Source organism: Notolabrus celidotus, chromosome 10 (genome assembly GCF_009762535.1).
Source record: "Notolabrus celidotus isolate fNotCel1 chromosome 10, fNotCel1.pri, whole genome shotgun sequence".
Classification (NCBI taxonomy): Eukaryota; Metazoa; Chordata; class Actinopteri; order Labriformes; family Labridae; genus Notolabrus; species Notolabrus celidotus.
In genome coordinates, this window is record NC_048281.1 from 33,664,311 (window position 1) to 33,727,626 (window position 63,316).

At 42.5% G+C, this 63,316-nt stretch overlaps 1 protein-coding gene across 1 annotated transcript; it reads left to right on the top strand.

Moving 5' to 3' along the window:
* Positions 1–28,223: 28,223 nt before the first annotated feature.
* LOC117819860 (histone-lysine N-methyltransferase, H3 lysine-79 specific-like) lies at positions 28,224–43,448 on the top strand (the record flags this gene model as incomplete). Its single annotated transcript, XM_034693351.1, is given in 4 exon segments — positions 28,224–28,271; positions 42,501–42,664; positions 42,901–43,186; positions 43,260–43,448. Coding segments are annotated over 4 exon segments (687 nt in total), but the record flags the coding sequence as incomplete, so codon positions are not given.
* Between the last annotated feature and the right edge of the window lie 19,868 nt (positions 43,449–63,316).

Here is a 63,316-nt window from a genome sequence, read left to right on the forward strand (position 1 = left end):
TGAAAAAAAAAAAAAGTTTTTCTCTTATTATTAATGTTCTCTGAAAAATGGCCAAAAAATCACAAATTCTGCCAGGGTGTAAACTTATGAGCACAAGTGTACATTGGAAGGCTCTAAATATAAATACAATAGTTTTACATGACATTGATTTTTGTTTTTTTCTTTATGAAGTGATGTTGATAAATGAACATGACAGCTCTTCAGTCACATGCTGCCCAGATTTTGATACTGCATTAATATATTAATCTGGTTTGGAAGGCATATACTGCCTAAAATAGACTTTAAAAAGAGTCAATTTGACCCGCAGCATAACAGGAGGGTTAATTGAGCGTGATCTACTCAGCCTCTCCTCGCATATCGACTGCTGTAAATCTGTCTTTACCTCACTCAGCATGTCCAGTATCACATCACTGTGTACCGAAGATCCCTCCAATGCCTCCCCGAAGCTTTTAGAATCCAGTTTAAAATTCACCTTGGATCCCCGTACGGTCAGGCCCTGGATTACTAAGTCTATCTAATTCAGCACTATCATCCAGCCGGTTCCCTCAGGTCTGAAACGTTATGTTTACCATCAATCCAAAGCACTCACTTTAAAATCCTGTGGTGACAGAGCCTGCAGGCTGTAGCTCCAAAACTGTGGGATGATCACATCTCTGTGTGCTCTGCAGAATCTGTGATGTTTCAAAAGGCTGCTGAAAAAACACAGACAGGCATGTGGGTGATTATCCGAACAACGCTTAATGCACTGTGTTTATCATTCATCGCTCCTGGGAATCTGAGTTTAGATCATTGTTTATACCTATGTCTGAACCGTCTGCATGTCCACTCATCATGAAGTCCTTTGCGGCCTCTTTGTCTGTAAAAAGCTCTTTATAAATAAACTTCTCGTGCATGCTGTGTTCTGCTTTATTCACTGTTTTTAAAGCATCTGCAGGACTCCAACAGAAAAACACACAGTGCAGAATATCTGATTCAATATTCTTTACACAGAAGCTGTGGGCTGCGGGCTACAGGAGGTGATAATTTTAGACCTGGTGTGAGTATTTCTGAGGACAGATGAACAGATCTATTTCCTGTGATGTCACCTCTGATCTGTCCCGGGATGCTCACAGCGCCGGTGGGCAGAGAGGTGTTCAGAAACACGTTCGGAAACACATTCGGAAACGCGATAAAAACAGTCCACAGTGACTCAGACATAATGAGGTGAGAGAGCAGATCTGATGTTGTTAATGTGTTTAATATCCAGAGTCAGCCTGCTGTGAAATGAGCCTCAGATCACAGAGCGGCTTTGAAATACTCCGACAGAGCGAGCGAGGAAAGAACTTACAAAAACCAGGGCTGATATTTTTGGACGCTGTGTTTCCTACTCTGTGGAGGTTTGTGAATCCTGTCCCATTCATCCACAGTCCTCCTCATGATAAAACTCCTTGGTCACCGTGTTTATCTGGGGCCTTTCTTAGCAGGGCCTCTCCTCCACTTAAAGCTAATAGATCCCTGAGAGACGAGCGAGCGCCGAGCTAAATGACTTCCTTTGATGGTTAGCGGAGCGGTGTGTTCGCAGCTTTCTTTGCTGAACTGAGCGCGCTCAGAGGAAACACGAGGGCCTCTGGGAACATTAGTGTCACTGCTGGGTTTTTAATAAGCTTCATATAGAAGAGCATGATCATTATTTCATCACCAAATCTGCAGCACACCGTTTATAACACTTGTGCTGCGAGAGGGAGGAAGTGCAGAGAGTAATGTTAGGTACAGGACTGCAGTGTGAAGATAAATGTGTTAGATACCAGGTACCTGCTTTCTTTGACCAATCAGGGGGGAGCTCTGTAGTCAGTGTACCATCAACTGGAGTTAAAGGTGTTTGCCATCATCCCTCTTCTGTGCAACGATTTCCAGCTCCTCTTCTGGGATTGGGAAGCGTTTCCAGACAAGACTGGAAGCTGCACAATCTGGGTCTCCTCCTGCTTGTGTAGCGGGTGTGTACTCTCTCTTGCGTTGTGTATAATGGACCAGGCGAAACATTAAACTTTGGCATCAACAAGCCGTTTATTTCTGTTAGCACAGGAGCTAAAACAGGTTTCTCCAGAACACAAGGACAGGTTACCGCAGACTCCACAGACTGACTGACTGATGTACAGGTGTTACCACTCAAGTCTGCCCCAGCAGAGGGCGCTCAAGTTACTTATTGTACATCTGTCTCAGTAGAGAGGTAACATTGATTAAAAGATAAGAGATGGCAAGTGGAATCATCACACCGTTACACTTGGACGAACCTTTAAAGGGAAAACCTCCAAAGAGAAGAGTCCAGGAGGATCCTAACCAGATACCTGATCCACCTCAGCTGGCTCCTTTCAAAGTGAAGAAGTAACGGCTCTCCTGTCCGAGCTCCTCAACTCGTCTCTAACATCTGACTTCCACCAGATCCGCTGCGATCCGGCTCTCTCATCCGTCAACACCTCCGGACAGCTGGAGTCATGTGACCGAGGTTTTCCCCACGGTGATCCCTGAATCAAGGATTCTCCTCCTCCTCCTCTCCTCATCCATGTTGTCTTTCTGGTCCTCTGAAAACCTCTGACCTGTTGACTCCAGGCCTGGCTCCGCTCATCATGACTTTGGTTTGTTGTTGTAGTTAAGTGAAATACGATGTGGTGATAACACAGAGTGTTTTATTCTGAAAATTAACCGGATGTTTTCATTTTGTTTTGGTGAAACCTGACTTCCTGTCCCGCTCCATCTGCTCTGTTGAGATTGATGCGTCGTGCTCCGGCATCCGGCAGAAATAGAAGTCTTGTGTATCAGATCCGAAGGCAACGGAGCAGATCCAGTGGAAGTTAACATGTTGACTAGAATAGAAACCTATCAGATCCTGTGCTGTGACGGATCAGAGACGGACACGGATCTGGTGGAATGCTGAGCATACACTGTACGACAGCTCTGCTACCTTCACTTTGACTTAGGCAGACTTTCTCCACATCCAAAGGGAACTATCTTCTGTTTTCCAGCAGAGAACCATGGCCTCATACGTAGAGGTGCTGAGCCTCATCCCAGCTGCCCCAGTGCCTTCTGGAGCTCCCAGCCAGAAGAAGCAAACACAACCACATCGTCTGCATAAAGCCGGAGCCTGTTGACATCCTCTTGGTTCTCTTCATCTCTGCCAAGTTTCTGCCTTGAATATAAGAGCCAAAACTGGTGACAGGAGATGTTTGCCGTCGTGATTATCTGCATTAAGACACTTCCACACATCAGTGGAGCAGCTTTCAGGATGCAGAGTGGAGAAACAAGAAGCTCACCGTGCCTTCATAATGACTCTTCAGCTCTTCTTCTAAGTTAAATAGTTTAATCATGTTGCTTTAAAGGAAGCTAAAGAGGATTTGAGCTTCATCAAACACAGCAAAACTTGTGTTAGCTGTGAATTCTTCTTTGAAATGCTAATGCTGTTTGTGATGAGCGTACCTGAGCCGCTGCTCCGTGTTCAACAAATGAGGCTGATTCTCCCTCAGAGCTTCGTTAATGAGGAGACGGGTTCTCCTCTCATGATCACTGAGAAATAATGATCATAGAATAAAACAGAACAGATTTAAAGAGAAGAGAAATATTCTGTTTCAGCTCCTCCCAGCTGAAACGGCGCGAGGAAGTAATGATGAGTCAGCGCAGAGCTATCGGATCCTCTTCATCCTTAGAGTGAGAAATCTTCATCAGCTGGTTCATCCATTTATTCAGTTCTCTTCTTGTACTAGATGGATTACTTCCTCGCCTGTTTCCAGTGGATTAAATCTACTTAAGTCCATTTCTTAAATATCCATTCTTCACTTGAGTATTATAACTTTGGGGGGAACTTCTGACTTTGACTCAGCAGATTAATTTTCTTTTCTAAAAGAGAATAAATTGTGCTTGTGTAGATCTGTGTGAGGTTCATGTAAGAGGTGTATGTCATGTGACTCCAGGGTTGAACTCAAAGCCGACCTCCCTCAGATCCGGCGGTTCATTTAGGGATAAAATAGGAAGAGTTTTCTTTCCATGAATCTGAATCCTCCTGAGACTCACGTCCGTCTGTAAACTCTGACAGCGCTCACCCTTTGCTTTCTGGCGTCGTTAGTTTCACTCCTCGGTGCAGAAACAGAACCAGTCCTCCTCAGTCGGAGACGACGTGTGAGCTCATGAACTTTAAGAATTCCATTTATTTTCTGTTGAAAGGGACAATGTGCATAAATCAACATCAAACAGATGTAAATGCAGCGAGTGAGCTGAAGGGCGAGTTTTCATCTGCAACACTTTGCCTGATGTTAATGAGCTCGCTGGAATAAAAATACAGCAGGACAATTTCCCTCTTTCATTCAAACTTTCTAGAAATTCTTGGGACGTGACATCGAAATCAGTCTGAGGAGCCACGGAGTGACGCTGACAGACACAGTGATGACACTTTCATTTAAATCAATACTACCTGGAAACACATGGATGTTCTGTCATGGCTTGCTCTTGTTTTGTGTTTTCTTTGTGGCGTCCTGGCTTTGATTTCTGGTTTCACTTCGAGTGTTTCATTGATTCATGTTCTGAGCTTTATCTGTTGCCTTTTCGGTGTTGTGTGTTTAGTGTTGTCTTGTTACTCCCTGTGTGTTTTCATGTGGTCTTTAGTTTGTTTTCAGTGTTTTATTTTGTGGAATAGTCTTGTGTTAAGTAGGGGTGAGCCCGACTAAGGATTTGCTTAGTCGAATCTGATTCATCAGATTTTGCCCGTAGTGGATGAATAGTGGAATGTTTGTTGTTTTTCCTTATTGACCCAAAGTCTGCATGATGGTGACCGCATGACAATATTACACATCTCGTCGCTTAAAGTAAAAGGGACAACAGAATATTATAAGTATAAAACTTAGATTTTTTAAATCTATATTGCAAAAACAACGAGGTGATGAAGGAGAGAAAACTCAAATAAGGCCACCATCAGTTAAACATGGAACAACGCTCCACTATAGAATAAGGAATCAGGAGATATTTAAACAGTGTTCACACTAGTGATGTGTCGGTCGCGAACAATCCGGCTCTAAGAGCCGGCTTTTTGAAGTGAACAACGGGAGCCGGCTCCCTTCCTGTCAGGAGCCGGCTCCTGACAGGGAGGGAGCCGTGGTGGCGTCTTGACCAATCACGTGTCTACATTGAGCAGAATGGGGAGGGGAGGGGTTCCAGACACACACAGCACAGTGAGCACACCAACAGGAGGGAGACGAGAGGAAGAACATGCGCGACACAGAGAAAGCGCTGGAAAGGTGAGAAAACGAGTGACTGCAGGAAACGCAGTAAACTGTGGACGCATTTCAATGGCAGAGATAGTTCAAAGGCAGAGTGTAGACTGTGTGAGACTAAAATGTCATCAATTAGGTTCTACAAAAAACCTCTATTTTTAGAAGTTTGTGCATGATTGCGCAATACACAAAGGGCCCAATCTACTAAAGGTTTGCGTGTATAAAAACACGTGCAAACTTGATAGCGCGCGCAAAGCTGACGTACTAACTGGGAGCACCGAGGATTGCGTCTTTCAAATGAGCAAAATAGCACTCGCAAATCATTTAGCGTGTTTGCCTTCATGAATATGCAGAATACATGTAGATCATCAGAACGCGCAAAATACTGGGAGGAGATGATGCAAATGTAATCATTTAGCACACGCAATGTGATCTATCAAAACTGAAGCAGATAGCGCGCGCTGTATTTGCGTCTATATTTAGCACGTTTGAAAGGCAGGTGCAAACTGGCACAGCGTTACGCACACATGGCTGCGGTCACTGTAACGCTCATCATAACATCGCTTTACAACATGCCCACAAAAGCTGGGCTTACAAGCATTACTAAATGTTTTAGTCAATCAAACCAAGAGAACAAAATAATAATAATAAAACAACACAAATTCAAAGCCGTTCAGCACCACGGATAGCGACCGCATCATTCTGACACCCACTTTAACTTTTTTAACTAATGAGAGCACAGTAGGTCACTGTATCAACAGATATACAGTTTAGTAAAATTGGCACAGCGGCCAACATCTTCACATACAAACACAAAATCAATATGAAGTACTCGGCCTACTCACCACTGTTTGGACGAGCCTTAAAGGTGACATATCATGCAAAATGGACTTTTTAATGGTTCTTTACCTGAAATATGTGTCCCTGTCTACAAACCCCCCGAGAATTAAAAAAAATCCATTCTGCCCCTGTTCTGATTTCTCCACCTTTCTGTAAATGTGTGTGAAACGAGCCGTTTCAGACTTCCGTGTTTTTGTTACGTAACAACAATATCCGGTCTGTAACAGGAAGTCAGAGCTCGGAGCTTATTCAGTCCATAGACTGTATAAAATACAACTCAACCCCTCCTCTGTTTTTCATTCCCTGCACACATGTGTGCTAACAAGGAGCTTAGGAGGGAGGCATGCTAGTTGTAGGCTGTATTTATAAATACAAAGGTTGGTTTGACTCCCCACGTCTGCAGATTTGAAGATCTAGTGGATGATTTTTATTTTTCATAGCCACATAGCTACATGTTTGTAGCTATATGTTTGTAGCTATCTAGCTGTAGCTCTAGCTGTAGCTCTAGCTGTAGCTCTAGCTGTAGCTCTAGCTGTAGCTCTAGCTGTAGCTCTAGCTGTAGCTCTAGCTGTAGCTCTAGCTGTAGCTCTAGCTGTAGCTCTAGCTGTAGCTCTAGCTGTAGCTCTAGCTGTGTACCAAGACACACGTCGACACACTGACAAGTAAAACAACAAGAAACACTAAATCTGTGACCAATCCTTCATAAAAGGTCCCGCTGCCTTTCTGGCAGAGGTCGGTTTTACTCCCCACGTCTGCAGATTTGAAGATCTAGTGGATGATTTTTATTTATCATGGATAAGTGCTAGCGCTAGTTAGCATAGCCACATAGCTACATGTTGGTAGCTGTGTACCAAGACACACGTCTACATACTGATAAATGAAACAACAAGAAACACTAAATCTGTGACCAATCGTTCAGAAAGGTCCTGCTGCAGGCACGTGATCTCTGAGCAGCCGTGTATATTCAGCCAACATGTAAACATTAGATCAACGTGCTGGAGAGCCGAGGCACACCCACTTCCTGAGGGGGCGTGGTCAGAGAGAAAACAGAGTGTTCTGAAGAGGACTGAAGAAGAGGACTTTTCAGGCAGACCAAAATCTGATTTCAAAGTGTTTTTTTGAGCATAAACTTTAAAGACATGTTTTGGGGACCTCTTAGACCAATATATATTGATGAAAAAAGCGTGATATGTCACCTTTAAGCTCCGCGGACTTGTCCACGATGCACTGTATGTCCATTTTCTTTGATCTGTCATTCTCAATAGATAACATGACATGTCCACTCAGTCTCTCCTGTCCCATCGTGCTCATCAAGGGGTTTTTAGTTAGTTTTAACTTGGAGAATGAGCGCTCACTGAGCTGCGCCAGGCAGCTCTGCGTAACTCCTCATCTCGTGCTTGCAGCAGTGTGTTGGGGCGAATTGACTCAAACATGTTCCCAGTTCCATTTAAGCTGGTGAATCTTTGGGACTGTTGCTGGATGATGATATCAGGCATTAAAAACGTTCACCCGAAAGTTGCTCTCTGCGTCAATGAGGCGACTGTCTTCATCCAAGTGACGCCTAACTTTTCTAGAGCAAGAGTGGCAGACTAAGCCTCATCAAATCGCTCTCTAAACTCCATCAAAACACTGATTGCGTTTTGGAGAAGAGTAGATGCGTTTATTTCATCGGCAGATCTTCTGGTTTTTCTCACATCATTCACCTTTTCACAGATGGCCTCCCAAATCGCGTTTCTAACGCTGAGATGTCTCTGCTGGAGTTCACCAATGTGTTTATTTCCCTCCTCCACTAAAACCTCCAACTCCATGTCTTCAAACTTCATTTATCGCTTAAGACCACTCTGCTCTCTCAAACTCTCCATGGTTACAGCCGATAGCACACGCAAAATCCTCATTAAAGGTGACATATCATGCAAAATTGACTTTTTAATGGTTCTTTACCTGAAATATGTGTCCCTGTCTACAAACCCCCCGAGAATGAAATAAATCCATTCTGCCCCTGTTTTGATTTCTACACCTTTCTGTAAATGTGTGCTGAAACCAGCCGTTTCAGACTTCCGTGTTTTTGTTAAATAACAACAATATCCGGTCTGTAACAGGAAGTCAGAGCTCGGAGCTTGTTCAGCCCATAGACTGTATAAAATACAACTCAACCCCTCCTCCGTTTTTCATTACCTGCACACATGTGTGCTAACAAGGAGCTTAGGAGGGAGGCATGCTAGTTGTAGGCTGTCTTAATAAACACAAAGGTCGGTTTTACTCCCCACGTCTGCAGATTTGAAGATCTAGTGGATGATTTTTATTTATCATGGATAAGTGCTAGCGCTAGTTAGCATAGCCACATAGCTACATGTTCGTAGCTGTGTACCAAGACACACGTCGACATACTGACAAATAAAACAACAAGAAACACTAAATCTGTGACCAATGGTTCAGAAAGGTCCTGCTGCAGGCGCCTCTCCGTCAGGATCAGATTCTGGATCAGATTCAGAGGGTTGAAGTAACGTGATCTCTGAGCAGCCGTGTATATTCAGCCAACATGTAAACATTAGATCAACGTGCTGGAGAGCCGAGGCACATCCACTTCCGGAGGGGGCGTGGTCAGAGGGAAAACAGAGTGTTCTGATGAGGAATGAAGAAGAGGACTTTTAAGGCATGCCAAAATCTGATTTCAAAGTGTTTTTTTTAGCATAAACTTTAAAGACATTTTTTGGGGACCTCTTAGACCAATATATATTGATGAAAAAAGCGTGATATGTCCCCTTTAAAATAGGGCGGTCCGCACCACTTTTGCACTCGTTATCATTTGCGCACGCAGTCTTAGTAGATCACCCGCAACATGCCCAGAAATAACACGTGCAAAATTATTATTTGCACACGCAAATTAGCGCTCGTTATTTGGGATCTTAGTAGATCAGGCCCAAAATGTTAAACTACACCAGATTACAGTAAAAAATCCTCAAACAGCAGCAGAACTCCACCTGACCCTGAGATCTCTCACTGTATCAGCTCTCTGAAGGTGTCAGTGCAATAACTGATGATTGTTTTCTTTCCATCAGATGTTTCCAAGCTGCAGAGAAAAATCCTGATCCCAGCAGATCAGCAAACATGACCTGTGACCCGCCTGGAGGTCTGCGGTCAGATTCTCGTCTGCAGCCAACACTCTGTATTATTGATGATTTAATAAACCTCCATCTGACCGCAGACGTGACACGTAACATCACGCTGCATCAACTCATCCTGTGAGTCAATATGCTGAAGATGTTTGCTCCTCTGTGACACTGATAAATAAGAAATCAGCCACTCTCAGATCATGAAGTTCCCTGATGTTGAAGGAAGAACAAACCAAAGTAAGGGAACATCTGTTAATAAGGAAACTTATTGAGCTTAGAGCCCGGTGCATGATGAAATAATAATAATCCAAACAGGTGCTAATGATGAACAACGTAACATGAAGGTTGAACTGATACAGAAACAGCTGTGAGAGAGGGAGAGACAGCTGCTGGAGACGCTTCATTCTTTAAAAACATCTGCACGGTGTCTCAGAGGCTCAGAGTTTAACACAGACAGATGTGAGAGAAGAGGCACAAAGAAACGACTGATGGTTGAGGGAAAGGAGAGCAGCTGAGGAGACACACAATCAGAAGATGTCCCTCAGCATCATCGGATCAGAAATCAAACCAGAAGCACCCTGGAGCACAATCCCAGAGAGGTCCCGACATCTGTGTTAAAGTCATGAAGCTTTAAATCCATTCTAACGACAGTGAAATGAAGCCAGGAGACTCCTGAAGAAGGATTGTAATGCAGTGAAAGTGTCGCTCTGGATGCAAAAGTGGAAGTGCTTGCCAGAAACTCAGCAGCTATTTTTTTTGTAAACACAAAAAATAATTAAGAACGTGTGTCCACTAACAGGGCCCGCAACCTCAATTTCAGAGTGCTCCTCACTGATGATTACTTTTACTCCTGCTTCCCTTGGCAGAGTCTGTTTGGAATATGGAAATTTTACAAGGTAAGCAAAACAAACAGACAGGATTTATGTCTGAGCGTGAGAAGCTCTACACCAGGAAATTACACCTGCAAGAAACGGAGTCTGAGTGTGTGTGAGATAAACTGTGTGAGGAAGAGGATTCAGACTCAACATGGTCCACTCTGAGAGCATGTGGGACAAGTTTGGCCTTTCCATCGAGCATAACTGTCTGGGTTCTTAGTGACCACAAGGAGTAGTTTTTGAATCAGTTATTGCTGGTGATTTCATAAGCCCCGCCCCTGATTTTGATTGGTCGCTGAGGAAGAGAAGCAGTATTAATGAGCATGGCTGTTTTCAAACTGTTTTATTCTGTTTTTACGACGGGGTATTAGAGCAATCGTTTCTAAAAAAAGGGGAGCCGGAAGGGAAAGAGATATGACAAGATTCAAATACCAAATTTGTGCACAAAAAATTGCACATTTATAAGCGGCGCTGGTGGCCTAGCGGTCTAAGCTCCCCACGTACAGATGCTACAGTCCTCGTCGCAGGGGTCGCTAGATCGATTCCCGGCCGGTCGACCATTTCCTGCATGTCTACTCCAAGGGAGAGGTTCCGGTGGCTGGTGGTGAGGCTTTCAGCAGTGTGACTGACCCCTGGTGGCTGGCTGCAGTATAGGTCAAAAAATCCGTCTCCCCCATTCATTTGAATGGGGAAGCAGTCAAACTTTAAAAAATAAATACACGTGGTATGAATGTTTTTCTCATCCGTATGCTGTGGTGATATGTAGTTAGTATTTGACTGTTTTGTGTCCAAGGCCTCTTTTTCCTGAACAGTTTCTTCTTCGTTAGTTATTAGAGTTTAAAAAACTGAGTTTTACTTCCTGTTTCCTTTGATTCACAGCCGCCATAGAGGGAAACTTCAAAGGACACACAGCGTCTTGTGACGTCACGCTGTAGGGCGGAGCTTATTACAGTGGCTTCACAGGCTCTGGCTGCACAATGGCGGCGCCCAGGAGAGGGATTTTTTGGCTTCAGAACCGTACAACATGAAGAGGCGGAGCAACGCTGGCCATTTTTATTTACAGTCTATGGTCTACTCCCCACATGTCCCGTCTCTCTTCAGCTGTCCCATAAAATAAAGGCAAAAAAAAAAAGACCAAAAAATATGACTTAAAAAAAAAAAATTGCACATTTATGAGATTATAACGTCACAAATGTAATAGAAAAAATGAACCCAGAAGACTGATTGTTTTGAACATCCAGGTAATGCCCCAGATGCAGCCAGTCACACAAGAGAGGAGTTATAATAGTTATACACATGGATTCATCAGTTTATTTAAGACAGAGGATCCTAATCATCTCTCTCTCTCTCTTCATCTCCCTCTATCCCTCTCTCCAACACGGTCTCAGCAGATGTGTGTCTAACATGAGTCTGGTCCTGCTGGAGGTTTCTGCCTGTTAAAGGAAGTTTGTCCTTGCCACTGTAACTTGCTAAATGCTGCAAAGTGCTCTGCTCATGGTGGATTAAGATGAGATCAGACTGAGTCCTGTCTGTAAGATGGGACTGGATCTGATCTGGTCTTGATGTTGGGTCTTTGTTAATAATAGAACATAGAGTACGGTCTAGACCTGCTCTGTTTGGAAAGAGTCTGAGGAGAACATTTGTTGGGATTTGGCGCTTTATAAATAAAGATTGATTGATTGATTAATCAAATACTGAAACTGCACAGCAGGCATGATACAGGGCAGCAACTTCCTTCTTGCAAACTTGCAACTTCTTTGGAGGGTAATTGCGACTTTATTCTCATAAATTTGTGACATATTTGTCAGACACTTGGGACAGTTTTTTCTCACAAGTTTTGTGACTTTAATCTTGAAATATTACTCTCCTCCTCCTCCTTCTCTTCCACCTTTTTCTGTTTTGATACCCCGTCCTACTTTCCAGCTGAGAGTGCAGCGAGAGAGAAGCAGCTCACACTGAGCGCTGAAAAATCCCAAATCCCCAAACTGCATTAATTTGATCAGAACTTGATAACATATCACAAAACTTAGGGATGTTTTACTTTCTTCATTTTTCTTCCTATAAGCTATAAAGTGTTTCCTGAGTGGGCGGAGCTTCATGTCCTGCATCACAGGGTTTGTGTGTCTGTTGTGCATCCTCATCGGCTGAGTTATCCTCTTTCTTTTAGAATAAACTATCAAACCTCTGCTCTGTGAAGTATCCAGTGAGTCTAATGACACTCTGAGACTTTCAAATTAAACGCACCACTGTCACTTAAAGGACAGTGTGGAAAGTCCTCATCTTCACATTACAGAGTCGGTCTGTTGGTCCAGCTGAAGTCAAACCACCAGTCGTGTGTTTTCTCCCCCTCAGTGTGGTCTGGCAGGCTCTGTGTCTCACAGGATCATGTGTTAGTTGCTTTCTTGTGATGACTCCACTCTTCATCAGGCCTCGGGCTGCACAGGAAGCTCTCCGTCAGCTGTGGTTAGCTCCTCTGATGTCAAAATAAAGTTAAAGCAGCGTCTCACTGCGAGGTCCACGGGGAGAACAGTGTCAACATTTATCAGCTGCAAGAGCTCGGCTGTCCAAACACAGTAAAGTTTATCAGCTTTAAGAGGACCAGAGGTCACAGAGGATCTCATTTACATAATGAAGACAGTCCTGATTTCATTAAAGCAAACGCAGCTGCAGCTGAACACTGAGAGGTGATTTTAAAGGGACTGATAGAAGACTTTATTATAAAGCAAACAACAAACTGGTTTACCATCAGAGTGTTTGTTTCCTCAGTGTGAGAGCTTTTCAGCCTGGAGGGAGAAACACAGACAGAAAACACAAACACAGAGATTTTATTATCCAGCATTGTGTAAATCATACAAGTAGAGTTAGATATATAAATCACACACAGCACTAGCTTATAATAAATCTCAAGAGCCATCCAGAACTTCACAGAATTCAAAACTCAAAGCCTCATAACAATCAGTCACTACCTGGAGAGTTTGGAAAGTTTCAGCTCTGATGCGCCCCATGTATCGATGTGTATGACCATCTCTCTGCAGGCGGGTAATAGCCTGGATCAGGTCCATGTTTGCAGAACCCTCCCTGCAGAAACACCCTCCCCCCCCTCCTGCAGACCTGTTTAGCTGGCTGCTTCATTTCAGTGTTTCTGAGTTTAATGAAAGTCTGTCTCCTCTCTGTGATCACACACAGCTCACTTCACCTTCATGTTCCTGCAGAAACATCAAAGACCCTGAGCACAGGGAGGGTTATTATCCCAGACTTTTATTTCTGTCACACAGGTGAGATGAGGCTCGTTCATTCAGGTGGCGTTCACTCGCTTTCAGCAGCAGATACGTACAAGATCAAAGAGGATCAGAACAAAGCTCAAAATAAAATACAAGATGGAAATAAAATAGCTGTGGGTGAGGACGTGTGCGTGCATCACATTCCTTTAAAAAAGTTACCAGATTCTTCGTTGTGACAGCAAACTTTAAACTGGATCACAAACACTGCAGATATTTCATCTAAGCCTTGGTTTGGTCTTATCTATCTAAATCTAGTCCCAAGTTATTTAGTCATATCTTAGACCAGACATCCACCAGATACGTGTCTGGTCCGTCAACACCCACTGACCGCCGTCAATCTTTATTTATAAAGCGCCAAATCCCAACAAACGTTCTCCTCAGACTCTTCCCAAACAGAGCAGGTCTAGACCGTACTCTATGTTCTATCATTAACAAAGACCCAACATCAAGACCGGATAAGATCCAATCCCATCTTACAGACAGGACTCAGTCTGATCTCATCTTAATCCACCATGAGCAGAGCACTTTGCAGCATTTAGCAAGTTATAGTGGCAAGGACAAACTTCCTTTAACAGGCAGAAACCTCCAGCAGGACCAGACTCATGTTAGACACACATCTGCTGAGACCTACCGTGTTGGAGAGAGGGATAGAGGGAGATGAAGAGAGAGAGAGAGATGATAGTGGGGAGACGGATAGTAGTAGTTGCAGCTGGAGTCTGGCACGTCCACAGCAGCAGAGATCCAGAGGAACCTACGAGACAAGGGAGCTCAGGGACTCCAGAAAGGTCTATGGTTAGGAACTTTAATGGGACAGGAAGAGTTGAAGTAAGAGACAGGCAGAGAGAGGGGATCCCAGAAATAAAGCCAAGTCCTACCCTAAATGAGTTTTAACGAGTCTCCAAGTCAACTGAGTTCAATCAATCTTTATTTGTATAGCGCCAAATCACAACAAACGTTATCTCAAGACACTTTTACAAACCTAGGAGGTCTAGACCACTCTATGTCAAATTATGAACAGAGACCCAACTTCAAGACAGGGTAAGACTCAGTCTGACCCCACCTTAATCCATCATGAGCATTGCACCTCGCAGTATTTAGCTAGTTACAGTGGTGAGGAAAAACTTCCTTTTAACAGGCAGAAACCTCCAGCAGGACCAGACTCATGTTAGACACACATCTGCTGAGACCGAGTTGGGTCTGGAAAGACAGATAGAGGGGAGTAAGAGAGAGAGATGATAGTGATGAGACGAGTAGTAGAAGCTGTTGCCGCTGGAGTCCAGCACGTCCATATCAGCTGGAGTCCAGATCGTCCGCAGCAGGAGGACGTCTACGGCAGCTCAGAGGAATCTACGAGACAAGGGAGCTCAGGGACTCCAGAAAGGTCTATGGTTAGTAACTTTAATGGGACAGGCAGAGTTAAAGTAAGTGATGAGGGGGTTGGGGGGAAGGGGGTGAGCTAGGATCCCAGTGTGTCAGTGCGCCAGTTCCCCCGGCAGTCTAGGCCTATAGCAGCATGACAAAAGCTGGTCCAAGCCTGATCCAGCTCTAACTATAAGCTTCGTCAAAAAGGAAAGTTTGAAGCCTACTCTTAAAAGTAGAGAGGGTGTCTGCCTCCTGGACCCTGACTGGTAGATGATTCCAGAGGAGAGGGGCCTGATAACTGAAGGTTCTACCTCCCATACTACTTTTAGAGATTTTAGGTACAACTAGCAAGCCTGCATGTTGGGAGCGTAGAGTTCTAGAGGGGTAATAGGGCGCTATGAGCTCTTTAAGATACGAGGGTGCCTGATTTTTAAGGGCTTTGTAGGTTGAAAGAAGGATTTTAAATTCTGTTCTACATGAGGTGAGTCCAAGTCAAGTTTTATGTGAGTTCAATTATGTCAAAGCCAGCATTGGCGAAAGACTAAAACTGGACCCAAGTCATGTCTCAAGTCAGCAAATGTAAGTCTTTGTCTAGTCCCATTTTAAGAGACAAATGTAAGGCAGGTCTCAAGTCAACAAAGGTAAGTCTGTTATTTGAAGAAAGTCCCAGAGAGACAAGTCTAAGTCAAGTCTCAGGTCAGTCGAGGCAACGAGTCAATGTTCAGGTCAGCTCAAGTTTAAGACAAGTCTTAACTTCAGGCTTCAAGTCATTCAAGACGAGTTCTTTATCACGGTCACACTCCATGCCAGGTTTCAGGTCCTCATTATTGTGACACGAGTCCAAGTCCCACAGCTTGGGGATCATGTGACCTCTCCTCCTAAGTATAAGACTCTGAGAGCTTCTTCTTTATAAAAGAAGCAAACACAAGTAGAGATATTCTGCAGCCTTAAAGAGAGGAGAGGAACAAACAGTATTACATCAGGAGCATTATCATCATTATGGAGTTTGTTCTGATGAAGAATAATCAGATAAGAGTGCACTTTATGTGCTGAGGCTTTCAGATAATGTTAGCTTTGAGTTCAGGGACTCAGAGACTCAAGAAAATCTACTCTCATATCTCTGACTGAAATATGAAATAATAAACCAGATCAGAAAACACTCCTGCAGAAATCTGAGGAAAATCCTTTATCAAAGGATGATAAACGCTCAGATATCGAACAGAGTCTGATCCCTGCAGCCTCTGATTCATCCCAAATCTCCCCTCTTCATCTCTGAGCTCATAAAACATTCAGCAGGCTAATATATTCATTATCTGCAGACTACATCATGTCAGTCCATTACTGCAGTTTAACATTACATCGCTGAACAACAAACAAGAGTGTTTTTAATCTGCTGTGGCTGCTGTAAAATCAGAAACACGAGTTTGGAGTTCTCTTACTTTGGAGAATGAGTCTGATTCTTCATTTGCATTCTTTAAATTCTCTGTGCACGGCGGAGAGAGATCTCAGGAGCATGTTGCCTCCTCATGGCCGGTCAGGAAAAGGCGAAACATGTCAGTGTGAGCGCCTCTTGTTGGACATCATTGAAGAGATTTCCTCAAATGTGTTTTTTCTTTGATCCATTTTAAATCTTTTAGAACCTCCAGAGCCCGATGGAGAGCTCTGAGGGTTGGTGCAAAAGAGAAAATAACAAGGACTCCTTGGGTTCCTGCTAAGTGCAGCTCGTTCCTGGTAGAAGTAAAGACACGGACGAAGAAGGCAGAGAGAGTGCTTCACATTTTCCAAAATCCATTTACTCCCATTTGAGCTCATTGAAAACACGGACCTGAGAGTACTGGGCACTACTTTCAATTTATCATGTACTCACAATCTTCTCTGATACACAACATCAGATGACTTTTAAATCCTGACAACAACTCCTGCAGGTTGTGGAGGGTTTCTTAGCAGAAGCATTGCAGAATAAATGAAGCTCATAGAAGAAAATTGACTGTAGGTTAAACCCGGCAAGCTGTTTTTTTATGCAAGGAATGATTTAAAAAGATTTAAATTTACTCAAAGCTAATGCACATATACAGCTCACTCTCTATAAAGGGTTGAAGTAAAAAACATAAAATATGGAAATAAGGAGAAAGTACAAAATAATGTTGGGATGGGATCTTTATCCTCACATGTTTACATTTCAATCTTAGAAGAAATATAATTGAGCCACAAACATGGCCGCCACACACAGTGTGTCATAACACAAGGATGAGTGACATTATCTGTTGATGTGTTAAAACTGTATCTGTCCACAGATTTAACTCGTTGATGGTGAAAACCTTTTAATGAAATTAACTTTGTTTTAAGATGTTGGCTACGACAGCAATCATTGTTATTGTCATCGTTATCATCATTGCCATTATCTTCAATGTCATTATCATCATTACCATTGTCAGCATTGACATTATCATAATTGGCAATTTCATCAGTCATTGTCATCATTATCATCATCATCATTATCATTGTCATCATTTCATTACCATGATTGTGATTATCATCCTTGACATTATCATCGTTGGCAATTTCATCGGTCATTATCATCATTACCATTGTCATCATTATCATTGTCATCATTATCATTGTCATCATTGACATTGTCATCATTATCACTCTCATCATTGACATTGTCATCATTATCATTGTCATCATTACCATTGTAAGCCTTGACATTAACATGATTGTCATAATCATCCTTGACATTATCATCGTTGGCAATTTCATCAGTCATTATCATCATTACCATTGTCATCATTATCATTGTCATCATTATCATTGTCATCGTTTTCATTATCATGATTGTCATCATCATCTTTATCATTATAATCAGACATTGTCATCATCATTGTTATTGTCATCAATATCATTATCATCAATGTCGTTATCGTCATTGTCATTATCATCATCATCATCATTACCATTGTCATCATTGACATTGTCATCATTATCATTGTCATCATTGACATTGTAAGCATTGACATTAACATGATTGTCATAATCATCCTTGACATTATCATCGTTGGCAATTTCATCAGTCATTATCATCAATGTTGTTATCGTCATTGTCATTATCATCATCATCATTAGCATTGTCATCATTGACATTGTCATCATTATCATTGTCATCATTACCATTGTAAGCATTGACATTAACATGATTGTCATAATCATCCTTGACATTATCATCGTTGGCAGTTTCATCAGTCATTATCATGACTACCATTGTCATCATTATCATTGTCATTATTTTCATTATCATGATTGTCATCATCATCTTTATCATTGTAATCAGACATTGTCATCGTCATTGTTATTGTCATCAATATCATTATCATCAAAGTCATTATCATCAATGTTGTTATCGTCATTGTCATTATCATCATCGTCATTGACATTGTCATCATTATCATTGTCATCATTTCATTACCATGATTGTCATCATCATTGCTATCATTATCATCATCATCATCCTTGTCATCTTTATTATTGTCACCATCATTGTCATCATTATCATTGTCTTCATCATCATTGTCATCATTATCATTGTCTCCATCATCATTGTCATCATTATCATTGTCTTCATCATCATTGTCATCATTATCATTGTCTTCATCATCATTGTCATCATTATCATTGTCTTCATCATCATTGTCAACCTTATCATTATCATTATCATGGTTGTCATCATCATCTTTATCATTATAATCAGTCATTGTCATCAATATAATTATCATTTAAGTCATTATCATCAAAGTCATTATCATCAATGTTAATGTCGCCATTATTGTTATCATTATCATAGTTTTCAAAGTGATGTTTTCATTCTTGTTTACCACATTTAAGTTGTTGTTATTATCATCATCTTATTCCTTGTTGTCGTCAAAGTTATGATTCTATCATTATCCTCACTGTTCCTTCTTCATGGTCATTACCTTTTTTCATAATGTCATTGTAAGTGTTGTTATTGCATTGTCATCATTATTGTTGTCATCATCATTGTGGTCACCAACAACATTGTCATCCTTATTGTTGTCATCATCATTATCGTTGTCATTGTTGTCTTAATCATTGTTATCGTCATCATCACATTACTGTAGTTGTTACTGAACGGTCGTCAGATTGTCTTATCATTGTCTTGGTTTTTTGTGGTCATTCTTGTCATTACTGTTGATGTTCATGCATCGCGTGTGGACCTAAATGTTGTTAGTGTTATCAATGTTGTTGTCATTGCGTTGTGGTTGTCTTCACTGTTCTTATCTCTGTTGTTGTTTTCCATTTCTGAATCTGCAGGCTGCTCAGGTTTGGTTGTTTTTCCCTCCAGCAGCAGTTACATTATCTTCTTTAGCTCCAGAGAGAGCTCAGAGTGAAGAGGCTAAAGGGTCAAAGGTCAGGTCAGATCAGATTGATAAGATGTGGTAGTAGATCCAAACTGGATGCATTCTGCATGCAGAGTGTATACTGAGTGTACAGCAGCAGTTCGTACTGTACTGTAACCGAAGAAGGATGTGATTTCTAAAGCAGAGATCCTCTCCAGCTGTTCCCCCACACCTGTCCAGGTGTTCAGTGTCTGAAGTGATGAAGGCCGGAGGAGAGTGAGGGGGACAGGTGGGACAGCAGCTGTTCCCTGCAGGTACACAGACATTACCAAACGATCCAGATGGAGGTCTCAACTCTGAAAAACAACTCGAGCTCCAGAGTGAAGAGGATGGAGGTGATGGATGATCAGATTAATACGAGAGTGTGGAGGAGAAAATGAAACCTCATTCTGTCCTTCTGCTGGTTTACAGTTTAAACTTTCTATTCTGTGACAGAGAGTTTAAACACATCGTGAAGAATACGCTGCTGTTTCTGCCAGACTCTGGATTTATCACATTTTGTCTCCTCAGCAGGAGGATCCCAGAGCTTCACAGACTTTGAATTGTGGGTTTTTTGTCCGACCGTAATACATTCTGTATTCTCTTTAAATAATAAATCTGCCAGACCTCAGAGATGAGAGGAGTTTTACATTTTTAACGCAGAGTTTCTGAGGTGAGAACCGAGCAGCAGTCTGAGAGGTGTTCACAGCCTCAGACTCTGCAGGTGTGGAGTTTGGATTCTGGTTGTATTCTGGTCTCTGTTTGTAGTCTGAGGTATTTCATCCAGTCAAATATCAGCAGGCTTTGGTGTCAGCATGAAAAACAGTCTGTATGGAGAGCAACAGCAGGTGTTCTAGAACACTGAGATCAAAGAGAGAATTCCAGAATACTGAGAAAAAATGGAACATTCTACAAATATTCTAAAAGAAACATCAGTGTCTCTAATCCTCTTTCATAGACTTCAGTCTTGAGGACAGACCTGACTAAGCTTTTTACTTTCAGCTACAACTAACCTGTAATTACAGATTCTGATTCAGAGACATGTTGAATCTGGATCTCAGGGTCTGGGTTTTAGTCTGAGAAGGGTTCTGGTCTCTGTCTGTAGTCTGAGTAGTATCCACCAATCAGGTTTTAGCAGGCTTTGGTGTCTGCAGGGGAATAAAACAGTCTGTATGGAGGAAAAACAGCAGGTGTGTTATGGTCCTGATTTGTTGTGTGATTTGCCCCTCTCTCTCTCTGCCTGCAGGTTGCATGGGTAGGGGCGGGGCCGGTCTCCTCAGCAGTGAGGCTCATCAGGCACACCTGTCCCTGATCTGCTCATCAGCACTGGCTTCTTAAGCCACCACCAAACACTCCTCCAGTGCCAGATTATTCCTCTAGCCGCATGCTCCATGTCCCGTTGTAGCCTTGCTCCTGAGGAGATTCAAGCCACGCTTTTCTGTTTACTTATCTCGAGTTGTTTCCAGAGGATTGATTCCTAGTTTTTGTTTGTGAGTTTTTGATAGAATCTTTTCCCCCTTTTGGGTGATTTTGTGTTACTCCTAGTTTTGTACTTTTTCTCAGTTGTTTTTACCCGCAAGGCGCTTTTTGTTGAACCTTGGTTTTTGCTTAATAAATACTTTTTCCCTGTACTCTGCATTTGGGTCCTAGTCCTTTGCTCAAGCCGTAACAAGGTGTTTCAGAATTCTGACAATAAAGACAGAATTCCAGAATTCTGAGATCAAATGGAACATTCCTTGAAGAATGTCAGATCTAAAAAACATCATTGTCTCTAATCCTCTTTCATAGACCTCTATTCAACCAACAAACATTGTAGATGTAGTTTTCTTCTCCTCTTGAGGACAGACCTGACAAAGCTTTTTACTGTCAGCTACAACTAACCTGTAATTACAGATTCTGATTCAGAGACCTGTTGAATCTGGATCTCAAGGGTCTGGATTTTAGTCTGAGAAGGGTTCTGGTCTCTGTCTGTAGTCTGAGTAGTATCCACCAATCAGGTTTTAGCAGGCTTTGGTGTCTGCAGGGGAATAAAACAGTCTGTATGGAGAAAAACAGCAGGTGTTCCAGAATTCTGACATCAAAGACAGAATTCCAGAATTCTGAGATCAAATGGAACATTCCCTGAAGAATGTCAGATCTAAAAAACATCAGTGTCTCTAATCCTCTTTCATAGACCTCCATTCAACAAACAAACATTGTAGACGTAGTTTTCTTCTCCTCTTGAGGACAGACCTGACAAAGCGTTGCGGTGGAATTCATCAATAAACTGGACACTGGGCACACAAGACTCAGGAGACTCTCATGGCTTATGTTTAAATAGTTTATGTAGAACTCGATCGAGGAGAAATAACATAACAGTACACAGGCAGCGGAGTGCAGTGCAATGCCAAGTCAGTTCTGCCAGACAATCCCTCAGGTGTGGTACTTTATCCCCAAAGACAACACTAAAGCTAGATACCCATATTAGGACAATAAGAAACAAAACGATTGCTCTAGTCTGGAGACACTAAGTTGGTCACAACATACAGATAAAGACAGGAACAGGGAGAAAGAACTTGATTACTACACTGACCCTGTCTCGCCTATCACCCAGCAGCCTCGGATGACATTAGAACGAAGTTACTCTGCTCCTGACACATAGACTGGAAAGACAAGAGTTAAACATTCTTACACACATATAAGACTATGAAAATTCCATGACAAGCTTGACTTTGGATTTTGGACTAATCTGCATCATGATGTTGTTATTTCAGCAAACTGAAGACCCGTTAATTACAAGAACATCACAAGAACATCAGTTCCTGTTTCAGGTTCATACCGCTGAAGGAAGCCAGAGTGAAGCCTCAGTGTGACTCACTGTTTACAGTGAAACTGAGACTCAGCAGAAACAGGTGGATGGGTTATCATCTGGGGCAGGGGTTCCCAAAGTGCGGTTCGGAACCCCCTGGGGGGGTCACGAGACACAAATGGGGGGTCGTAAGATGTCTTCCAGAATGTTTTTTTTTTTAAGTTATCTTAAAGCTGGGGTTGGTAGTCTTGGAAAACTAGCATGAATTTGAATGTAGCTTTTCCTCATGACTCCGTCTAACCCCTCCCCTCCTCCCTCAGAGCTCCTCCAAAACGACGCCCCCACGCTCACATGCACGAGCGCCGCTGATTCTCGACCATATGATCGTGACTGATTCAAAACCGGTCCTCACCAAAACATTCTCATAGTGAAAGTTAAAAACAAAAACAAACATGGCTGCTGTTAGCACTCACAACTGTCATGCTAGCATTATCCAGTTGTACTGGTGACACGATATCAGGAGAAAAGTTATAACACATATATAATACTGTAACAGCTCTACTGTTTGTTAAACCTGTTCAGTGTAGATGTTCTTAATTCCTACAGTGTTGACGGTCAGTGAAGGCATCAGGAGAGGTGTAGAGTGTGTGAGCGGGAGAGAGGAGAGACAAGAGGAGAAGTTCTTCATTCATTCAAACATTGATTGTTGTTTTGTTGGTTGGCGTGATCACGGGCCGACAGTGACCGGTTATTAAAGATCAACGTGTTCACGAATCGGCTCGTCATCCCTACAGCGTCCAGACGGACGCTACAATAAATATATATTTTCTGTAGGACTTACTGAACGTCATTAATTATTCTGCTTGTTGGTGAGAGCTTTTTAGACTCTGATCCGGACTACAGTCCTGAGCAAAGCACCTCATCAGGTCAGAGGGGACAGGCCCGAGGACGAGCGAGAGGGACAGTAAATAGAGTCAGGGGAAGCAGAGGCAGGAGACGGGGACTCAGAGGAGTGCACGCCGGGGAAATGTACGCGCAGGAGGAGGGCAGAACGGCTGGACGGGATTTGATTGGTTTAAAATTTGGGGAGCCAAAAAACGGTGATTGGTTGGTGTTTTCCCAGGTTTACTCCGGCTGTAGATAGCAGCTTTTTTTCACTCTTTTTTAGGAACACATTATGTATTGATTGCCATCAGGACATAAAGATCATTTTAACCAGTATAACAAAAAGTGTGTCTAAATCTGATTACCAACCCCAGCTTTAAAAAAATGCATTTTACCCATTATGGTAAAAAAACATCAATAAAATTAGTCGCTAAACTTGAAATAAAACCTTGAAAATAGAAAATGTAATGAGTTTTCTGCCTTTCTTTGTTGCCTGATGACTCCTAAGTTTAGGGTTAGTGAACAGTTAATCATCAAAAGCATCAGTAGCAGCAGGTTAATTCATAACGGCACAGGAAACACAGACACATGCTCATATAGGTAGGCTAATTTTCTGCAGACCAGCTAAATGAAGACACATTAAATCACTTGAGGGACAGTGGGGGTCGCAAGTCTTTGGCACCTATATTTTGGGGCGGGGCTGAAAAGTTTGGGAACCCCTGCTCTGGGGGATGTAATGAACCAAGAAGTCCTGTTGGACACTGCACATTAGAGTACTAGAAAATATGGCCATTGTTCTGACCAATGTCCTCAGCAGTATTTGATGATGGAGGCGACCATTTCCAGAGATAATCATGATCCCAGAGGATAAATCATCAAATCTTTGTAATGCTTAGTCTTCACTAACCCTATCTTGACTTTTTCTGCAGCAAAACCTTGAGTGCCAGTGAGAAACATTTCATCTTCTTGATAGACTGCCATGTCAGACATTCCTGTTCCCCTGATGATGCACTTTAATAACCTCATCCGGACCTTCATGTTTCAATCTGCAGGTGTAAATATTTGAGTCCAGTACCAGGTGAGCAGCCCTGACCTGAGCTGAAGTCAAACATTTTGGATTTTCCTTTGTTTCAGATTCTGATCACGTCATCAGATCAGCAGGGGGCTGAAGACTTGTGACCTGAGAGATCAAGTCTTTAACTCATCTGTCTCACGAGGCGGAGATGTGGAGGTGTGTGAAGACTCCCTGCTGAGACAGAGGAGGTGAATTTAAAGTTCCAGCCTGAGGCACAAAGTCTGTTCCAGTCGAGTTCATCCAGACGGCGAGTCCCGCTCCAATCAGACTCCAAACACAACTCGGTGATGGAGATGTTTCTGAACAATGAACTGTTGAACGCTCTCCAGTGATAAACAAGGAGTGTAAAGAAACACTGTTCTCATCTTTAACTTTCCAAGCTTCATTTATGTTTTTAAAAAGTTGGACTGAAAGAGTTAACCTCCCCGTGACATTAATTCAATTTAAACACCAAGCAGCAGACGTTTAGGAATCACAGAAATGCAAGTTAGTAGTTATTCTAATTTTTCCTCTTTTTGCACTGCAGGAAAAAATCCCTAAAGTAGCTGACAAATCTTTTTCGTTGTACTCTCCACTTTCAGATTGTTCCAAAATTTAGAAATTATTCATGTTGCCTTCCAGGACTCCTTAAAACATAATGTTTTCACATCAAAGCTGCATCTCTCACCCAGAACCCTGGACTTCATCACTAACTGTTGTGTTATTCTTCTGAACTGATAAGTCTCAGTAATAGAGCTCTTTAAAGTCTGCAGATGAGGTTTAACTAGATGTCTCACTGTAGCCAGGGAGTAGAAATGTTTGTAATGAACCTGCTTTTATAATTCTGACAAATTGTGAAAAATGAACCAAAAAGCTCCATCAAGCAGCTGACTTCAAACACAAAGACACCAAATGTCACATTTGTTCTGCTTGATTATAATACATGAATAATGCAGAGAGATTTAGTTCACTTAATCTTCATTAAACCTTCATTTGAATCCTCTCGGAGGTTTTCTGTCGCCTTTTCTCTGACGCACTTTGTCCTTCACGAGGAGCACAGATTTCATTAAACCTCTCTGTGTCTCTGAAGTTTCAGAGGAAGAACTGGAACATAACTCCACACTCATAGAAATAATGTGTTGGGTGAACGTAATCAAATTATGGGAAGAATTTCCACCTGATTAAAATGCTTTCATTTAGGAGGGACACAATTTTGTTGAACCAACTGATTATAAATTTGTCGAGTGAACATAAAGTATTGATGTTACTTATTTGCAACCATGAAACCATTTGGTGTCTGAAGGGATATGTGAGTCTTGCTCCTGTTAATTTTCTGAAAGCGTTGAAGATCAATTAGTTGAAAAGTATAAATGCTGTCATGTTGAGTCCACAAGGAATGAAATGACCCTCTGTTTTAAAGGATACAAGTGGGATTTACTTGATTCAAATTGAAGTGTTCTCTGTTTATCACTATGGAACAGGTCTGAAGGATTTACATTGATACGTTTTACAATACAAATAGTTCCAAGGGCAACTAAGAGTGCAAATGTGATATGATTGTTAGGGTTAGGGTTAGGGTTAGGGTTAGGGTTAGGATTAGGGTTAGGGTTTGGATTAGGGTTAGGGTTAGGGTTAGGGTTAGGGTTTGGATTAGGGTTAGGGTTAGGGTTAGGGTTAGGGTTTGGATTAGGGTTAGGGTTAGGGTTTGGATTAGGGTCAGGGTTAGGGTTAGGGTTAGGATTAGGGTTAGGGTTCGGATTAGGGTTAGGGTTAGGGTTTGGATTAGGGTTAGCAAACAGAACCAGAACTGAACAAGAACCGAATCCAAACCAGAACCAAACCAGAGCCTAAGAACCGAACCAAACAGAACTAATCAGAACCAGAACCGAACCAGAACCGAACCAGAACTGAACCAGAACCGAACCAGAACCTAAGAACCGAACCAAACAGAACCAAACAGAACCAAACAGAACCAGAACCGAACCAGAACCGAATCAGAACCGAGCCAGAACCGAACCAGAAGTGAACCAGAACCGAACCAGAAACGAACCAAACAGAACCAGAACCGAACCAGAACCGAACCAGAACAGAACCAGAACAGAACCAGAACCGAACCAGAACCGAACCGGATCCGAACCAGAACCAACCTCAAGCAAACCAAACCAGAACCGAACCAGATCCGATTCAGAACCTAACCAGAACCGAACCAGAACCAACCAATACGAACCAAACAGAACCAGAACCAAACTGGTGCAAACATTATTAATGTCCTCAGGTTGGCATTGAGTAAAATCAGATGCCTCAGCTTGGATCGTCTGATCCGGTTTCTCCTCTCAGTGAGTATTTGCCCGGTCTTTGAGAAGAACCCTAACCCTAACCCTCTCAGAAGGAACAGATGAAGCCACGATACACAGCCTCCCCTCCATCACCTGTATCCTATATCCTCACATGTGATTGGCTGCATGGCCGCCATACTGACCAATCAAAACAAAGTTCTGCTGTGAGCAGAGCTGGGGCTGAGCACTGAGAGAGCTAAGCAGGGAAAAGGAACAAACTGGGAGCCGGCTCTCTCTCTCGATGTGAGCCGGCTCTTCTGATTCACTATACATTTTTTGAGTTTATGAAAGGTGGAGGAGGAAGAGGAGGAAGAGGAGGAAAGAAAACAAAGGTCCTCATTATTCATGCTGCAGATAATCCAAAGATCAGAGGTGAAGAAAAACACCTGCAGAGTCCACACACCTCTGAATGCAGATGTGAGACTCCAGATTGTGTTTAATTAGACTCCTTAACTTCATTTAATCATCCAGTAAAGGTTCAGAGAGCTCACAGACAGTTACAGGTGTTATGATCACAGATAAAGTGTCTTCTTTTAATTTAAGACTAAACAAAGTCCTCACGCTTTAATGAGAAGGATAATCCCGCCTTTGTCCCAAGACGTGCGCCCCACTGATAAGGTACATAACCTACAACACAACCATTAATGACCACCACATCCCAGCTGGCACTGTCACCTTCAACAGACCCAGGCTCTGTTTATGCAAGCTCCAGGTAGTGACACAGCTGATACTGCCAACGCTACAGCATGTCCCCTAATGTCCCCCACAACCCAAACATGAAGATAGATGAGCTGCGAGGGACGGTACAGCGCTGAGGTTATCATGTGGGCGTCTACCTGCACTGGTGTGGTTGTGGTGGGGGCGGAGTGGAGTAGACTCTCACCACCCATCATACTCACGTGCAAAAAGTCTGCCAGAGAGATGTTAGACCTTGGTTAGACAAGAGTAGCCCGATCAAAAACGGAAAAGTCTTTCTTTTGTGCTTTAAAATGATCCAGGTGCAGCGGTATTAATGATTCCACTTCTCTTCATTTGTCATCTTCTGCTATATTTTGTCATTATTAGCCTCCAATTAACAGCCTTATTTTGCTGTTACAGAGTAAACACTCAGTAATGTTATTAGCTCCCTCTGCTAGAGCCCCTGCAAAACTGAGCGGTGCAACCTGTATATCGTTACCAGTCTGCTGCATCCTGTCCTGGTGACAAGTTAATTTGAATAAGCTCTGCTAAAGCATGTTAAAAAAGTCTGTTTCTCTTTGCAAAAGTACTGTTTGTCCTTGTGGTATGTTGGAGAGAATATATGACTTTAATATTAAACCATTTTCTGATGTTATTGCTTTTTTGTAGTGCAATTTAAGCCCAATGAGTTGTAATGTTTTACTAGCTAAAATAACATCAATCTCCAGGATTTAGCCTGCAAACCATCCCTTAAGTTAATGTTTTCTTACTGTATTTATTTGCTGGAGCTTAGAGAGCTAAACAGAGCAGGTCTAGACCGTACTCTATGTTCTATTATTAACAAAGACCCAACATCAAGACAGGATCAGATCCAGTCCCATATTACAGACAGGACTCAGTCTGATCTCATCTTAATCCACCATGAGCAGAGCACTTTGCAGCATTTAGCAAGTTACAGTGGCAAGGACAAACTTCCTTTAACAGGCAGAAACCTCCAGCAGGACCAGACTCATGTTAGACACACATCTGCTGAGACCGTGTTGGAGAGAGGGATAGAGGGAGATGAAGAGAGAGAGAGATGATAGTGGGGAGACGGATAGCAGTAGTTGTAGCAGGTGGAGTCTGTCACGTCCACAGCAGCAGAGATCCAGAGGAACCTACGAGACAAGGGAGCTCAGGGACTCCAGAAAGGTCTAAGAAAAGAGAGAAGAGAGGGAGACCAGAAGAAAGAAAAAGAGGAGAAAAAATTGTGAAGGAATGAAAGAAGGAAAGGAGGGGATGAGAAAAGGAGATATAAAGGATGAAGAAACATAGAAAGAACAAAGAGGGAAAGAAAGAAAGAAAGAAAGGAAGGAAGGAAGGAAGAAAAATGTAAAGAAAGAGGGAATGAAAGAAAGAAAGAAAGAAAGAAAGAAGGAATGAAAGAAGAATGAAGTAAGGAAGGAAATAAAGAAGAAAAAGAAAGAAGGGATGAAATAAAGAAAGAAATGAGGAAGGAAGGAATGAAAGGAAGGAAGGCAGAAGAAAAACGAAAGAAGGAAGGAAGGAAGGAAGGAAGGAAGGAAGGAAGGAAGGAAGGAAGGAAGGAAGGAAGGAAGGAAGGAAGGAAGGAAGGAAGGAAGGAGGGAAGGAAAGAAAGGAAGGAAAGAAAGAAAGAAAGAAAGAAAGAAAGAAAGAAAGAAAGAAAGAAAGAAAGAAAGACCCAAAAAAGGAATCTACAGCAGAGATCCAGAGGAACCTACGAGACAAGGGAGCTCAGGGACTCCAGAAAGGTCTATGGTTAGGAACTTTAATGGGACAGGAAGAGTTAAAGTAAGACACAGGCAGAGAGAGGAGAGAGAGGGAGAGACAGGATCCCAGTGTGTCAGTCTAAGCCTATAGCAGCATAACTAAGAGCTGGTCCAAGCCTGATCCAGCTCTAACTATAAGCTTTATCAAAAAGGAAAGTTTGAAGCCTACTCTTAAAAGTAGAGAGGGTGTCTGCCTCCCGGACCCTGACTCATCTCTTTAACAGGCAGAAACCTCCAGCAGGACCAGACTCATGTTAGACACACAACTGCTGAGACCGTGTTGGAGAGAGGGATAGAGGGAGATGAAGAGAGAGAGAGATGACAGTGGTGAGACGGATAGTAGTAGTTGGAGCAGCTGGAGTCTGGCACGTCTGCGGCAGAGATCCAGAGGAACCCAAGTCATGTCTCAAATCAGCAAATGTAAGTCTTTATCTAGTCCCAGCAGGTCTCAAGTCAATAGAGCTGGGTCCTAGTCAGTTATCATGCATCTAGTCAAAGTCAAGTTTTGGGCATAATCCTGAGTCAGTCCAGACGGGTCCAAGTCTGTTATTTGAAGTAAGTCTAAAGGAGACAAGTCTAAGTCAAGTCTAGGGAAAGTCGAGGCAATGAGTCCATGTTCAGGTCACCTCAAGTTAAAGACAAGTCTTAACTTCAGGTCTCAAGTCATTCAAGACCAGTTCTTTATCACGGTCACACTTGGAAGTCTTGATGAGTACTTCAGGGGTTAAAGGAGCAGGAGTCTGGCATGTCCACAGCAGCAGGCCGTGAATCTACAGGACAAGGGAGCTCAGGGACTCCAGGAAGGTCTATGGTTAGTAACGTTAACAGGACAGGAAGAGTTAAAGTAAGAGACAGGCGGAGAGATATTACCAGTATGAACAGCATACTGGTGCCAAGAGCGATGCCTGATTCATCACACAATGCAAGATAGAGAACACACCCGCTACAAATACACGCCACAGAAAGAAACCTGCATCTCCTCCTTCGCCCCGTCAGCTCTATACAATAAACTATTCCCTGACATGTGGACCATATACCATGTCAAATGTAAAGAGAAAACCATCCTCCTCTGCTCCCTTCTTCCTCCTCGGTTACATGCAGCCAGCACAGCTCTGTCTGATCAATATATAGTGTGTTAGTATCAGCAGAATGTGGCGCTGGGAGCGGTGCAGCTCAGCAGAGAGTATCCCCGTCTGTAATTGATGATGAAGCTCAGACCGGTTTGGTTGTTCAGCCTGAAAACTGGACTGTTAAATTTTTAATTGGTCATAGATCTTCCTCCCGAGTCAATCCCTTCTGCTCAGTGCACACACGCACCTCCAGCAGACCTGATGGTCAAGAAGACTTCTTTATTTTACTGTTCTTTGCTGCAGAGCGTCGCAGCAGGACAAGACTTTCTTATCTTTGATGTGTCATCTTTAAATGTCAATGTTAAGTATAAAGAACAAAAAGATGAAGTTGCATTGATTAGATGTGCAGGAGACTCCCTCGTTGGATGTTACTTCAGAAACAGTAAACACTAGGGATGGGAACTGATAAGAATTTAGCGATTTCCGATTCCATTATCGATTATCATTGGATGAGGGAATTAAATTATACAAATGTGTTTGTTTTGATTGGTTTTGTTTGTTTGGGGCATGGTATTTAGAGCTGAGAGTCTTTATCATCTCCCTACAGAAAACAAGGGAATAATGATACATAACTGCACTGATTAAAACAACATGCAACTCTGATCATTCTAGATTTCACCTGAGGAGATAACAGAAAATATGCAACAAATTAACCTTCCGAAAAACAGAGGCATCTACAGTGGAGTAAACCCTTAACCACAAATCTGGTCACTGCTCGGTGACACTTGTTTATCCTCACCTCTGTCGGTTTAGTCTGCCCTGCCTCCATGCTGGCTCTGAGCCGGTGTGAGAGCCAGCCTCTGAGCCGGTGTGAGAGCCAGCCTCTGAGCCGGTGTGAGAGCCAGTCTCTGAGCCGGTATGAGAGCCAGCCTCTGAGCCGGTGTGAGAGCCAGCCTCTGAGCCGATGTGAGAGCCAGCCTCTGAGCCGGTGTGAGAGCCAGCCTCTGAGCCGGTGTGAGAGCCAGCCTGTGAGCCAGTGTGAGAGCCAGCCTCTGAGCCGGTGTGAGAGCCAGCCTCTGAGCCGGTGTGAGAGCCAGCCTTTGAGCCGGTGTGAGAGCCAGCCTCTGAGCCGGTGTGAGAGCCAGCCTCTGAGCCGGTGTGAGAGCCAGCCTCTGAGCCGGTGTGAGAGCCAGCCTCTGAGCCGGTGTGAGAGCCAGCCTGTGAGCCGGTGTGAGAGCCAGCCTGTGAGCCGGTGTGAGAGCCAGCCTCTGAGCCGGTGTGAGAGCCAGCCTCTGAGCCGGTGTGAGAGCCAGCCTCTGAGCCGGTGTGAGAGCCAGCCTGTGAGCCGGTGTGAGAGCCAGCCTCTGAGCCGGTGTGAGGGCCAGCCTCTGAGCCGGTGTGAGAGCCAGCCTCTGAGCCGGTGTGAGAGCCAGCCTCTGAGCCGGTGTGAGAGCCAGCCTGTGAGCCGGTGTGAGAGCCAGCCTCTGAGCCGGTGTGAGGGCCAGCCTCTGAGCCGGTGTGAGAGCCAGCCTCTGAGCCGGTGTGAGAGCCAGCGTCTGAGCCGATGTTAGAGCCAGCCTCTGAGCTGATGTGAGAGTCAGCCTCTGAGCCGATGTGAGAGCCAGCCTCTGAGCTGATGTGAGAGTCAGCCTCTGAGCCGATGTGAGAGCCAGCCTCTGAGCTGATGTGAGAGTCAGCCTCTGAGCCGGTGTGAGAGCCAGCCTTTGAGCCAGTGTGAGAGCCAGCCTTTGAGCCGGTGTGAGAGCCAGCCTCTGAGCCGGTGTGAGAGCCAGCCTCTGAGCCGGTGTGAGAGCCAGCCTCTGAGCCGGTGTGAGAGCCAGCCTCTGAGCCGGTGTCAGAGCCAGTCTCTGAGCGTTAGGCACGCAAACAAACGATTCCCAGGGATCAAATTACTTTGAACCGGTTCCCAAAAAGAACCGGTTTTCGATTCCCATCCCTAGTATACACAGCTGCAGATTTATAGGAGTAGATTTATCTGCATGCACATTTTCACCTTTCTGTGAAACATTAGTCAGCGTTAACGATAACAGGCATCATATTCTGCAGAGAAAGGCTCTCATTGCACCTCCTGCTGCAGCCTGTGGTCCTCACAGAGCTGCAAACCTCCCTCCCAGGTGTTTGTTAGTGTTGTTCTCTGTGACTGATGGTGAACAGAGTAAATAATAGATCCGCTCTGATGTTGAGAACAGCTGAGGCAGAAAGAAGCTCTTAGTCTGTCCCACAGGAGGGTTTGACTGTCTCAACCTCAGAGACGACGCTGCTGTCTGCAGGTTTTAAATGTTGCATCTTATTTTCTATCGTGACAAAGGTGGTCTCACTTTAATCCAGGATTGTGGGACACATTTCACGCTGACCATGAGGCTCTGTGTCGAGGACTTTTAGCCTCTTGAAACTGTCGGTCGCTGGTTAGAGGATCTACAGAGGAGTATCAGGGCCAGGGATGAGAAACAAGAGAGGGGGAAAATTTTTTGTTATTCTGCACTTTATAGAAAGTTTAAATGTCAGGATAAAGTCCAAATTTCAGGAAAAGTCTAAATTAAATGTCAAGATAGAAAAAAGTTCAATACTATGCAGAGAAAAAAGTCAGCAGGTGCTAAGTGGTCACGCCACACTTCCACTCACAGCTTTTTTTGGCCTTTAAGACTCATGACATATTCCTCATGAACAGTTTCCATGTTTTAAATTAAAATGAAGAGTTTGACTTTTACTCTCAAAGTTATTGCTTTGCATCAGCGGCTGCCCCTCCTCACGTACTTGTAGCATTATTATGGTATACGTAGAGCGACGCTATGACGTAAATTTAGATTAAAGGTGACATATCATGCAAAATGGACTTTTTAATGGTTCTCTACCTGAAATATGTGTCCCTGTCTACAAACCCCCGAGAATGAAAAAAATCCATTCTGCCCCTGTTCTGATTTCTCCACCTTTCTGTAAATGTGTCTAAAACGAGCCGTTTCAGACTTCTGTGTTTTTGTTACGTAACAACAATATCCGGTCTGTCACGGAGTCAGAGCTCGGAGCTTGTTCAGCCCATAGACTGTATAAAATACAACTCAACCCCTCCTCCGTTTTTCATTCCCTGCACACATGTGTGCTAACAAGGAGCTTAGGAGGGAGGCATGCTAGTTGTAGGCTGTCTTAATAAACACAAAGGTCTGTTTTACTCCCCACGTCTGCAGATTTGAAGATCTAATGGATGATTTTTAGTTTTCATGGAAAAGTGCTAGCGCTAGTTAGCATAGCCACATAGCTACATGTTCGTAGCTGTGTACCAAGACACACGTCTACATACTGACAAATAAAACAACAAGAAACACTAAATCTGTGACCAATCCTTCAGAAAGGTCCTGCTACAGGCGCCTCTCCATCAGGATCAGATTCTGGATCAGATTCAGAGGGTTGAAGTAACGCGGGTCTGTGAGCAGCCGTGTATATTCAGCCAACATGTAAACATTAGATCAACGTGCTGGAGAGCCGACGCACATCCACTTCCTGAGGGGGCGTGGTCAGAGAGAAAACAGAGTGTTCTGAGGAGGACTGAAGAAGAGTGTTTTTCAGGCAGACCAAAATCTGATTTCAAAGTGGTTTTTTTTGAGCATAAACTTTAAAGACATGTTTTGGGGACCTCTTAGACCAGTATATTTTGATGAAAAGAGCGTGATATGTCACCTTTAACATTTCATCTATCAAGGTAAGAAGTCTCAAATCAAAAAGCTAAACGGAGGGACCCTTACAGCAAACAACTTTGCATTTTTCTTACCTTCTTTTTCTTTTTAGTAAAGCCTTTATTCTTGTATCTGTGTGTAAGTGTTATACTAATGTAATGTGAGGGTTCGATGTGTGGTGGTTGGGTCACTCCATTAATAAAATCGGATCAGATTTCGTCCAGATCCATCTCTGATCCGCTGCGGTCTGGAGCAGGACCGCCGGACAGCTGGAGTCATGTGACCGAGGTTTTCCCACCATAATCACTGAATCAAGGATTCTCCTCCTCCTCTCCTCATCCATGTTGTCTTTCTGGTCCTCTAAAAACCTCTGACCTGTTGACTCCAGGCCTGGCTCCGCTCATCATGACTTTGGTTTGTTGTTGTAGTTAAGTGAAATACGATCTGGTGATAACACAGAGTGTTTTATTCTGAAAATTAACCGGCTGTTTTCATTTTGTTTTGGTGAAACCTGACTTCCTGTCTCGCTCCATCTGCTCTGTTGAGATTGATGCGTCGTGCTCCGGCATCCAGAGAAAATAGAAGTCTTGTGTATCTGAAGAATGAAGGAGGAGAGCGGCTTTTTTGGTTTTCTGGTCGACGGGGCTCATTGCAGACCAAAAGTGGTCAAAGGAAGGAGAACCAGGGACAGCAGAGTCATGGGCAGCCAAGGCTTATTAATGCCAGTGGCAAACAAAGAGTGGTACGATCCAACAGAGGAGCTACTGGAGCTCAGAGAGTCTATGTGTGTATGGAGCTGTGTAGCTGCAGACCAGTCAGGGTGTCCATGCTGACTACAATCTAAAGTGTGTGGAGAAAAGTGGCCTGAATGAACATGACCGTTTTGACCTTTATTGCAGCCAGCCACTAGGGGGAGCAGTTTTTGTGGCGGCCTCACTTTGACGTCCATTTTATATACAGTATATGTTCAACACCCACTGGTCCATCTCAGATCTGCTAGGGAGCAGGACCACCGGACAGCTGGAGTCATGTGACCGAGGTTTCCCCTTCTGTAATCACTGAATCAAGGATTCTCCTCCTCCTCCTCTCCTCATCCATGTTGTCTTTCTGGTCCTCTGAAAACCTCTGACCTGTTGACTCCAGGCCTGGCTCCGCTCATCATGACTTTGGTTTGTTGTTGTAGTTAAGTGAAATACGATCTGGTGATAACACAGAGTGTTTTATTCTGAAAATTAACCGGATGTTTTCATTTTATTTTGGTGAAACCTGACTTCCTGTCCCGCTCCATCTGCTCTGTTGAGATTGATGCGTCGTGCTCCGGCATCCAGAGAAAATAGAAGTCTTGTGTCTCTGATCCGGAGGACTCCGACCTGCCGGATCAGAGACACAGCCGGAACGCAACGGAGCGGATCCAGAGGAAGTTAACACATTGACTGGAATAGAAACCTATCAGATCTGGTGCTGTGATGGATCAGAGACGGACCGGACACAGATCCAGTGGAATTTTGCCGTATAGATTTTCAAAGATAAACTGTTGAAAAGGTGATTCAGGGGGAATTGTTCCTGCCTTGTTTCTGTGTGCAGGGCAGCTTGTGCCCAGCTCTGTGGCGTGAGTGTTTGTGTCTATTATTGACTGCCATGGCGCTGTTATTACAAACAATAAATATCTAAAAGTCACCATCAGATGACCCTGTTGGCCAGAAATTCATGCTGGCAGCTGGGCACCAGTTTCTGGCCCCAGCTATAGAGCCATGCTGCTGCTTTACTTTCATTATTCAAAACAGACAAATTCATGGCCAAACACAGAAGGAGCAGAAATAAATTGACTAAAAGTTGACCTCTGAATCTTTGAACAACATCCTCTTCAGAACATGTTTTTCTCCCTCTTATTGGCTGCTCCGTGGAATCAAATAAATGAGACACAGAGGAGAGATTCGGCACAGTTAAACCTCTCCTTCCTCCTCTCCCTCTGTGCTGCTTCAAACAGAGCTCAGCCTGATTCACTAACAGGGTTGGTCTGAATGATTTATCCAATTTAAAGTAATTACATGGTTGATTAACAAAGCGCAGGAGGAGTGAAAGCCCAAGGCTTAATAAGAAATGTTTCACTTAAGGAGAGAAAAAGTAAGGAACGAGATTGAATACAGAAACTCAGTGAACATGACTGTGGTGTACTGAACACAAAGGAGCTTTAATGACCTCGTGTTTAATCCGTTTAGAAGATGAGGAAACTTTAGGAGTCACTTTGTTCATTTAAAGAGTGTGAAACTATCAAACAGCTCATCTCTAACTGCTCTGCTGGAGGAGGCTTTGGAAGTCCAATCCCTCAGGAAGACGAGAGTTTCTTTTATTCTGATTTCATTTGGTCTCAAATCTCAGAGAAAGAGTTACAGAGAATTTAAAGCAGACGTGCTTTTATTGTCGGATCTGTCGGCGAAAATTTGTTCTAACGGAAAATCAAAGTTTCAGATTTCTGCACACATCGACCCTGAAGATCAACTGTTCCCAGATCAGTTTGTAAGACTCTGTGATAACACTGCAAAGAGACGACACATGTAACAGAGAGAGAATCAAAAACGGTCACAGTTTCTCAAAGAAAAACTTCACAAGCAAACATTTCAGCCAAACAGTCAGGGAGAGGAAAAAAAAACGGTCAAAATTAGAGATCAGGGGCTAGTTTTCAAGATAAATGTGTTCTGGTTAAAGATATCAGATGGACAAAATCAAAGAATGGTAAACTGTGCTTAAAAAATATGTTTATAATGTTATATTTTATATTTTATATTTCACTGCATTAAACACAGACATGACTCTGTAGTGGAAGTCACTGCATTAAAACACAGACATGACTCTGTAGTGGAAGTCACTGCATTAAAAGCAGACATGACTCTGTAGTGGAAGTCACTGCATCAAAAACAGACATGACTCTGTAGTGGAAGTCACTGCATTAAAACACAGACATGACTCTGTAGTGGAAGTCACTGCATTAAGAACAGACATGACTCTGTAGTGGAAGTCACTGCATCAAAAACAGACATGACTCTGTAGTGGAAGTCACTGCATTAAAAACAGACATGACTCTGTAGTGGAAGTCACTGCATTAAAAACAGACATGACTCTGTAGTGGAAGTCACTGCATTAAAAACAGACATGACTTTGTAGTGGAAGTCACTGCATTAAAAACAGACATGACTCTGTAGTGGAAGTCACTGCATTAATAACAGACATGACTCTGTAGTGGAAGTCACTGCATTAAACAGAGACGTGACTCTGTAGTGGAAGTCACTGCATTAAACACAGACATGACTCTGTAGTGGAAGTCACCGCATTAAACACAGACATGACTCTGTAGTGGAAGTCACTGCATTAAACACAGACATGACTCTGTAGTGGAAGTCACTGCATTAAACAAAGACATGACTCTGTAGTGGAAGTCACTGCATTAAAAAACTGATATGACTCTGTAGTGGAAGTCACTGCATTAAAAACAGACATGACTCTGTAGTGGAAGTCACTGCATTAAACACAGACATGACTCTGTAGTGGAAGTCACTGCATTAAAAACAGACATGACTCTGTAGTGGAAGTCACTGCATTAAACACAGACATGACTCTGTAGTGGAAGTCACTGCATTAAACACAGACGTGACTCTGTAGTGGAAGTCATTGCATTAAAAACAGACATGACTCTGTAGTGGAAGTCACTGCATTAAAAATAGACATGACTCTGTAGTGGAAGTCACTGCATTAAAAACAGACATGACTCTGTAGTGGAAGTCACTGCATTAAACACAGACATGTCTCTGTAGTGGAAGTCTCTGCATTAAAAACAGACATGACTCTGTAGTGGATGTCACTGCATTAAAAACAGACATGACTCTGTAGAGGAAGTCACTGCATTAAACACAGACATGACTCTGTAGTGGAAGTCACTGCATTAAAAACAGACATGACTCTGTAGTGGAAGTCACTGCATTAAAAGCAGACATGACTCTGTAGTGGAAGTCACTGCATTAAAAACAGACATGACTCTGTAGTGGAAGTCACTGCATTAAACACAGATATGACTCTGTAGTGGAAGTCACTGCATTAAACACAGACTTGACTCTGTAGTGGAAGTCACTGCATTAAAAACAGACATGACTCTGTAGTGGAAGTCACTGCATTAAAAACAGACATGACTCTGTAGTGGAAGTCACTGCATTAAACACAGACATGACTCTGTAGTGGAAGTCACTGCATTAAAAGCAGACATGACTCTGTAGTGGAAGTCACTGCATTAAAAACAGACATGACTGTAGTTGAAGTCACTGCATTAAAAGCAGACATGACTCTGTAGTGGAAGTCACTGCATTAAAAACAGACATGACTCTGTAGTGGAAGTCACTGCATTAAAAACAGACATGACTCTGTAGTGGAAGTCACTGCATTAAACACAGACATGACTCTGTAGTGGAAGTCACTGCATTAATAACAGACATGACTCTGTAGTGGAAGTCACTGCATTAAAAACAGACATGACTCTGTAGTGGAAGTCACTGCATTAAGAACAGACATGACTTTAGTGGAAGTTACTGCATTAAACACAGACATGACTCTGTAGTGGAAGTCACTGCATTAAAAACAGACATGACTCTGTAGTGGAAGTCACTGCATTAAAAACAGACATGACTCTGTAGTGGAAGTCACTGCATTAAAAAACAGACATGACTCTGTAGTGGAAGTCACTGCATTAAAAACAGACATGACTCTGTAGTGGAAGTCACTGCATTAAACACAGACATGACTCTGTAGTGAAAGTCACTGCATTAAACACAGACATGACTCTGCAGTGGAAGTCACTGCATTAAAAACAGACATGACTCTGTAGTGGAAGTCACTGCATTAAAAACAGACATGACTCTGTAGTGGAAGTCACTGCATGTGCTCCACAAATGCAGGTTAAAACTGAACCCTGCAAAGAGGAAACCATATATAAACCTGATCCAGAACCACAGAGACTTCTCTGGACCTGAGCCCGTTTAAGATGGACTGAGGGGAAGTGGAAAACTGTCCTGTGGTCTGATGAATCAAAATCTGACATTCTTTTTGGAAATCATGGACGCTGTGTCCTCCGCTCTAAAGAGGAGAGGGACCACCTGGCTTGTTATCAGCTCACAGTTCAAAGCCAGCGTCCCTGATGGTATGGGGATCTTAAGAGTCCATGGCATGGGGAGCTTACACATCTGTGAAGGCTCCATTAATGCTGAACAATATCTACAGCTTTAGGAGCAACATATGCTGACATCCAGACCATGACAAACCACATTCTGAAGGTATTACAAGCATGGCTCTGTAGTAGAAGAGTCCCGGTGATAGACAGGATGGCCTGCAGTCCTGACTCGTCCCCCATTGAAATCATTTTTACATAAGACAAAGGAGACCCTGAACTGTTAACAGCTGAAATCCTACATCCAGTGAGAATGGGAACATTTCACTTTCAGACTCCATAAACTGTTCTCCTGAGTGTTAAAGGAGAGGATGATGTCTCCTGAAAACTGAATAAAACTGTTATACTTTTTCATCCTCAGTGTGTGTGTGTGTGTGTGTGTGTGTGTGTGTGTGTGTGTGTGTGTGTGTGTGTGTGTGTGTGTGTGTGTGTGTGTGTATGTGCGTGTGTGTGAAAGATTCTGCAGACTCTGACTTTCTGTCCTCTAACGGGACGTCACGGCGGTCAGTGATCTGCACACTCCCCGCTGATTTACATCTCACTGATTAGTGCTGCGTCTTGTTTCTGTTTCCACAAGGTCACAGCCAAACTGCTGCAAAGCATGCTGGGAGTTAGCAAACCCGGCGCAGGAATTGATTTAAACAGCAGAGGCTTACTGAGCTGCAGTCAAAACCTGAAGTGTGACCTGTTTAGACTCTTTCTATAAACCTCGTGTGACTGCACAGCTGCTCAGTGACAGATAAACCTGCATGAACCACGAGGCCCTGCATGACACCAGAAGACGTTTAGCTTTCTGTACAATGAAAATATATTCAGAGGAAATATTACAGACACTTTCAGGAGCAACTTCAGAGCTTTTAGAGGGATGTGAAACAAGTTTTTACTCAATATTATTATTATTATTATTATTATTATTATTATTATTATTATTATTATTATTATTATTGTTGTTGTTATAATTATTATTATTATGATTATGATTATTATTATCATGATTATTATTATTATTATATTATTATTATTATTATTATTATTATTATTATTATTATTATTATTGTTGTTGTTGTTATAATTATTATTATTATTAAATTAGGTATCCTAATTTATTTTATAATCATTATGGTAATTATTTTTTGGGTTGTTTAAGTTGCTACTATTATAATTATTATTTATATAGTTTTTGCTTTCTGTTTTTAGTATTGTTATTATTATAATATATTATATATATATATTACTATATTAAAAATTATAATACTTATACTACCAATTACAAAATGTATTATTATTAATATAATTGTTATTATTATGCATATTATTTATATTATTAATAATTATTTTGTTATTATCATTATTGATTTTGTTATTATTATCACCATAAACATTTTTGTTATTACATTATAATTATTATTGGATAAATAATCCAATATATCATTACATCATCATAATACCATTATTATAATTATTGCTATATTTCTAATAATACTAATAATATTAATTACAAAAACTTATTATAAGTATTATTATTCGTTTTATTGATATTATTGAAATTATTATCACCTTTAATATTGTTATTATTACTGTTCATTTATTATGTTATTATTATTCGTTTTATTAATATTATAATTATTCATATTATGAATATTATTGACATTATTAACACATTTATATTATTATTGTTTTTTCATTATCATTATTATTATTAAAATGATTACTATTATTTTGATATTGTAATTATTATTATTAGTAGTAGTAGTAGTATAACTAATATTAATATTTATAGGTTGTATGTAAGCTGTTATCAGAGTTACTCTCACATGATGATATTATGTAAAGAGTTCTGTCCTTTGCCTTTTTATTTTCAACAGAAGACAACAACTCTTTGTTTTAGATTGCTGAAAACTTTGTTTTTATATATTTAATACACTTTTGAATAAGTTTGGTTCTCTGAAACAAACTCTGAATGTTAATGCCTCATGTAAATTACCTCATGTTTGGCTCTCTGTGGAGTATTTAAGGTTCACAGTCCACCAGAGGTTAGAATAAGTTTTCATGAAGCTCCCACTTCTCACAGTCTCTGCTGATGAAATTATATCCGACCTGTCAGAGTTCAGAGAGCTTCACATCCCTGATGGATGCCTCCACGCTGAAGGGTCTCTCCTCGACCGCCGACCTCGACTAAAACTCTGCCCGGAGGTACGGAAACATGGAGCTGACTGCGGTCTCTCTGATGGAGATCAGTGTGAGCATGAAGAGTTTGATTTGGGAGGGTCAGGGCTGACGGTGAGTTCATGACAGATACCTCTAATGGAGCAGCAGAGTGTGTGTGAGGGTGGCGTTATCAGCGTGCCGAGGGGCAGGTAGTTATCAGACTAACTCCTCTGATAAAACCAGCACTGATGCATTGTGGGAGAAAAATCCTCCTGAAGCAGCTTTACAGTACAGGCTGGAGACTTCCTGTTTCCTCATGCAACTCGAGACGAGTTCAACCTCTGCAACCTGCAGCATGCAACCTCCTCCTCCTGCAGAAACGACTCCCTGCATTTGATGTGGCTAATATAGAACCAAATCTGTGTTTTAAAATAAGATTTGCATGTTAAATGGAGCCTAGAGATCTTAGAGAAGGCTTCCCACAATGCAAACTGCGACCTGACACATGGCATTAGTTTGCATACTCAGCAGGAAAAGGAGTCTGTGACGTAAGGACGGCCCTGCGATGATGTGTGCTGCAGTGTAAACACAAAACAACCAAAGGGGAAAAATACAACAAGGGATCATTTCATCATCTGAGTCAGAACAAAGCGCTCCAGCGACAGGAGAGAAAGCACCCTTCGTCTCGGTTGCCATCCTTTTCACCTGTCGCTCCAGGTGCTCCTTTTGCTGGTGTGTGTTTCTGTCAGTCTGTCTCCTTGGCTCGCTGACACTCAGACGCTGTTTGTGTTGGTGTTTGCTCTGAGCGTCTGCTTCAGCGAGGAGGAGAGGATTTATTAAAGACAACATGGAAATCTGTCAGAGCAGAGAGGTGAGTGTTTGTTTCCGTCAGTCAGATGCTCACAGAGAGAGATCCTGTGTTTGTGTTTGAGCTGAAGGAGGCAGATGGTTTTTATCATGGATGTTAGAGCATGAAGAGGCAGCGTGAAGAGGAGAGCATCAACAAAACAGGGGCAGAGATTACGTCCAACGTGCTGCAGAAACTGGGGTAACTTCAGAACTGACTTCTACGTCTGGATCCTGAGACTGAGCTGCAGACTAACACTTCACTGTTTCATATTCTTCATCATTACTGACAGCGTTTCTAAAGCTGCTGGTGGTGAATTCCTCTTATTAGAAGCTTTAACTTTATGAGCTTTGCTCCTGTTCATCATCACAGCAGGTCTGAGGAGCACAGCAGGAAAAGGACCCTTAGTTTTCTCAGTGTCTTCAATCTTGCTAGACTCAGACGTTGGCCTTTGACCTTTAATGAGTTTGCATTTGATAGCTAAAAAGGAGGAAACAGTAACATGTGCAACAACAAAAGAAATGAAGTCATCAGGACTGAATATGAAGGAAAACTTCCCAGAGCTGCAGCATGTGTGTGATAAAAGTTTGAGTTCATGTTCATACTTGTTTGAAGTACTGTCAATCAATCAATCTTTATTTATAAAGCGCCAAATCACAACAAATGTTCTCCTCAGACTCTTTCCAAACAGAGCAGGTCTAGACCGTCCTCTATGTTCTATTATTAACAAAGACCCAACATCAAGACCGGATCAGATCCAGTCCCATCTTACAGACAGGACTCAGTCTGATCTCATCTTAATCCACCATGAGCAGAGCACTTTGCAGCATTTAGCAAGTTAGAAAGAAAGAGAGAAAGAAAATAAGAAAGAAAGAAGGAAGAAAAAAGAGAAAGATGTAAAGAAAGTAAGGAAAAAGGAAAAAGAAAGAGGGAATGAAAAAAAGAAAAAAAGAAGAATGTAATGAAAGGAAAAATGAAAGAGAGAAAGAAAGAAGGAAAGAAAAAGAAAGAAAGAAAGAAAGAAAGACAGAAAGAAAGGAAGGAAGAAGGCATTAGAAAGAAAAAAAGAAAGAAGTTAAGAAAGTAAGGGAAAAGAAAAGAAAGAAGAATGGAATGAAAGTAAAAGGAAAAGATTGAAAGAGAGAAAGTAAGAAAGAAAGAGGGGAAAAGAAAGAAGTCTATGTTCTATTATTAACAAAGACCCAACATCAAGACAGGATAAGATCCAGTCCCATCTTCCAGACAGGACTCAGTCTGATCTCATCTTAATCCACCATGAGCAGAGACCTTTGCAGCATTTAGCAAGTTAGAAAGAAAGAGAGAAAGAAAATAAGAAAGAAGGAAGAAAAAAGAGAAAAAGTAAAGAAAGTAAGGAAAAAGGAAAAAAGAAAGAGGGAATAAAAAAAGAAGAAAAGAAAGAATGAAGAATGGAAAGAAAGAAAGAAGAAAGGAAAGAAAGAAAGAAAGAAAGAAAGAAAGAAAGAAAGAAAGAAAGAAAGAAAGAAAGAAAGAAAGAAAGAAAGAAAGAAAGAAAGGAAGAAAGAAAGGAAGAAAGGAAGAAGGCATTACAAAGAAAAAAAGAAAGAAGTTAAGAAAGTAAGGAAAAAAGAAAGAAAGAAGAATGGAATGAAAGGAAAAGGGAAAGAATGAAAGAGAGAAAGTAAGAAAGAAAGAAGGGAAAAAGGAGAAAGAAGTAAAGAAAGTAAGGAAAAAGGAAAGAAAAAAAGAAAGAAAGAAAGAAAGAAAGAAATAAAAGAAAGAAAGAAAGAAAGAAAGAAAGAAAGAAAGAAAGAAAGAAAGAAAGAAAGAAAGAAAGAAAGAAAGAAAGAAAGAAAGAAAGGATGAATAACAGACCCAAAAAAGGATTCTAGAGATCCAGAGGAACCTACGAGACAAGGGAGCTCAGGGACTCCAGAAAGGTCTATGGTTAGTAACTTTAACGGGACAGGGAGAGTTAAAGTGAGAGACAGGCAGAGAGAGGAGAGAGAGGGAAAGACAGGATCCCAGTGACTTAGTCTAAGCCTATAGCAGCATAACTAAGACCTGGTCCAAGCCTGATCCAGCTCGAACTATAAGCTTTATCAAAAAGGAAAGTTTGAAGCCTACTCTTAAAAGTAGAGAGGGTGTCTGCCTCCTGGACCCTGACTCATCTCTTTAACAGGCAGAAACCTCCAGCAGGACCAGACTCATGTTAGACACACATCTGCTGAGTCCGTGTTGGAGAGAGGGATAGAGGAAGATGAAGAGAGAGAGAGATGATAGAGGAGAGACGGGGAGTAGTAGTTGTAGAGGAACCTACGAGACAAGGGAGCTCAGGGACTCCAGAAAGGACTATGGTTAGTAACTTCTATTATGAAGCCATCAGTCTGCATCTGATCCTGTTGAATATCTGTTTCTAATGAATTGTCTAGGTTCAAAGGTTGAAACCAGACTCTCTTTGTAAAGGAGAGCTTCACACCTCCTCCCAGCAGCAGTAATCTGACGACTGTTTAACCTGAATGAACCTCTTTGAACAGATCTGACGTCTCTAAACACCAGCTCCATCCTCACCTCTCAGGTTCCTGTCAGACTGTAAACAAACACAGTGATGAGGAAGTCCTTGAGAGACGTTTGTTGCTCCTGCACGCAGAGACGTGTTCAGAGAGACGTCATGATTAAAGAGAAGCTGACACAGCTGATATCTGGAGCTGAGGCGATGACGAGCGCCCTCACAGACATGATTTATAGACGTTTAAAGTTCTCTGTCACGTGATCCATCCATCAAACTGTCAGAAAAATGCATGACTGGATATCTGAGGTCTCCTGCAGTCAGAAATCCCTGACTGAGTATCAGAGGAAGACGAGGAGGAGGAGGAAGGGAGTCCTGCTCTTCTGCCCTGTTATCAAGACACATGACCAGAGGAGGAGGAAGAGGATGAAGAGGAGGAGGAGGACAGGGCAGAGGGTTCTCGGGGCTCTGAGATAAACAGACACCAGAGCAGCTATTTCTGCCTTTTGGATATTACTCTCCGCTGCTGATTTCCAAACACATCTTCACACCAGCTCTCTCCTCCTCCTCCTCCTCCTCCTCCTCCTCTCAGAGAGGAAGACTCCCTCCAGACCCTGCAGCTTCAAACTCCACACATCCTCATCCAACTCAGCTGGCTCTCCTCCCTTCCCCGTTTTTTTCTCCTGCTGCTACTTTTTCCTCATTGATTTTCTGTTTCATCCCGTCACTGTGAACGTCTCTTCCTCCTCCTCCTCCTCTCCTCTCTCTTCTTTGTCATCCACCTCCTGACCTCCTCCTCCTCCCATCTCCCACCGTTCCAGTTCTTCTGTCTTGTGAAATCGGATCAGTCTCTTAAGAGCCTTCCTCTGCCGCTGCGTCTCAGCCTTCTCAGCCTTCTCGGGATGTTTCGTCTCGCAGGTCGAGGTCAGATCCTCTGCAGCTTGTCTCAGAAAAGACTGCTGCTCCTTATCTTGTGACACATTTAGGGTTTCAGCATTGTTTGTGAAATGCTGCATCCTTGGAGTGAGGAGAGGAGGAGGAGGAGGATGGGTGAATTACTATGAAAGGTTGAAGGTGGAGTTAAATATTTCAATGTCGATAAAACTGCATGAAACTCCTCTTAGCTCCCGCTGATCCTCCGAATATCCCGCTCTCTGCTCATCACAGATTCTGCAAATCAAGATCAAAATTACAACTCTAAAAATTCAGTCAACTGTTTCTGTCTTTGCATATTTTAATAAACGCCAGCCTGCAGACTTCAATCGACATATCCAACAGATCGTAGAGGCCTCGTGAACTAAAGGAATCTCAGCTTTTATGATGTATTTTTGGTTCTGAGCTCAAAATCCAACTGAAAAAGAAATTAACAGACTTTGCATGACAGACTTTACTTCCTGTTACTTTATGCAAACAGAGCAAACAACAGGGAGCCGAGGCGTCCTGCTGTGTTCCTCTGAGGGTTGTCTGCTTCTGAGAAGTCTCTGAAACTCGGGCAACGTTGCTCAAAACTTCTCGTACAGTCAGAAGAAAGGCAGCTGAGCTTTGACACATCCAGGACATGCTTCATGCTAGACTCGTTTGATGGTTTGAGCTGATAGAAAGAAGTCAGACATTCTGGGCTTTTTTTTTGGAGGACAATAACACCAGAACTGTATCGAGTACTTTCGATGTATTTAAGGTGACTCTCTACGGTGAGATTAACTAGAGACCCAGAGGTCAGAGGATTATTCCACCCCAGTACTTTTCTGATCTCCTCACCCCGTACGTGCCCGGTCGTACCCTGAGGTCCACAGCCGAGGCTCTGTTTGCCGTCCTACAGTCGAGAATGAGGACCAAAGGTGACCGGTTCTTTTCTGACAGAGCTCCAGACCCTCTGGAACAAACTCCCTCAAGAGATCAGATTGGCAACTTCTTTATCCTCCTTTAAAAACACATTTTTATCAATATGCTTTTACAGGAGACGTCCCCTGAGTGTGTTTTAATCAAGAGCATTTATTCTTTTTTTGGGCTGCATCACTGACAAGATTGCATAATTTGATGTTAATATAATATAATATAATATTGTATAATAGTATATGATTCTATATTTGTATTTTTGTATATATATATATATATATTAATATTTTGATATTTTTTTATATATTTTGTATTTTTTATATCTTCTTTTTTTTATTTCATTTTTTTTGTTATTGTTTTTATGTTTCAATCAAGAGGTCTTATCCTTTTGTAGGCAGTATCACTGTCAGGATTTTATAATTTGAGGTTAATATAATAGAATAAAATAGAATAAAATAGAATAAAATAAAATAAAATATAATATAATATTCTATAATAGTTTATGATTTTATATTTGTATTTTTGAAAATATTTTTAATTTTTTACATTTTGTATTTTTTATATCTTCTTTTTTTTAATTTCATTATTTAAAAATGTTTATGTTTTTATATTTTAATCAAGAGGTTTCATTATTTTGTAGGCAGTATCACTGGCAGGATTTTACAATTTTAAAATATAATATATTACATTTTAATTTTATATTTGTATATTTTTCATATTTTTTATTCTTTAACATTTTGTATTTTTTATATCTTCATTTAAAAAAAATTTAAATGTGTGTTTTTATATTTTTTATATTTTATTTTTCTGATATTTGATTGTTTTAACTTTTTATCTTTTGTTGTTTTTATTCCTCCAATATTGTTTTATTTTTCTTTTATTGTATTTTATTTATTTTCATATTCATAAAGCACTTTGTAATCCAGTCTTGAAAAGTGCTATATAAATATATAGATGATTATTATTATTAGATATTTTCAGAAACAGCAAAGGTGAACATGCAGAACTCAGAGTCTTTGCAGGTAATTCTTGTGCACGGTGTACTTGTTATCCCTAATGTGTATTTCAGTGTGTTGTACCATGTGCCTCATTCATCAAAAGCCTAACCAGGGACGAGAGAAGCAGTTCTCTATACGCTTCATCTGTTCCAGGTTAATTAGATATAACAAAGCCCACATGTCCCCGTCCAATAAACTGATAAATATCTTAATTAATATTCACATGCACTATTTTCATAAGATCAATGTAAAAGAGTTGAATAATCCTCCCGAGCTGCTCCTCAAAGATCTCTTCAGAGCGTTTATCAGTGTGTCAGCTGACAGCCTGCAGGAGGAAGCCGTCTTCATGTGACGGTTTAAAGAAGACTCTCTCACTGTTTGTCCTGAAGCTGCCAAAATGAACGAGATTCTTTTTTTCTGACTCTTGGCTCCGTCCTGAAGTCCTTCTCTTCTCACGGGCTCCACAAATCTTCCACCAAAACATCCAGAATCTCCCAGAGAGCCGGAGGTCTGTCTGCGCGCTCCGATAACATTCTTCTTCATTATTTCCGATGTTTTTATGTGTTTTTTATTCCACTCTTCTCTCTGTTTCTGCATCTTCTTATTTATCAGGCGGTGTCAGCTGCAGAGCTGCAGGGCTGCAGGCGGAAATTAATTTGGCTTCCAGTTTCTGCTCAGAGTCACTCTGCAGCTTCTTCTTCTTCTTCTTCTTCCCCCTTTTTTTTGTGGTTTTTGGGGAAGATTAAAGTCTCTTCTGGGAATGTGATAAAAGCAGAGTGTGACGATTCCCCCGGGGATGAGAAATCCAGTGTCTCTGTGAAATCCGAATCAGTGGAGATTCTCCTCGGCTCCTCCCGCCTGTCGACCCTCCAGGAACTCAGAGAGAAGAGAGATCTGCCCTCTGAAGAGGCCCAGAGCAGTCTGTGGACCTCTAACAAGGAGGCACCTGCAGGAGGACAGAGACCAAGCCGGGTGCTACCAGGAAAACCGAGCTCTCCCCTGAGCCCTGACTCTGAGACCTGCATCACTGCTGAACACAATACTGATCAATGCAGCCTCCCTGTGAGCTGATCAATGGCTCAGTGGTTTTGGACCTGTCTCAGTGATCTGGATGAAAGTTTGTTTGACCCAACTATTGAGTCCTTGTCCAGTACGAGTCCTGAGACTTAAATTACATAATTTTCTTGGTAAATCCAGTAAAATAGGAAGATGAGCTTGCAGAAAAGTTTGTGAGTTGTGTTAATTAAGGAGGTGGTTGTCAGACCTGCAGACTAATTAACTGTTAAATTAACTTTATGAGGATAATAAGATCCACTGACTGAGTTAATGTTGACTCCAGGCCATCCAACAGAGGAGCTACTGGAGCTCAGAGAGTCTATGTGTGTATGGAGCTGTGTAGCTGCAGTCCAGTCAGGGTGTCCATGCTAACTACAATCTAAAGTGTGTGGAGAAAAGTGGCCTGAAGGAACATGACCGTTTTGGCCTATACTGCAGCCAGCCACTAGGGGGAGCAGTTTTTGTGGCGGCCTCACTTTGACGTCCATTTTATATACAGTATATGTTCAACACCCACCGGTCCATCTCAGATCTGCTAGGGAGCAGGACCGCCGGACAGCTGGAGTCATGTGACCGAGGTTTTCCTGCAGTAATCACTGAATCAAGAATTCTCCTCCTCCTCTCCTCATCCATGTTGTCTTTCTGGTCCTCTGAAAACCTCTGACCTGTTGACTCCAGGCCTGGCTCCGCTCATCATGACTTTGGTTTGTTGTTGTAGTTAAGTGAAATACGATCTGGTGATAACACAGAGTGTTTTATTCTGAAAATTAACCGGATGTTTTCATTTTGTTTTGGTGAAACCTGACTTCCTGTCCCGCTCCATCTGCTCTGTTGAGATTGATGCGTCGTGCTCCAGCATCCGGCAACAACAGAAGTCTTGTGTATCTGATCCGGAGGGCTCCGACCTGCCGGATCAGAGACTCAGCCGGGACGCAACGGAGCGGATCCAGTGGAAGTTAACACATTGACTAGAATAGAAACCTACTCAGATCAGGTGCTGTGACAGATAGGAGACGGACACGGATCTGGTGGAATTTGGGCGTAAGGCTGAGCATACATTGTACGACAGCTCTGCTATCTTCACTTTGACTTAGGCAGACTTTCTCCACATCCAAGGGGAACTATCTACAGTTTTCCAGCAGAGAACCATGGCCTCATACGTAGAGGTGTTGAGCCTCATCCCAGCTGCCCCAGTGCCTTCTGGAGCTCCCAGCCAGAAGAAGCAAACACAACCACATCATCTGCATAAAGCCTGAGCCTGTTTGACATCCTCTTGGTTTCTTCATCTCTGCCAAGTTTCTGCCTTGAATATAAGAGCCAAAACTGGTGACAGGAGATTTATTAAGACACATTAAGACACTTCAACACATCAGTGGAGAAGCTTTCAGGGTGCAGCGTGGAGGAACAAGAAGATTCACTCTCACCGTGCCGCCATAATGACTCCAAAAGTTGATGATTTACTTTTGTTTCTGTGTGAAGACTTCCATTTCATTCAGCAATGTGCAGTTCCTATGCAGATGTGTAGCTCTTTCTAGTACTATCTGTTATTGCTGCTCTGCCAGTACGGTACAGGAGCTCAGACCTTGCATTGCTATGGGGTACAGACAGACCCACTGCCCACAACACTTGCACCAAACTCCTGTGATCACCTGTCTTAAATTGCGGTGTCTTTACCACAGTGTCAACAGGCAGAGGATCAATCAGGATGTATAAGTATTACACACAACCTCAACAGTGATGACAGTGATGTCGTACTGATGGAGAAAAGTTCTGCAGTGTGCAGGAAGTGAAGTTTAGTTTCTGTCTCTGCGTCCCTCGTGACTTAAAGCTGAGAGCTGGTCCTCGGTGTAAACAGAGCAGCTCAATGAGAGTTTAATGAGAGACCAACACCTCCATGTCTGAGCTGATTACACATTAATGAGCCTCTCTGTTAATCACACACACAGGGCAGGCATTAATGCTGTGTACACACACACACACACACACACACACACACACACACACTCGCTCTGCAGAGAGAGAGAGAGAGGAGTGAAGGCGGGCAGATGTTGCTAAGCAATAATTTATGATTACCTTTTATCGGTTTGTGTGACGAGCTACCCGTCCCCCAATGACAGCAAGGAGGGAGACACACAGCTATTCAAACACACACACACACAAACACACACACTCTGATGAAGCACTGATGATGAGATAACCAAAGCTGCTTTAATAAAACTGTTATTAAAGGACTGCTGTAAGTATTTCTGTGAAAAGAAGAATCTCCAATGCACTATAATTTCATAGAAGTCTTTGATTAAATGATCCTTCTTCTTGGCTGATTTATTCCCTCAGTAAACATTTCCCTGGTCTCAATCTGTAGCTTTGAGTCTTCTTTAAGACATCATGAAGTTCATTTGATGAATTATAGTCCATTCAGAGTCAGAGAGACCAGAAAGCATGGGAGAGCCAGAGCATAGGAGTGACAGTTGGAGACGATTAAGATCTCCTCCTCCGCTGACGCACTGCTCCTTTAAATGTTTTGTTATGAAGCTTTTTGATACTTTCAAATGATTTCTGGCATCCTCCGCCCCTCCTCACTGCTGTATCGCTTTATTTACTGCAGAGGGGAAATGTTTAGCACTCGTACTAAATAATATGCAGATAAAAGTGACAAATAAAGAGCCGAGCGTTTTGGTTAAATGGAGTTTTCAGGGCTGCTGCGAAGGCCAAATAAAACTCATAAAGGCTCATTTAGGCGAGTAAAGTTCTGCTGTGAGAACTTCTGTTTAAAGTAAATACACAGAAGTCTGACTGGAGAGGAGTCTATGAGAAAATAGTCATACATCTCAGCTGATTTATTCCTCCATTAAACAATTTCCTGATGAGTTCATGGTCTTGATCCCTGGTTTCAAGTCTACGGAAGAGGATTAGGGACACTGAAAAAGATATATATATCTTTTTATTATTGTTCTGAGATTAAAGTCAGAATTCTGACTTTAATCTCAGAACAATAATAATAATTTTAAAAAAATTGGACCTTATTTATTTATTTTCAGTGGCCCTAATCCTCTTCTTTAGTCTTCTTCAGTACAGCTTGATGTTAATTTAGTACATTTTAAGACCAGAAAGCAGAGGAGGATTCGGAGTGGGTCTACCTGGGATTGATAAGGAGCTTTGTGTCAATCATGGTGTTAAGAAAAATCTTTACCTGGACTTAAATCAGCATGATAAGGACTCACTATAATGACAAAAACCATGTTTGAGAGACATTTATATGACCTGTGTTTTCATTTCATAGTTTAACCCATGTCCCATCTGTTAACATGGAGGAGGCAGGCTTTGTGACCTATACTGCAGCCAGCCACCAGGGGGAGCTCTAACAGTTTTACATTTGGGAATTGTATGTATGCATAACACAGTTCAGAAACAAAGCAGTCACATAGAATTGTTTACCTTTAGTGCAATCGGCTGATTCCACGTCAGCGTTTTAGCCACATTGTTTTGATGCTAACGGAAGCTAACGGTTTTACCTCACCTTACGATCTATGGTGTCAACAAGCAGAAGCTGAATGTGTCTGAACTCTTTTCTGTGGATTGATTTGACATGACGTGTGATCAGTTTGTCTCTGGTGTTGCTCGTGTTAGTGAAAGTTAATAACTGTCATCAAGGGGTTTTGACCAATCAGAATGAAGCATCTTACACAACCGGAAGATCAGCAAGAAAGCTGGGTAATAAGTTGCAGTAATCAACAGTTAGTGGTATGTGTCACGAGGCAACCCCTGTGTCATGTAGAGTGTTGAGAGGCCTGTGTTAAAGTTAGCATAGCATTACAACTGCATGTGGAAAGACTATAAAGGCCATACCTCAAAGCACATGAAACACACACAGATTGTTTCTTTACTTTAACCACTTTGTTCACTGTTAAACATGTTAAAAGTAGTTTTTGTTTCTCACCTGTCACCCTGCAATACTTGCAACCACATCCAAAACCAGGAACTGCCGAACACAACTGCGGCCTGCCATTGGCTTATGAAGAGGCGTGCCGAGTGGAAGGCGCCATGTCTGACTGAGGTGAAGGGGTGTTTGACAGAGGTAATATTAAATGATCTTTTAGTGCAATATGAGAATGATCTATATCTGAATCTATTTGTATTATGTTTTGTAACCTACTGCATATGTTTGGATCATTTGCAGAGCAGGTTGGAGTTTGAGGTGAGTTAATTGATTTCAAATCATTACAAATGATTAATCCCTCTCTCTTGGAAGGATCCAGATGCTTTATAAAAAAGGATGGATGTCCTTTAGGTAGTTTTGGATTGAAGTTGAAGTCACATCAGAGCAGGAGCATACTCTCTTGCAACTACTGGTGTGGAGCACACAGAACCCATCATGCTTTCATTTGATGGTTTTTGGTATCTGAATATATCAGTACTGATGATATACATCTTTTTAAAAAGATGAAATATTGATATTGTGCTGAAAATAAGCACATTGTTATACTGTATAATTAACTGGTTCTTCATAGGGGGCAGTAGTGGTTCACTATGCTGGTTTCCACATGCCGTATAACAGAGGGAAGACGAAGAAGAAGCCGCAGCAGAAGAAGACTCAATAACCAGCTAGCTAGACAGCTTATACTGCAGTGTGTGGCTCCTACTGCAGCCTGAATCATGTCTCAAGAGAAGACAGATAAAAGCAAAGTACACTACCCAGGAGTCTTTTGATGACATGTAAGGAAGTCAATGTTGTTTATTTGTAAAGTTAATGAAGTAACGTGTCGCTCCACTCTTGTCCTGCCTTTCCTTGATTTGACTGATGATGTTTCTCCACAATAACAGCTCTATCTGAAAGTATGACCCAGCGTCCATCCACAGTGTTATTTCAATATATTACCCCTCTCTGAATATTTGCTGACGCCTCTCAGAAACGACCTTCCCTGCACACTTCATGTCTCCGAATGTTCTGATGTTCAGATAACAACGCTCTCCTCCGTCCTCTGCAGCAGATCCAAACGTGGCTGACTGATATCTGGACGCCGTTCTGGGAGGTGAGTTCAGCTTTTCTCTCTTCAAGCCTCATTTCTTCTTCTGCAGACGATGAAACGAGTCTGAGAGCACACACGGAGAAACACACATCACACACACAAATCTGCCTCACACACACACACACACACACACACACACACACACACACACACACACACACACACTGCTAAATGTTCTGAAACAAAAGCTTTTAAAAAGACATTTCCAGCCGCCTGTAGGAGCCTTTATGGGTTTTATTTGGCCTTCAACACCGGGAGAATCACAGCAGCCCTGAAAACTCCATTTAGCAGAAACACTCGGCTCTTTATTTGTCACTTTTATCTGCATATTATTTAGTACGAGTGCTAAACATTTCCCCTCTGCAGTAAATAAAGTGATATAGCAGTGAGGAGGGGCGAAGGATCCCAGAAATCATTTGAAAGTATCAAAAAAAGTAATAACAAAACATTAGAGGAGCAGCGTGAGAGAGCCAGAGGAGGCTTACTGATAACCGCTGCCCTCAGAAAACCTTTTTTCGTGCACGCAAAACTCACTAAACACATGAAAGGTGAGCGGTGTGTCGGTGTAGAGAGGCTCCTAGCTGTTATCAAATCATGAGAGGTCTCAGTGGTGTCTCCTGACTCAATCCTCCCCTGTACCCTCGTCTGTCTGACTCTAAATAGGAACATAAATCACAAAATGAACATCACAAGTTGTTGAAGAAGACTTGAAACTACAGATTGAGATCATGAACTCATCAGTAACATGTTAACTGAGGGAATAAATCAGCAGAGAAGTAGAACCACTTTCTTTTAGGCTTCTATGCAAACCGACAGCTAGTGTCGCCCCCTAGTGGACATTAGAAACTCTTCTGGCTTTAAGACATTTTTGCATTTGCTTCACATTGAACACGAAGAGGCTACATCTATTTCTTTAACCCAGTTTGAGGTTTTACAGAGATTCATTGAGTTTTCTTTGTTATTTTGATTTTAAAGAGATGATAAAAATGGAGACGTTTAAAACTTAGTTGTAAAAATGCAACGTTGAGATTAACTGGGTGCAAGTGTAAAGATTCATGAAAGTATCACCAATAGAAACGCTTTTGTTCAAACCCATGCTAACGTATTAAGTAATGCACACACACAAATAGACGCTGATTAAAAGAGACAAATACTGCTGCAGTACCAGGCAGCAGCACTAGATGGTGCCACCTTTCTGAAGCTTTCTGAGGGCCAGATTCCACCAGATCAGTGTTCGGTCCGTCTCCAGTCAGTCTCTGATCCGTCACAGCGCCGGATCTGATAGGTTTCTATTCCAGTCAATGTGTTAACTTCCACTGGGTTCCGGCTGCGTCTCTGATCCGGCAGGTCGGAGTCTTCCAGATCAGATACACAAGACTTTTTTTTTTTTTCTTTTTTTATCTTCTTTCCTCTTGTCTGCATATATATTTCTGGTTTGTGTCATGTTTGTCACAAACTGTCAAATATTAATGCAATTTATTCTTGCAGCAAAAGAAAAGAAAGGAAACATTTTTCTTCTGTGCTTGTGACTGTGTGCATGCAACCATCACCATCCCTCTTAGAACTCTGGTCTATCTTTTATTGACAGCTAATATCATGTTCTGTAAAAGAGGGCGTGCACACCTAGGTGGGCCAAAAAAAATAAAAGAAAGTAAAAGAAAGAATACATAAGGATATACAAAGGGACAGGGAAAGAGAAGGAGAGAGAGACCTAAGACACTTAGATGGAGAGGGACCATCTCACCATGATGCCAAAAACTCCGTGCGGTGATACTACTGATTAAGCAACCCTTAGTGTCCACAATCATTACTGAAGCTTGGGTCACAGAGGGTTGCCGCCATGCTGTGTTCTATTTGGGTAACAAGACCACCACTGGTGCAGATGAAACCACTTGGGTCAGATCAGCCGAGCGGTTCAGCCCAGCACCCAGCCGCGAGAGCAGTCAGACCGAAGGACCCAACGGGCCGCGGGAGATCCAGGCCAGGGGACAAGCCAAGGACCCAGACCGGAAGCAAACAGGTGCCGCCAGGGCACCCAGGGCGACCCCCAGGTCACCCAGCAGGAGGAAAGGGGGGCGAGGGGGGCGAGGCCCCGCAGCCCCCCCAAGGAACACCTCCACAACATCGCCCCCACAAACCCCCAAGACAGAGCCAAAGCAGCCACCAGGGCCGAAGGGGCCCAGCACCAGGAGCAGACAGCAAGGCAGCCGGGCAGGACCCGGACCACAGCCAGCCAACCGGCATGCCAGAGCGGGGGGAGGGCGGAGGGGGCAGAGCAGATACACAAGACTTCTATTTTCTCTGGATGCCGGAGCACGACGCATCAATCCCAACAGAGCAGATGGAGCGGGACAGGAAGTCAGGTTTCACCAAAACAAAATGAAAACATCCGGTTAATTTTCAGAATAAAACACTCTGTGTTATCACCAGATCGTATTTCACTTAACTACAACAACAAACCAAAGTCATGATGAGCGGAGCCAGGCCTGGAGTCAACAGGTCAGAGGTTTTCAGAGGACCAGAAAGACAACATGGATGAGGAGAGGAGGAGGAGGAGGATCCTTGATTCAGTGATTACAGCGGGGAAACGTCGGTCACATGACTCAAGCTGTCCGGCGGTCCTGCTCCCTAGCAGATCTGAGATGGACCGGTGGGTGTTGAACATATACTGTATATAAAATGGATGTCAAAGTGAGGCCGCCACAAAAACTGCTCCCCCTAGTGGCTGGCTGCAGTATAGGTCAAAACGGTCATGTTCCTTTAGGCCACTTTTCTCCACACACTTTAGATTGTAGTCAGCATGGACACCCTGACTGGTCTGCAGCTACACAGCTCCATACACACATAGACTCTCTGAGCTCCAGTAGCTCCTCTGTTGGATGGCCTGGAGTCAACAGGTCAGAGGTTTTCAGAGGACCAGGAAGACAACATGGATGAGGAGAAGAGGAGGAGGAGAATCCTTGATTCAGTGATTACAGCGGGAAAACCTCGGTCACATGACTCCAGCTGTCCGGCGGTCCTACTCCAGACCGGACACAGCTCTTGTAGTGATAGCATCTGATCCTGTGTGATGCTACCTTGCTATCTTGGGTCAACTGCTAACTCTCTCCACCTACACCACCCGATTGCAAAACACAGACGACAAAAGAGGCGCTGCTCACAGAGACGACAGAGGCTACGCAGCCTGGTCCTTTGTGATGCTGGAATAGAGGAATGCTTCATCTGAGCATGTGCAGATTGTAGAGTAGATATATAAGGACTGTTTGACTTCTTTAAGAAGTCGTCACTGTGTGCAGATAAAAACTTGAGGACAAGCAGCAGAGTGCTGATGGAGGGTGACCTCAGACTTGATTCATTGGAGAGAGGTCAGAGCGAGTGGAGTCGTTTTATTAAAAATTGACCGTTCATCTTAAAGTGAAGAGAGGAAAAATAAGACCCACTCTCCTTGAGTTTATCTTTGCTATATAAGAGGAAATAAATCCATGTGGCGTGCTTTACAGCCGAGCACCGGATGTTATTTTTTCATTTGGATTGGAAAGGTAAAATAAATCGACTGCAGACGCTGAAATATTGATGGATCCGCATTATTTTGATGCTCTGATGTTTTTTCACCCCTGAGGACAGAAATCCAACTAAAAGCAAATAAAAGGTATTTCAAGTAAAACAAGCCGCGTTTCCGAGTTTAGAAAAATGTTTTAATAAATAAAAAGATTTTACTGCTCAGACGTCTCTGTATGGAAATGAAAAAAAGAGTGACCATCTGCAGCGTGGAGCGGTTTAATCATTTAACTGAGGGAGGAAAGAAGGAGAAATATGAATTATTAAAGGAAAACTATGTTTCAAAAACAAGGCTGGTGTTTTACTGAACACATTTTTACAATCCCACATTTATTTCTCCATTCAGCAGTTAACGTTTCATGGTAAGTAATCCTCACTTAAACATCCTAGTCATCCTTGAGAATGAAAGTGTTCATTTACACAGTGTGAATGTTTGAGGACAGAGGAGGCTTAAACCACGACCCCGGTCCTCGTCCTTCAGGTTTTATTTCTTACACGACTCTCTCACACACGCCTTTATATCTAGTTATTAAATTCCCTTTATGCATTGGATTTTGTAATATCTTAAGTTGCATATATAATTGACCAATCAGGCATCAGCAGGCTTTGGTGTCAGTCTGTATGGAGAGCAAAAACAGGAAGACCACAATCCACCACAATGACATCCCAGCTCCCATGGTTGTTAATGTGAGGAGGATTTCTTTCTCTCTATAAACAGATATCTGCATGAAGAGCAGCTAACAATCTGTTCTAGATCAAACATTTACACTGAGACACAAATCTGCTTTAGAAAGATAATCAGCGTTCAGATTTCCTGACTTCCTTGAACGCATCAGAAATGATGGATCCCAACTCCACTCAACAAACATGTCAAAGTAGTTTTCTTCTCCTCTTGAGCAGGGGTTCCCAAACTTTTCAGCCTGCGACCCCCACTGTCCCTCAAAGTGATTTTATGTGTCTTCATTTAGCTGGTCTGCAGAAAGTTAGCCTACCTATATGAACATGTGTCTGTTACCTGTGCCGTTGGGAATTAACCTGCTGCTACTGATGCTTTTAATCTTTAAAGGTGACATATCACGCTTTTTTCATCAACATATATTGGTCTAAGTGGATGTGCCTCGGCTCTCCTGCACGTTGATCTAATGTTTACATGTTGGCTGAATATACACGGCTGCTCGGAGATCGCGTTACTTCAACCCTCTGAATCTGATCCAGAATCTGATCCTGATGGAGAGGCGCCTGCAGCAGGACCTTTCTGAACGATTGGTCATAGATTTAGTGTTTCTTGTTGTTTTATTTGTCAGTATGTAGACGTGTGTCTTGGTACACAGCTACGAACATGTAGCTATGTGGCTATGCTAACTAGCGCTAGCACTTATCCATGATAAATAAAAATCATCCACTAGATCTTCAAATCTGCAGACATGGGGAGTAAAACCGACCTCTGCCAGAAAGGCAGCAGGACCTTTTATGAAGGATTGGTCACAGATTTAGTGTTTCTTGTTGTTTTATTTGTCAGTGCGTCGACGTGTGTCTTGGTACACAGCTACAGCTACAGCTACAGCTACAGCTACAGCTACAGCTACGAACATGTAGCTATGTGGCTATGCCAATTAGCGCTAGCACTTATCCATGACAAATAAAAATCATCCACTAGATCTTCAAATCTGCAGACGTGGGGAGTAAAACCGACCTTTGTGTTTATTAAGACAGCCTACAACTAGCATGCCTCCCTCCTAAGCTCCTTGTTAGCACACATTTGTGAAGGTAATGAAAAACGGAGGAGGGATTCAGTATTATTTTATACAGTCTATGGGCTGAACAAGCTCCGAGCTCTGACTTCCTGTTACAGACCGGATATTGTTGTTACGTAACAAAAACACGGAAGTCTGAAACGGCTCGTTTCACACACATTTACAGAAAGGTGGAGAAATCAGAACAGGGGCAGAATGGATTTTTTTCATTCTCGGGGGGTTTGTAGACATGCCAGGGACACATATTTCAGGTAGAGAACCATTAAAAAGTCCATTGTGCATGATATGTCACCTTTAACTGTTCACTAACCCTAAACTTGGTTGAAGACCAGACGTGCTGCTGCTGCGTTCTGGATCATTTGCAGAGGTTTAACTGTGAATGCAGGGAGGCCTGCCAGTAGAGAGTTGCAGTAGTCAATGCGTGACATTACAAGAGCTTGAACCAGGAGCTGTGTTGCGTGTTCTGTCAGGTAGGGTCTGATCCTCTTGATGTTATAGAGGGAAAAACGGCAGGACCGAGCAATCGAGGCAACATGAACCCTGAAGGTTAGCTGGTCATCGATCATGACACCCAGATTTCGGGCAGACTTAGTGGGCATGAGGTTTTGTGATCCAAACTGGATATTGATCTGTGGGTCCACAGTGGGACTGGCTGGAATGATAATAAGCTCAGTCTTGGACAGGTTGAGCTGTAGGTGACATTCCCTCATCCATTTAGAAATGTCAGCAAGGCAGGATGAGATCCGAGCTGAGACAGTTAAATAAGGGAAAGAAGATATAGAATGAATATTTAAGGGTAAATTCTTCCAGTCTGAAGGAGCCTGAAACATAAAAACTTAAGATCCATTAATTACAAGAACATCAGTTTCTGTTTTCTGAAGGAAGTCAGAGTGAAGCCTCTGTGGAACTGACTATTCACAGTGAAACTGAGACTCAGCAGTAACAGATGAACGGGCGCTCCTGGATTGAGATGTAATGAATCAAACTGCAGACGTCGTAAAGGCCTCATGGAAAAGGAAATCTTGTCTGGGAGTCGTTTATCACCAACAGATGGCCTCTCCAGAATCGATGCAGAGTTGGCACCCGTCCCCAGAGTCGTATATCGCCGTCATGATGATAGACGACGCTGCTGTTGAATTAATATACAACAAATATATGACTTTAATCTGCAGTTTATTCCCTCAGTCTGTAATCTGATGGGATCCTGGAATAGAAAGCTAAATTATGTTTAATGAGTTTACGAATATGTGATTCTGTTTTCTGTTTGTGTTCAAGGTTCATTACATGGAGCTCACAACTTCCTCTGCAGGCATAATTATGTATTTTTCTAAATAGTTGTTTATTCAGCATAAATACACAGGGACTGCTGAAAACTGTTTTCACTTTAAAGTCAAGAGAAATGCGCTCCAGGTTAAAACGTGGGGATTATTCAGCCTCTGCTTCGTCCGAGATAATGGAGTTCAGCTTATAAAGAATAATTATTTTGATGCTGAGAATAACTGACAGCTGTGGTTTGTCTTCATTGTGTTTTTATGTTGTATTAGCTCAAGTTCAGGATGTTTAATCGGTGCTTTCTGTTTGTGTTGTGACAGAGGATCATTTTAACCTTCTGTGACCCCAGAGAGCCGCCTTTGCGTTTTCCAAATCCGGTTTCCTGGGCCTCTAAAAGACTTGATAACTTCCTGACCAGCACTTTTAAAAAGGTTCCTGCAGGTGAAGTCTCCTCAGACTCTCATACCTCACAGAGAGCCTCCTCCACAGGGAGCCTCCCCTCCTTCAGTCCTCTTCAGGTGAGCTCATTATCAGCGCACACAAACCGCCGCTGCTCCTCATTTGTTCTGGACAAAGCCATGTCGTTTAAATCTAATTAAAGGTGGGGCTGCAGAGCCTGAGAGCACATGAATATTTAAATGTGTTTTCACCCTGAATCTTAATGAAATGGTAATTTATGAGCGCTGCAGGCTTCATTTAGGACACTGAACAAATTAACTGGATTCAGGAGATTCCCTCAAGTCATCCCCTCTCTTTATCTTTCTTCTTTTAATTCTTCTGTGAAATGTTGTATTCATTGTATCCTAAAGACCGTATCCAGTCAGGCTCAGATTTAATATTTAAAATAACAGTTTGTTCTGTAATATAATGTTATTTTTCTGGAGAGAAGTTTGGACGCAGTTCAGATTAAGATCGCATGTTCGAAGCAAAACTGCTGTTCCCCCTCAGGCCGATTCTCTAATCTCCTTATTGTTTATTTATTTCCTGATAACTTTTGCGGCTCCTCGTCTCCGTTAGTGAAAGAGTTAACCCTCAGCTGTCTATCTGTTTTAGAGCTCAGGACTTCACCGGCTGTGAGGATATTAATAATAGATGTGATGTAGCTCCAGTTGGCCTTGCAGTTTTTAAGCATACACCCCATGTACAGAGGCTGTAGTGGTCACTGGTTCGACTCTCGGTCACGACACATTCCCTCATTTCCTGTCTCTCCTCTGCTGTCATATCTAATAAAGGCAAAAAATGCAAGATATAATACTTAATTAAAGCCGCAAGCGGCGATGAACAGGCCCTCGCACACCCGCAGCCGCCGCCTACGCGAGCCGCCGCCACACGTAAATCGTCGCCTGATATTTGCCACCACATGATGCGAAAGCTAGATCTGAGAGTACATACTGGCTTAGGTGGTGCAAATGTTCCAAGTTTTTAAGAAAACCCCAAACTTCAGAGTCTGCCACGCCCACAATTTGTGTCTGAACAGAATTCCTTTAACAATAATTTAATCTTCAATATGTCTGCTATAGAATGTGCCTCGTTTGGACTGAATCGGAGTAAAACTCTAGGAGGAGCTCTCAAAAGTATGCACCCTTATTTGGGCGTCACACTTCACATTCAAAGCTGTATGTGCGTTTGATGCCCCGCCTCAATGCATGCCACGCCCACAATTTTTGTTCTGATTTTTTCTCATCAATGTGTCTCCTATAGGTTGCCCTTGGTTTGGACTGAATCGGAGAAAAGCTCTAGAAGTTAATAGCGTTAGTATGCACCCTTATTTTGACGCCATTTTTCATGTTCAAAGCTAGGTGGCGCTCTTCCTGTTGAGTTTGGGATATGGGTGCAAGAGGCTTTTTTGTGCGTCCTGATGCCATGAATATGCGTAAAATTTTTCAAGCATGTAGCTCAAAATAACCCCTATGGGGAGGGGTTTTGGAAAACTGTAGGGGGCGCTAGTGAGCACATTTTTTCGACTTTTTGTGCGAAACCCATAAAATGTCGCATTTTTTCCCAGGCCTGATGAGTGTGTTGGATGAGGTGAGATTACGTGCATTTTAACGTCACAAAAATCAATTGTTCCGACGTTTTTTTTTTATGCCCCGCCTCAAAGTCTGACACGCCCACATCTTTCATCTGACCGGAATGCCTTTACTTTGTATTAATCGTCAATGGGTTTACTATAGAATGTGCCTCGTTTGGACTGAATCAGAGAAAAGCTCTAGGAGAAATTAGCAAAAGTATGCACCCTTGCACGGACCCATTTTGGCCCATTTTTTCATGTTCAAAGCTAGGTGGCGCTCTTCCTGTTGAGTTTTGAATATGGGTGCCACAGACTTTTTTGTGCGTCCTGATGCCATAAATATGTTTAAGATTTTTCATGCATGTAGCTCAAAAAACTCGATGCGTAGGGTGTTATTTTTACCTCTAGGGGGCGCTACTGAACTTTTTTTTGCGAGACCTATAATAACTTTCACCAGGCCCGATGAGTGTGCAAAAATATCCGCGCTTTCATTAACGTTCAGGGGTCCAAAACTGCAATCTCTTATAATAATAACCCTTAGGGCTGATTTATACTTCTGCGTCGAACTGACGGCGTAGCCTACACCGTAGGTCTGCGTAGCTCCCGTACCTACGCAGAGGCCTACGCACGTAGCTGACGTGCACCTCCTCCAAAATGTAACTCCGCGTAGAGCCGACACGGACCGCAAGCCCTGTGATTGGTCCGCTCGGCGGCTTTGTCTTTCCCGCATTCACAGCACTTCCGGGATCCCGGACATCGGCCGCACATCGGTCGTGTATTTCATGTCCTCCTCTCTATTCTTCATGTAATCATGTCTGTATGATAAACAGCAACATGTATCAGCTGTAGATTAGCATAACACGCTCTGAATCGATGTGGAAAAGTAAACAGAGATCGTAGTGGGCCAGAAGTAGGAGATCGGCTATCAGAGAGAGCACACTGCCCTCAGGCGTTTCGGCGGAGAATTGCTGCGCGACACGGACACACCGACGCAGAAGTATGTGGGGCTCATGTCCGCGTCACCCCCTGCGTAGGGGTTACAATAGGGCCTTCGCCACCAGCGGTGCTCGGGCCCTAATTAAAACCACAAGCGGATATGAGCGGGCCCTCGCACAAGCGCCACCTGATGTGCAACACCGCCTGGCGTACGTCACCACCTGATGTGCTGCAGGTGTTGCTGTGCTGCACTTTAGAGACCTAGACTGAAACTGTGAGCACACTCATGCAGTTATCAGCATAGTGTACATTGCAGTACTGCCTGTCACCCGTAGGTGGTGCTGTGTCTTTAATTATGTTCTGAAGGATTGTTCTTCACAGATCATTATAGAAAGAGTTGTGATCACAAGCATGTTAAAAACATGTTCTGAGAGTGAATACTCATTGTGTCCATTAGGTGGCGCTATTTCTATGACCATCATGTGTAAATAGATGAGCTCAGGCTGGGTCTGTGATGAAACGTCAATTTTGGAAGAAATCGGAGATTGTATGTAAATGTCAGTACCATGTATTTCCTGTGGGTGGTGCTATAGCTGTAGTAGATAAGTGAGCCTATAGATGTGTTGAGGGATTGACCCTGATCATGTGTGTGTAACTTGAAACAGATTGATCAGTGTATGAAGGAGCTATAAGTATTTCATGTTTCCATGCCCTTATTTGGGCAAAACTTTTAACTTGAATATCTTCATTAAATAATTCCTCCCGTACAGTGTGTGCCGATACAGAGATC